Raw genomic sequence first — 72,089 nt, forward strand, 5'->3', positions numbered from 1 at the left:
ACTAGTCCTATACTTAAATAGTTGCTCCTGTTGTCTAATTCGTAATGGAGTTTCTTCTTTAAAACAGAAGTATCACTCGTTAGCTTAAATACCTTAGCCATTTATTATATAATAAATGAATGAGTTTGATTTACCTAGAGATATTCCAAGAGAGAAAGTAATCAAGTTAATAGAAGATGTCATTCGAAAGTTAGAATACAGTTTAAAGAAGAAAAAGAGAAAACTACAAATTGTTAAATATGCATACTACACTTTGATCACGTTATCAGTTATACTTTCTGCAACAACTGGGTTTATTAATATTTTTATACCTATAACAATTTACTCGATATTAACAACGCCTCTTGCAACTGGAAGTGCTATAATAACAGGTTTGTCTTCTAAGTTGAACATAAGCAAAAGAAAAGACGAATATAAAACCATTTTCACTTGCATTAACTCATTTAAAGAACAGTTAGAGATGATAATAACATTAAATGGTGAAATGGATAACGAATATATAAAAGATACGTTGCTTAAGATCAGAGAACAACTTAAAGATATAAGATCTTAAAATTTGCCCCGCTGTATTCGGAGGTCCAAAATGTTTCGTGTTTGTATAAAGAACTCTAATCCTTGGCCCTTCACATGTGAAGGGCCTGAAAGTGTGAGCAAAACGCTCACCTTACAGTTCATCCTCAAACTGTTTAAAAGGGCTCCAGTGCTGGTGGACCCCAACGTGGTGCATTGAATCAATGCCCCTAACTTCTGAAAAATTTTTCTTATCTTCTTTGTCTACATGATCTTGGATGGCGTTTATAGGTTGTGAATACTCTAAGACAAGTAAGATCATAAAAGGCGATGATTTTCACTATAATAAATGAGTAAGAAAACTATTAATTGCGATGTAAAAGAGATGATAAAAGAAACAACAGCTAAGAAAAGAAATGGGGAGCTTATACCTGATGATATTCGTTGTCTTATCGTAGGTTCGTCAGGGTGTGGTAAAACGTTTTTGTTATTTAACTTCTTATTACAGCCAGGTTGGTTAAACAATAATTACTTCTACATATATTCTAAAAGCATGAATCAGCCAAAGTATGAGCAGTTAAAAGATCGATTTGAAAAGGCAGAACTAAAGTTTAAGAAGCAAATAGCAACATTCTTAAGCGGTAATGATTCTATTGTACCTATTGATGAATGTGAAAAATACTCTGTTGTTGTGTTTGATGATTACATTTTGGAGAATCAAGATACTGTTAGAAATTTCTTTACAAGAGGTAGGCATAGACATTTAGACTGTTTCTATCTTGCACAAACATATTCAAAAGTACCTAAACAGCTCATAAGAGATAACGTTAACTTCCTATGCATATTCAGACAAGATGATACTAATCTCAAACATGTGTATAATGAGTTTGTTGGGGAAGATATGTCTTATGATAAATTTAAAGAGATATGTTCAAAATGTTGGCAAGAAGATTATGGTTTTATAGTAATTGATATGACAAGGAAGGTAAACAATGGTAAGTATAGGAACAAGATAAAACACTTCTTAAACGTTTGACTTTTTTTGACGTTTTACGTTTTAACGTTCGACGTTCTTTGACGTTTATTGACGTTCTTTGACGTTCATTGACGTTTGTTCGTTTGCTATACAATAAATGGATGAGAAAGAAATTGATAAGAATATTAAGTTGAAGGAGTTCTTGATAAAGGGCTTCAAATCTTGGAAGAAAGAAAGAGCAGGTATATACGATAAATTTAAGACACAAGAACAACCTGTAATTGATGCTATTCAAAACTTGGGAAGTGAGATCAAAGAAGTAGCAGAACAAAATAAAAATCTAATAACTGAACTTGTTCCAGTTGCACATAAGTCGGCTTCAATAGATCCTAGTCTACTAGAAACACCTAAAAAGATAACTTATGATAGTTCTCCAAGTAGTAGTGATACGCCTATAACTGGAGAAATAAAACAAATGAGAAAACAAATTAAAGACAAAGAGGAAGGAGTAGAACCTTTAAGAACAGCACAGTCATTTGGTAAGATTGCAACGAAATATTATAGTAAAAGAAATGATACTGTGTTTGGAATAATAGCTGCAGAAGAAGATGGAAAAATAATAAATAAGATAGGAAATTTGGAAGTTAAAATGAATGGTGATGATTTGATAATTAATGGTAAAACTTATAAAGGAACAGAAGGTCTATGGGAGTTGTTAACGATGAATACTAGTAAAACCATTGAAGATTATGATGATGATGATTTTGAACAGTACAAGGAAATAATAATAGACTCAGATGCTGCCTTCCAAAAATATAATCGAGATAAAAAGGTAGCATGCAGTAGAGGTTCAAAGTACATTAATATTATCAAGCCTATTTGGGATAATTATATTAAACCAACTTTACCTCCAACTCCTAAAAAGAACACGACACCTAAAAGGACTTGGGAAGGAATTAAACAATATACAGAGATACCTAAAGAATATATATGGATGGATGATGTGAGAAAGTTAATTGATCGGTTAATAGTTATAGATGGAGAAGAAAAGGCTGGTAATAATAACTTTTATAATGAGAAAGTAGGTATAGTGAGTATGATTAATAATAAGCTTTCACAGTTTATTCCTAATGATCCAAAAGGTATAGTGTATTTGATTAAGATCTTAAATACGTTACCACCACGATTCTGGAATGATGAGAAGCTTGGGAAAGGATTAGTAAATGATTTGATTAATAAACTCCCATTTGAATTACATATTCCAGGATTTTCATACTGTGGTCCGGGAACTAAGCTTCAAGAAAGGTTAGAAAGAGGTGATGAAGTTATTAACCCATTAGATGAGGCTTGTAAAGAGCACGATATATACTACAGAGACAATAAAGATACAGAGTCAAGACATATTGCAGATAAGGAACTAGAAACTAAAGCATGGAAAAGAGCATTTAGTAGTGATGCGTCAATTGGTGAACGATTAGCTGCTTTTGGAGTTGGTACTGCTATGAATGCTAAGGTTAAGTTGGGATGGGGACTATAAGTTTTTAATTGTTATTATGTATGATACTTTTATGGGTATATCCCATCAAAGCGATGTTTTTCAAGATTTTCTTTATATTAAATGGATAGTGTTGAGAGTTACGAGTTACAGAGTTTTAAAGCTAACACAAGAACATTTAATAATTTGAATGAAGTTAACAAAGATATTGAGTTCGATTTCGACGTGGAGGATGGGTTCATACATCCACACAAAGCAGATTGTCATATGACTTTTGAAGTTGTTGGTGCATCAGTTGGAGGAACATTTGGTGCAAACGATACTATAAAACTTGTAGATACCTTCTTCCCATTCTTCTTTTCTCAAATTGAGGTTAGAAAGCATGGAGTTGTTATAGATAAGATTGAACTACCTGGAATAACATCTACAGCTGTCGGAACATTAAAGATTTCCAAGCCAGAAGTTGAATATCTAAAACAAGCAGGATTTGAAACAGATGATAAACTTGGTCTAAGAAAGGACTTTAGTGTTTTGTACCCATTAAGATTAATTCCAGGCTTCTTAAGTGATTATAAAGAGGTTATGTGGAAAGGTGGATTGAGAATAACATTTACAAAAGCTAACAACAATAAAGATGTTTTGTACAAATGGACTGGATCGGGAGCAGCTCCTCATGATGGAAAAATAACAATAAAAAATATGGAGATAAGAATGCCTATTGTTGAGTACGAATCTAATTATGAAAACAAGTTAAAGTTGAATATTCTTAAAGAACCCAAAATCATGTTTTCATTCCATACTTATCAATGTGTTCAGAAGACTGTTGTAGGTTCTTTCTTGGAGTTTGATGTTACTACTCAATTTAATTCTAGACAATTTGATATGCTTGATTTCGTAGTTGTAATGTTTCAAACTGATAGAAGTGGCAAACAAACAGCAGATGCAACTAAGTTTGATCATTGTAAGGTAAAGAATATCTATCTTAAGTATGGGAGGAATGAGGTATTTCCAAAAGAATCAAGAAACTTAGATATTGCTAACAAGGATTATTTTAAGATGTACGAAGATTATACTGCATTTAAGAGAATAACATGTGGCAACACCGAAATGTACTATGACCCTAAAGAGTTTATAGATAACAGACCAATGTATGTGATTAATTGTAGTAAGAGGAAGAATGTATCGGTAAATGAGAGAACAAACATAAAGATTGTGGTAGACTTTGCAGAAGCTGTGGCTGCTGATACTATATGTTATGTGATTTTAATTGGGCGAAAGAACTTTACATATGATCCTAAGAATGAGAAAGTAGTAGAAGAGTTTTAGCCCCTCAGTATTCAGAGGTCCAAAATGTATGTTTGTATTGTTTTATGGAAGTTTTTCCATTAAACGAAATTGATAAAAATGATTAAATATTTTTGGTGAAGATAAAAATTGAAGTGTTCATTGATTTTCTATATAATAAATACGATGGCAAAACACGTTAATTTTTTAAACAAGCTTGGAAGTCTTGAGCAAAAACAGGTTATTGGATTAAGAGAATTAGAACTAAATACAGAATATAAGATTGTGAAAATGGAAAAGATTAAAACTAAGTTTGGAAAGAGCATTTTGGTTGAGTGTAAGGAGTCCAAGGTTTTTCTTCCAACTAGATTTACAAAACAATTAACAGATAAAATGATTGATGAGATCGTTAAAGATGGAATAAAAATCAAATACACTGGTCTAAAGAGAACTATCCAACTGTTGAGTTCTGTATGTAAATCCATAAAATGAACGAAAATGAACAAAAATATGTTGTCACAAGTAAAAAATGGAGTGATTAGAAATGGATCCTCAAAAAAAGTTCATTCTTACTAATAACTTTAATGTAATTGTAAAAAATGTGCAAACCGAAGTTCAAGTGGTTTTTTATATTAACGGTTGTCTATTCAGCTTGAATTACGATCAGTGGACAGTTTAAGAAATCATTGTTTCCTATAGAGAACGAGGTTAACAGAAGATTCCATTATCAGTATCCGAACTTGTAATTTTAAATATGTTCTAAGTGTATAAGTGTTTTTATGGTAATGCCATAAAAGCTAAGACCTTTGGATATACAAATACAACTCAGCTATTGAATGCTTTCAACTCTAAAAATGTGTGGGGAGAAAAAGAGATGTGAGAAATACATTTTGTATATGGAACACTAGCGCGCGCATGTGGCACGTTTTGGAACTAAATAGTGGCTCTGTCGACAAGGATGTTCACAGCCAAAGTCCACCGTGTAACAGCGCAACATTCTTCGCTTGAATTCTGATCGTTACGAGAGAAAAGTTTAGCGAAGAATACAGCGCCCGAGCTATGTGAAGCTGTTAAATTCAATGTTATCTATATGGGAAGCGAGACATACTGCGGCGTTAATCATTCTCTCTCTGTTTCTATTGCATAAACCTCTCTATCGTTCAGAGCTGATGGGAAGGAAAGAGAGAGAGAATGAGAGAGAGAAAAAAATTGGCAAGCGTCCAAGTTTTACTTCCTCCTTCTTGTTCTTCTTTGCTATATATGTATATGTGTGCTCGACGGCTGATATTGTAAATGTATGTGTGTGCGATTGAGCGGGGATGTATATACATATAACTCTAGCAGCTGTATACATCATACTAAGCTTTTAAACTTTTATAATTCAGTTATTTATGATCCGATTTACACCAAACAAAAACCATTTTTTCAATCAAAGACAGCACTATAAGTTATAAGTTTTAGATGTAAGTTTTTATGATTTTAAATGTCATAAAAGCATATTCAATCTCACTTTCGGGTATTTCTGTGTTAAAGTACAATGGTCAGTGGCGGCTTCATAATTTTTTTGGCAGTTAGGGGGTAGAGGGGGAAATGCGCCAGAAGTAACCACCCCTAACTACTGGAGAATAATATAAAGTAGGCCTGCTGATATCTTAAGAAGATTAGTAAGTTTAAAAACAGCCCAAGTTTGATTAGTTTAGTACATTTAATTCCAGTGACGAACTTTCTTTCTTTGGTGATATTTTTTTTGTTCTTTAATTGAGATTGAGTGATTTGTTTGTGAGATAGTGCATTTATAGGAAGGAAAGTGATTAGTTTCTAAAACTTACAGGGGTTGGGCAAAAAAATCTAAAACGTTTGCAAAAGTGTGAAAATCACACCTAGTATGGTGTGGGTCCTCCAAGACAGCTTGGATCTGACGTGGAATGGACGTATACAGCTCCTGAATCGTGGTGTGTGGAATTTTGTACCATTGTTCCTCCAAAACATGCTCCAGTTCCTTAAGAGAGTCTGGTGGAGGGTAATGAGACCGAAGGCGCCTTTCTAACTTAGACCACAATGGCTCAATGATGTTCGGATCTGTTGATTGTGGGATCCAGGGGGGTGTGATAGCCCCTGGTCACGCTCCTCAAACCATGATTTCACCGTTTTGCAGCTTGACAGGGTGCCAAATCATCTTGGTAGATGCCATCACCATCAGGGAACAATATTTGGGCCATGGGTAGAACCTGGTCCCCCAAATTAACCTCATACGCCTTAGCATTCATCATTCCATGCAGGGCTAAGATAGTTTCCGTGGTGGCCAAGTTTTTATCATATTTTTAAGAGTTTTTCGTGATAAAGATATATTAATTATCACGATATTTTAACGATTTTTTGCAAATATGTCGGGGTCCTGGAGGTTGATATTTGAGTGGAGTTTGCTGTCGGTGGCCATTATAGTTTCCGTGATGGCCAAGTTTTTATCATATTTTTAATAGCTTTTCGAGATAAAGACATATTAAATATCGAGATATTTTAATGATTTTTTGTAAATATTTCGGGGTCCCGGAGGTTGATATTTGTGCGGAGTTTGGTGTCGGTGGCCATTATAGTTTCCCTGGTGACGAAGGTTTTATCATATTTTTAATAGTTTTCGTGATAAAGATATATTAAATATCACGATATTTTAATGATTTTTTATAAATATGTCGGGGTCCTGGAGGTTGATATTTGTGTGGAGTTTGGTGTCGGTGGCCATTATAGTTTCCGTGGTGGCAAATTTTTTATCACATTTTTAATAGTTTTTAGTGATAAAGATTTATTAAATATCACGATATTTTAATGATTCTTTGTAAATATGTCGGGGTCCTGGAGTTTGATATTTGTGTGGAGTTTAGTTGTCGGCGGTCATTATAGTTTCCGTGGTGGTCAAGTTTTTATCATATTTTCAATAGTTTTTCGTGATAAAGATATATTAAATATCACGATATTGTAATGATTTTTTGTAAATATGTCGGGGTCCTGGATGTTGATATTTGTATAGAGTTTGGTGTCGGTGGCCATTATAGTTTCCGTGGTGCCCAAGTTCTTATCAAATTTTTAATAGTTTTTCGTGATAGAGATATATTAAATATCACGATATTTTAAGGATTCTTTGTAAATATGTAGGGGTCCTCACGGTTAATATTTGTGTGGAGTTTGGTGTTGGTGGCCATTATAGTTTCCGTGGTGGCCAAGTTTTTATCATATTTTCAAGTTTTTCGTGATAAAGATATATTAAATATCACGATATTTTATTTTTCTTTCTAAATATGTCGGGGTTCTAGAGTTTGATATTTGTGTGGCGTTTGGTGTTGTTGGCCGTTATTGTTTCCGTGGTGGCCAAGTTTTTATCATATTTTTAATAGGTTTTCGTGATAAAGATATATTAAATAACACGATATTTTAATGACTTTTTGTAAATATGTCGGGGTCCTGGAGGTTGATATTTGTGTGGAGTTGGGTGTCGGTGGCCATTATAGTTTTCGTGGTGGCAAATTTTTTATCACATTTTTAATAGTTTTTCGTGATAAATATTTATTAAATATCACGATATTTTAATGATTCTTTGTAAATATGTCGGGGTCGTGAGGGTTAATAATTGTGTGGAGTTTGGTGTCGGTGGCCATTATAGTTTCCGTGGTGGCCAAGTTTTTATCATATTTTCAATAGCTTTTCGTGATAAAGATATATTAAATATCGCGATATTTTAATGATCTTTTGTACATATTTCGGGGTCCTGGAGGCTGATCGTTGTGTGGAGTTTGGTGTCGGTGGCCATTATAGTTTCCGTGGTGGCCAAGTTTTTATCATATTTTTAATAGTTTTTCGTGATAAAGATATATTAAATATCACGATATTTTAATGATTTTTTGTAAATATGTCGGGGTCCTGGAAGTTGATATTTGTGCGTCGTTTGGTATTGTTGGCCGTTATAGTTTCCATGGTGGCCAATTTTTTATCATATTTTTAATAGTTTTTCGTGATAAAGATATATTAAATATCACGATATTTGAATGATTTTTTGCAAATATGTCGGAGTCCTGGAGGTTGATATTTGTGTGGAGTTTGGTGTCGGTGGCCATTATAGTTTCCGTGGTGGCCAAGTTTTTATCATATTTTGAATAGTTTTTCGTGATAAAGATATATTAAATATCACGATATTCTGATGAATTTTTGTAAATATGTCGGGGTCCTGGAGATTGATATTTGTATGGAGTTTGGTGTCGGTGGTCATTATAGTTTCCGTGGTGGCCAAGTTTTTATCATATTTTCAATAGTTTTTCGTGATAAAGATATATTAAATATCACGATATTTTAATGATTTTTTGTAAATATGTCGGGGTCCTCGAGTTTGATATTTGTGTGGAGTTTGGTGTCGGTGTTCGTTATAGTATCCGTGGTGGCCAAGTTTTTATCATATTTTCAATAGTTTTTCGTGATAAAGATATATTAAATATCACGATATTTTAATGATTTTTTGCAAATATGTCGGGGTCCTGGAGTTTGATATTTGTGTGGTGTTTGGTGTCGGTGGTCATTATAGTTTCCGTGGTGGCCAAGTTTTTATCATATTTTCAATAGTTTTTCGTGATAAAGATATATTAAATATCACGATATTTTAATGATTTTTTGTAAATATGTCGGGGTCCTGGAGTTTGATATTTGTATGGAGTTTGGTGTCGGTGGCCATTATAGTTTCCGTGGTGGCCAAGTTTTTATCAAATTTTTAATAGTTTTTCTTGATAGAGATATATTAAATATCACGATATTTTAATGATTTTTTGTAAATATGTCGGGGTCCTGGAGTTTGATATTTGTGTGGAGTTTGGTGTCGGTGGTCATTATAGTTTCCGTGGTGGCCAAGTTTTTATCATATTTTCAATAGTTTTTCGTGATAAAGATATATTAAATATCACGATATTTTAATGTTTTTTTGTAAATATGTCGGGGTCCTGGAGGTTGATATTTGTGTGGAGTTTGGTGTCGATAGTTGTTGTAGTTTTGCCGGTGGCCTGAGAAATGTGTTGGTCAGTAAATTAGGCACACCCATACTATGTCATGATATCATGGTTGGTGCATGCGTTATGTGTCAATGGCTCCAGATCAATTATGTTACGATCAGTTAGTATCTCCTATACTGCGTTAGATTGACTTATATGTCATTCCGATGTTCTACGCTTCCCTTCACAGTTTTACCTGTTTTTAATTATGTTCTTATCTTTATTTTCTTCTCTCTTTCTTTTGTATTGGTGGTGTTATGTGCTTTCTAGTGTGATGATGCTTAAAATTGCTACGATTAACATTAATAACTTGCAAAGTTCTTCCAAACAATCTGCACTACGTGACTTTTTGCATGTAGAGGGTATTGATGTTGCTCTTTTACAAGAAGTTGGTCTTTTTGAACTGAATCTCGGTCCAACCTATATTGTAGAAAATAATTTTGACAATAGTGGCACAGGTACAGCGATTGTTTTTCGCGATTCAACAAGTTTCTCTTCTCCTGTGTTCCATCCGTCCGCTCGAATCATACGTGGTAACCTAGGCGATATCAATCTTGTCAATCTTTATTCTCCGAGTGGTCCACAAGCTCGAACCAGGCGAAATACCTTCTTTTCCCAGGACGTTGCTCTGTCGCTTGGATCCAATGTTGAAAGGTTAATTTTGGCTGGAGATTACAATTGCGTTTTAAGGCCTGAAGATCAAACGCCGGGATTTAACTACTGCCATGCTCTCCAGGAATTAGTGACTGGACTTCATTTACGAGACACATGGATCTGTCTGAAGCCGCAAGCACGAGACTACACCTACTTATCACACCAGAGTGCGTCACGCCTTGACCGCATATATGTATCTCACGTATTGGTGCCCTGCATTAAGCAAGTTGAAATTGCCCCCACCTCCTTTTCTGATCACTCAGCTTATATTGTATCCTTCACTGTTCCTGATCTAATTGTTGAACGAGGTCGCGGTTATTGGCAATTCAACGCATCGTTATTGGAAGACGATGAATTTTGTGCTGAGTTTCAATCCAAATGGCATTACTGGCTTAGACAACGTCAATACTTTCCTACTGTTAGTGATTGGTGGCATGCTTATTTCAAACCACGATTTGCAAGTTTCTGTCGGTTTTACTCAGCTGAAAAGTCCAGAGATCTTCGTCATCTGCTTTACTTTTATACCAGGTGTTTGCGCGAAGCTCGATGTGCTGCTGTTTCTGACTTCACTATGTTCTCTCAGGTTAAGCGTTATCAAGCCTTGCTTCTCAATTTGCATCGCCGCCGTATAGCAGGTATCAAGGTCAGAAGCAAGGTTCCAATAATAGATGCTGATGAAGAGCCATCATTACATCATATTCTCAAAGAAATCAAACGAGGCCAAGGAAAATGGATCCATCGAATCACAGATGACGAAGGACATCTTCATCAGGATGCTGCTTCCATTAAACATGTGTTTTGGTTGCACTACTCCAAACTTTATGGTATGACTAACATTACTCCAACGTCTGAGGAATTTTCTACACCACCCTCTGCTCTTCTTGATGATGCTGCACAGCAATCTCTTGTTCGCCCTTTTAGTATTGAAGAGGTACAGCACGCTGTCCTTGCAGCTCCCAAAGGTAAATCTCCAGGGCTCGATGGAATCTCTGCAGAATGGTATGTCAAGTTTTTCCCTCTAATTGGTGAAATACTGACCTGTATCGTTAACGAGTATTTCAGTACTAACCCACAGCGACTGTATCGTAGCCCAGGTGTTACAGTATTTATACCTAAGCAAGCACATCCCACAAGTGTTAATCATTATCGCCCTATCACTCTCCTCAATTGTGATTACAAGTTACTTGCCCGTTGTTTGAACAATAGACTCAGACTCTATATTGATATTCTCGCTGGACCATTTCAATATGCAAGAGTAGGTGTGAAGAAAATATACCACGTACTTCAAACTATTCGAGATGTTATCGCAAATTTTCAGACTCACACTACTAGTCATGCCTTGCTTGCCTTAGATTTTAACCAAGCCTTTGATCGTGTAGATCACAATTATTTGTGGTCACTAATGAAGCATATGAACGTTGGAGACTTATTTGTTCGTTGGATTCGCGTCCTGTATGATGATGCGCAATCAAAATTAAAAATCAATGGGTTCCTTACTACACCTTTTCAACTCAAACGCAGCGTCAGGCAAGGATGTCCATTAAGCATGACTCTTTTTGTCATTTCTATCTGTCCCCTACTATACAGAATTGCCAAGCGTATCCAAGGCCTTAATATTTGTAATGTTCCTGTCAAGGTGTATGGTTTTGCTGATGATGTGCATGTTTTCCTTCGTGATCCACAGGATTTAGCAATAGTTGAAGACTGCGTTCAAGAGTACTCTGAACAGTCAGGAGCACTTCTTAATAGACTGAAAACGAACCTCCTGCCGTTAGGAAATGGTTCTACAACTGCATTTATAAATTTTCCTCAAGTAGTGAAGAATATGAAAGTACTTGGCATTTATTTTTCCTGTAACTTGCATGAGAGTATAGCCAAAAATTTTGACGATGTTTTTCTGAAGATAAGATCTGTTTTACATCAGCATAGATCTCGTAACCTCTCGTTGATATCTAGGGTCTACTTTGTAAATACATATGCCTTTTCCAAGTTGTGGTACATCTGTCAAATTCTGCCTATGCCTACACCTTACATTCAGAAGTTCACCAACATTGCTAACTGGTTTGTGTGGACAGGTATGATTTTTCGAGTACGCTATCCAATTCCATGTCTACCATATAGTGCCGGGGGACTAAACCTTCTACATGTTGCCAGCAAAACGAAAGCCTTATTTTCTCACCGGGGGTTCCAAAACATTCAAGGTATTGGAGATCACCTCAGTACTACGCTCCTTTCGTCTCTCGTAGCTACTAATGATGGATTACTACCAGTGAACTTATCTATGATTCCTACCGATTTCTGGTATTTTAAAGATGTCATATGTAATTATTTTTATTTGTCTGTGAGTGGCCTGCCAAACTTACCTCAAACAGTAAAACTTCTCTATAAATTGTTTCTACACGAACAACCCAGCGAACGTCATCATATAATTTCCAAATTCCCATCTGCGAATTGGCAACGTATTTGGAGGAACATTTCATGTAATTTTGTGTCCACCTCAGCTCGTTCGTTATGGTACAGATCTGTTAATAACATAATAGATACTAAGGCTAAACGGCATCATCTTCAAATTACAGATGACAACCAATGTCATATTTGTGGGAAAGTTGATACTTTGGAACATCGTCTCACTACCTGTAACGAATCGCTCTCCGTTTGGAAAACTTATCGTGAAATGGTTCAGTACTTGTGTAAAATAAGCATGGATTGCATTACTGTTCAAATGATCTTGTTTCCTGATTTTAGATATTTTCCTACAGAGAAGCAAAATTCTGTTGTTTGGCTATCTGCTAATACTATAGAATTTATTCTGTCGCCTAGGTTACCTCAAGCACATCACACATACAAGGATTTCCTTTGTTCACGATATGGTAAATTCCCACCACCAAGAAAGAAAAAACTCTTTGCACATTACCTCAACTACTTATTGTATGGACGCCCGCTATAATTGACAGGTATTTTTTTTTTTAATTTCCCCTACTATACCTTGACTTTGTACCAATGTACACAGTGTGTACCGATATGTAACTTTATTTTTGTATTTTGATACAATATGTAACGTCAATTAGTAAAAATAAAAAAAAAATTAAAAAAAAGTGGCAGAGCGTTCACCTCTGGTGCTTGGGGTCCCGGGTTCGATCCCAGCCCCCGCCAAGTGAACCTTGTGTGGACAAACACCGTGTGCGTGGGTTTTCTCCCACTTTCTTCATTCCACCATTTCATTCATTACTCATCATCAGCGTCTCCTTTAGCCTTACCGGCATAAACGTGGGACGTAAAACTCAAAGATTTCATTTTATTTCAAGTAAAAAATACTGTTCAGATTCATTTGATTTTATAGTTATCTCACTTTCTTCCTATATGAAATTTGGTATTGTCTAGCAGAACTGAGAAATATTTTTTCCGTCATAACTATTGTAGGTATTACAATGAAACTTGGCACACGTATTACTTATAAACTACAGTAGTTTTAAAGATACATTATATTTCGGTGCCTGTAGTCGGGGCCGTACCAGGGGGGTGCTACATTTGAAAAAAGGGACTTTTGGACGGGAAATTTCCAATTTTACCTTGAATTTCCTTCTTCTTATACATCATGTACACATGCGCGTACTACCATTTGCAAGCTTGGTTTATTCTGAAGTGAAGTTTATTCTGAAGTTATATAAACCAAGATAATCGGATGAACAGAACTGAAACAATAGCTACTTAAGTGAAAGACCAAATAGAAAATTCAAGAATCTAAGTGTCAACACCACATAACACACATTTCTATCGATTACACTTAAACTCGAACCAATTCATCATTTTAATTTTTATTTTCGTATTCAGCATCCTCATTTGCATAAGAAAATGTACTTTTCTTTTCCGAAGTATTAAAATAGTTAAAAATTGCTGTCCAGTGAAATTATTTGTTGGCTATCCAATAATTACAACAAACATTAGTCTTTTCGGGTCCGATTCCAGTGAGAGGACATTAAAATTCAAACGCGTTACGTCACGTCTCATATAACCTAAGTACAGAAATGTCATACTAAACTCCAACAACCAACATCAGTAAACATTCATTTTGAGACATAATTGCGAATTTATAAAAGTAACACACATTAAAACTAAAATACCCCTTTTCCGCTTTCTTTCATCAATAATTCTTCTTCTTCTTCTTTGTAATACTGTGGGATGATGATTGAAGAATTCATCTAAAATAAAATGATAGTTCGGTGACTTATCCATTGGCAGATTTCTCCATTGGCGGATTTGTCCATTGGCAGATTTGGAAATTGGCGGATTTGTCAATTGGCAGATTTGTCCATTCTCACGATTGGCGCATTTGGTAATTGGCAGATTTGGTAATTGTCAGATTTGGCAATTGGCTGATTTGTCCATTTTAGCAATTGGCGCATTTGGTCATTTTCGCGTTTGGCAGATTTGGTAATTGGCAGATTTGTAAATTTTCACAATTGGCTCATTTGGTCATTTTCGCGTTTGGCGCATTTGGTAATGGGCAGATTTGGTAATTGGCAGATTTGGTAATTGGCAGATTTGGTAATTGGCAGATTTGTCAATTGGCAGATTTGTCCATTGGCGGATTTGTCCATTGGCAGATTTGTCCATTGGCAGATTTGTCCATTTTCACGATTGGCGCATTTGGTCATTGGCAGATTTGTCCTAGGCCCAAATTATATCTTGCAAAACAACAACAACAACAAACAAAAACTATGATCTTGTTGCTGGATTCAGACGTGAGGTTTCGTGGCGTGCCTGTAATATATAGCAAATCAATATATAGAAGTCATTACATATACTGGCATGAAAAGGTCAGAAATATGGCGTTGGAAGCGAATAACTGACCATGTAAAGGGCCAAATGAACACATTCTCACACCCAAGATTATACTTCAGCCCCTGCTCCTTAAATCAAACAAAATTTATTCGTAGTTCTTGTGTTGTAAATTACAATGATCAAATTGTCAGCAAAATGAATTCTGCATTTAGTCGCGACTACAGAAAATTTTACTTTGAGTGCACGTTTATAGGCCGGATCACTCTATAAGATAACAGTGTATTATGTCTTCCGGTCTAATACTGAAACGCCCACACAGGAAATTTCTAGTAAAATGGATCAATTTATTTAGAGCGGGGAAGAGGGAGTCAAATATGTGCGCCTAGGTTGGAGCCTAGGCACTAAATTAAGTCTGAGCCCTATCACCGGTACTTATGTGCACCGTATGGCTGGCTAGAGTAATATTATTTTCAGTTTTCTTTAGTTGCACAGTATTGACAAACTAATGAAATTTTCATACAGGTAGAGGGAAATTGTGAACTTCCTTTCGCTACAGTCCGTAAAAATCCCTGGCCGGTCAGATGGCGCTCTAACTCGGTGAGGCTTAGTTAGCCCATCACCTCCCACACGCCATTATTTTTGACTTCATGGACTGGAGTTTGATAGTTCTTTATTCAGATAGCATCCCAATTGGCTCATGATACTGAATTAACACTGGATAATTTTAGTGCTAGCCCTACCATTAGGAGTAATGGACCCTTCACATCAAAGTAACGCACACAAACAATTCGGCTAAGCTGGAGCTGAGCAAGTAAGAACAGTATACATTTAATTTTAACATATATTTTTTTGTTTAATGCTCTATTTGCAATAGAAGTTAGTAAATTTTGATACATATGTCACAGAAAAAGGGATCGAAAAGATTGAAGGATACTGTATATAACAATTTGTTGAAATATTATGAAGGGTTAAATGTAGAGCTTACTGGATATTTTAAAACATGACTAACCCTTATTTTTCTTTGCGATATATTATAACAAGGGAACACAGTCAGAGAACCGAACTCGGAAGCTCCTAGCGTGCATAGCTGTAAAACACAGCCTCTGTTGCCGAGCTGAGCCTGTTTGTGGCCAGGCTTGGACACCAAATAAAGTTATCTTTATTCTTAGACGATTGGCTATTTGTCCAGCAAATTTCCTTCAAATTCGGCCAGTATTTAGTAAAATATAAAATACCATACACAATCAGAGCCGAGCCGAGCCTGTCTTGGCCGAGGACATCAAGTATTGCTATCTTTATTCTTTGGATGATGGGCAAACTGTCCACCAAATTTCGATTATATTCGGCCAGTGTTACCGAGAAATAAAATACAACATACAAGGCAATTTGAGCAGACCCTGTCGCCGACCATACCCAGACACAATATATATAGATCTTTATTCCTTAGGCCATGAGATAATTGGCCACTAAATTTGATTTAAATCTAGCCAGTAGTCACCGAGAAATAAAGTACCACATACAAACAGAGCCGAGCCGAGCCTGTCCTTTGCCCAGTCGGCCACCAAGTATAGAGATCTTTATTCTTTGGAAATGGACTATCTGCGCACCTAATTTCGATCACATTCAGCCAATAGTTACGGAGAAATAAAATAGAACATACAAGGCAAGCCGAGCACAGCCTGTCGTCGGCCGAGCTTGGCCATCACATGTAGTGATCTTTATTCCTTAGATGATTGGGTGTTTGCGCATAAAGTTTGGTTTAAATTAAGCTGGTAGTTACCGAGGAATAAAGTACTACATACACACATACATAATTAGAGTACATCTGGAGTAAAACTACAAGCTCGCGTATGTTTACGCCGGGAACTAAAAAGAAAAGTCCTAACATCAGGATCACAAATAGAACATACTGTATGTAAGTGGAATCCACTTTCAACATCGCAATACTAATGGGGGGAGGCTTGAGCCGGGTGATCCCCCCTGGCTACGCCACTGTCAGATATGATCTACAGCTTAAGGGGACATCTTCCCATCATCAGAGGCTTTAGAATCTCCATAAGATAACACGTAAAATTTAATTCATAAATATCTTAGAAAATGCTGCATTTAGGAACTTGTAATTTTGTACAAAGATGGTAATTTTGTTGCCAAAGAGTAATACAATTCAGATGACTGTCACAATTTTGCACCTAATTACTTGGATTAATTGTAATGCATTCTTCCGTATTGAGGTAATCGTTACTGCACGTAGAGTCAAAACACCAGTTGCAAACCTCATGAATTACTACGGATGACATTCTTTGAAGAACAAATGCTGAGGAGGGATGTATTATGACAATTTGAGAAGCGAAAACCGTGTTTACCCCTCCAGTTTCATAACCATTTACACCTTGAGCAGTCTCCCTTCGCATCCCATCCCCTAATTCCCTACTGAGTTCCCACAACTTTACAACGGCAACTACCTGAATTTGCATTTTTGGCGGAAGTTGGTGTGATTCACGTGTCAACAAAATACTTCGTAGAACAAAGGTAATGATCTTTGAAACCTCAGTATTGTATGTCTTTCCAATTGCTTTTCTACATCTTTTGTTGCTTGAAACGGATAGATTCTCCTTCGAACCAGTAGCTTTCATCTCTTCCATTCACAAATGTATCCTCGTCGCCAAAAGTGCCTTTACATCGCCGTGACGGGTATGTGACCGCGCAGTACTCCAAGGAAGGGATGGTTGCATAAGAAATTGTGAATAATTTTGAAGAGTTTTTATTTTGACTAGGGAAATAACGTATGTATAAGGAGTATAGGAACAGATTTAAAGCATCAGTACACTGTTATCTCTGAAAAGATTCGTATTTTCAGTTTTTCAGTTTATTATCTTCTATGTTCAGTTCAGTACGCGCAGAACTGCTAACAATTGCTACTAGCGCATGTCACTCTTCAGGAATTTACTACGACATGTTCGCAGGACACTTTTCTAAGTCCTAAATGTATGCGTCAATAATTTCTTTCGTCTCACTGTCCTTATTTCAGAATGGAAACTGATTACGCTGAACGTGAATATGTTTCGCTGTCGTAAAGCAAGGTCCGTAATAAATGTAAATAAGGTTCTTCTTATTAAAAAAAAAAAACACAGATGTATTTATTGTTTGTATAGCACAATATAATACAGTAACTAAGCAACATGATAATACTTAACACCAGCAAGATTTTTCCAACAGGAGGGGGCAGCAAAAGGCCAATATAGAGTTTTTCGATTTATTGCGCTATATATATTAAGTTAAAATTCATAATATTTTTAATTGATAGCATATATCGTCTTACTTTTTAAAATCGCCACTGTAGCCTATTAGTCAGAACATTCATCTCCAGACATGATATAGAGAGAAGAGAAAGAAAGAGATATGATCAGTAGCGTAACTAATTTTCCTGCACCAGGGATCGATTAATAATCGATTTACACATACCCGCCGCCTGCCCCACGCATTTCGCTGCTGCGTTATGTATATGGTTCTATGTCAGAAGGGCAAGACGAAAGGACGAGGACAGAAAGGCCGGAGTCAAAACAGGAACGATCAAAAGGACCCGCGACATAAGAGCTCAAGGCAAAACGGACCCGCATCAAACGGGCCTTGTCAAAAGGACCCTACGTCAAATGGACCGGTGTCAAAACGGGCCCCGCTACAAAAGGGCCCCAGTCAAAAGAAACCTACTCAAAAGGTCTCCGACACAAAAGTGCCCGAGTCAAAACGGCCCCGCGTCAAATGGGCCCTGGTCAAAATGGCTCCGAGTTAAAAGAGCCAGGGTTAAAAGGGCCCTGGTAACTGCCTCCGCGACATAACGCCCCGAGTAAAACCGGCCCCGGGTCATAAGTTCTCTGCGACAAAGGGGCCCTGTGCCAAACGGGCCCTAGTCAATACAGCCACGCATCAAAGGAGCCGGGTCAAAAGGGCACGGGTCGGAACAACGCGTAACAAAAGGGCCCGAGTCAAAACGGACCCGAGTCTAAAGGGACTGGGTCAAAAGGTCTCCGCGACAAAAGACGGAAGTCGAATCTACCTCGCATCAGAAGTGTCCGGTTCAAAAGTGCCCTGCGTCAAAAGAACTCCGATTCAAAAGGTCCTGGGTCAAAAGGATTTCGTGACAAAAAGACTCGAGTCAAAAGGTTCCTGCGTAAAACGTGCCAGAGTAAAAACGCCCCCGCATTAAAAGAGCGTAGGTTAGATGTCTGCGAGTCAACAGGGCTCGGGTAAAAGAGCCCCGAGTAAAAACAGCCTGGGCCAAAAGATATCCGTGACAAAACGGCCCTCCGTCAAACGGGCCCGAGTCAAAACGGCCCCGCGTCAAAGGGCCCCGCAACAAAAGGGCCCTAGTTGAAAAAAGGCCGGGTCAAGAGGACCCGCCTCAAAAGGACACCGATCTAAACAGCCCCGCTACAAAAGAGCCCAAGTGAAAAAGGTCCCGCGTGAAAAAGGCCTGGGTCAAAACTCTCCGCGAGAAAAGGGCCAGAGTCAAAGCGACCCCGCGTCAAAAGGTTCTTAGTCCAAAGGGCTCGAGTAAAAACGGGCTTGTGTCAAAAGAGTACGGGTCAAAACGACCCCGCCTCAAAAGGTCCCAGGTCAAAACAGTCCGGCGTGAAAAAGGCCCGAGACAAAATTATCCCGCGTCAAGAGAGCCAGGAATAAATCGACCCATCGTGAAAAAGGTCTGCGTCAAACGGGTCCAAGAGAAGGCAGCCCCACGTCAAGAGAGCCCAGGTCATAATGTCTCAGTGTCAAAAGGGTCAGGGTAAATGACCACCGCGACAAAAGGCCCCAAGTTAAAACGGCCCCGGGTCATGATATCTCAGCGACAAAAGGGAACTGAGCCAAAAGGGCCCGAGTCAATACGGGCCCTGGTCAAAAGGACCGCGACAAATTGGCCCTGGGTCAGAAAAGGCCGGGTCATAGGAGCGGCCTCTAAAGGTCACAAGTCAAAAGGACCCCGCAACAAAAGGGCCCGAATCAAAAGGACCGGTTTCTAAAGGGCAAGGGTCAAAAGAGCGAAGCAGCGAAAAGGCCTGAGTCAAAACGGACCAATGTCAAAATTGTACGGGTCAAAAGAGATAAAGTTAAAAGGCCCTGTGTCAAAAGAGCCTGGGTCGAAAGGAACCCTCCTCAAAAGGACCCGAATTAAAACGGCCCAGCGTGAAAAAGGTCTGGATATAAGGGTATCCGCGGCAAAAGGGAACGACTCAAAACGACCCCGCGTCAAAAGGGCACAAGTCAAAAGGACCCCGCCTCAAAAGGGCCAGGGTCAAATCGGAACAGCGTGAAAAAGTTCAGGTCAAAATCGTCCTACGACAAAGAGACCGGAGTAAAAAAGAACCCTGTGTTAAGAGAGCTCGAGTCAAAAGGGCTCTATGCCAAACGGACTGTGCTAAAAGGGGCCCCGCTACAAAAATGCCCGAGTCGAAAAGGCCCGGGTCTAAAGCTCTTTGCAACAAACGTTCCCGGATCAAAACGGCCCCGCGTCAAATGAGCTCGTGTCAAAAGTGTCCTGCGACAAAAAGACCCGAGTCAAAATGGATCTGCGTCAAACAGGCAAAAGTAAAAAGGACTCCGCGTGAAAAGAGCCCAGGTCAATAGGGCTCGGATAAAAGAACCCCCGACAAAAGGCCCGGGTTCAAAATATCTCTGCAACAAAAGGGCCCGAGTCAAAAGCACCTGTGTGAAAGGGTTTCCGCGACTGAAGGACCCGAGTCAAAATGGCCCGACGTCTAAAGGGCCCAGGTTAAATGGGCTTGAGTTAAAAGGGCCCTGCGTCAAAAGAGCCCAGCTCAAAAGGATCCCGCGAGAAAAAACCCGAGTCAAAAGGTTACTACGTCAAACGGAGCCGAGAAGAAACGACCCCGCGTTATAGAGCGCAAGTCTAAAAGTCTGCAGGTCAAAAGGGCCTAGCGACAAAAGGCCCCGAGTAGAAACGGCCCCGCGTGAAAAGGAGCCGAGTCAAAAGACCCCGCGACAAATGGTCCCTACTTCGAAAGATGCCGGGTCAAAACGATCCAATTCAAAAGGGCACGGTTCAAACCAGCCCCGCTAGAAAAGAGCCCGCGTCAAGAAGGCCTGCGTCAAAAGGTCTCCGCGACAAAAGTGCCCGAGTCAAAACGATCCCGCGTCAAAAGGGCCCGGGTCAAAACAGCGCAGAGTGAAATATCCAGGTCAAAACTCTCCGCGAAAAAAGAGTCCAAGTTAAAATGATCACGCGTCAAAATGGCCCGGGTCGAAAAGGCTTGAGTTAAAAGTTTCCGGGATAAAACGACCAAGCGTGAAAAAGACCTGGGCCAAAATGGTCCCGCGACAAAAAGAACCGAGTCAAAAGAGCCCTACGTCAAACGAGCTTGAGAATAAACAGCCCAGCGTCAAGAGAGCCTAGAAAAAATAAATAAACATTCGCAATAATGTTACCTCGCCGGTTTTGAATGCTTAAGGCACCGGCTGAGAGTTACGCGGCTGAGCGAATGTAAAAAATGAGCACAGGTCAAAAGGTCTCCGGGTCAAAAGGCCCCGCGAGAAAAGTCTCCGAGTCAAAAGATCTCCGCAACAAAAGGGCCAGAGTCACAACGGCCCCGCTACAAATGGATACGAGTAAAAAACAGCCCGTGCCAAGAGAGCTTGGTGAAATCGGCCCAGTGACAAATGGGCCCTACATTAAAAGAGCCCGGGTCAAAAGGAGCCGCCTCTAAAGGACACGGGTGAAAATAGTCCCGCTACTAAAAGGCCAGAGTCAAAACGGCCCCGCGTCAAAATTGCCCGGGTCAAAAAGAATCGAGTTAAAAGAGTCCTGCGTCAAAGCAGACTGGGTTGAAAGAACCCTGCCTGAAAATCGCCCGAGTCTTACGGCCCAGCATGAAAAAGGTCTGGGCGTAAGTGCTCCGCGACAAAATTGCACGAGTCAAAATGGCCCCGCGTCAAAATTGCCCGGGTCAAAAGGAATCAAGTTAAAAGAGTCCTGCATTAAAGCAGACTGGGTCGAAAGAGCCCTGCCTCAAAAGGGCCCGAGTCTTACGGCTCAGCATGGAAAAGGTCTGGGCGTAAGTACTCCGCGACAAAAATGCACGAGTCAAAATGGCCCCGCGTCAAAGTTACCCGGTAAATACGGTTTCAAGTGCAAAAAGCCTGAGATCAAAGCAAGAGTGAAAATCAGGTATGCACGAGGGGATAATATCCCATCCGTAAGTTGAAGTGATTGTGCAAAGGAAGGAGAAACATCTGTAGTTATTATTAACAAATAGTAAATTTGAATGGTGATAATAATTTTGTGTAATCTCTATCGCTTCTCCATCAAAGTTCGCTTGCTCTTCCGACTTTCAGAATCAAACCTTATCTATTATTGACTTCCCCTGAGATCTAAAATTCCATTTCCACCCCTGGATCAAAGTATAGAATGAAAAATATTCTGTGGAAAAGATTAGTTTAATGTTGCTCTGAGAAGACATATGTGGATCTCTATCCAGGGCACTGGGATAGAACAATAATATAGAGTTTTTCGATGTATTGCCCTATATATATTAAAAGTCATAGTTTATCATTGATAGCGTATATCCTCTTACTTTTTAAAATTGCCACAGTAGCCTATTAGTCAGAACATACATCTCCAGATATAATGTAAAGAGAAGAGAAGGAAGGATATATATAAGGTTTGTCCGGAAAGTAATAGAACTGAGTCGATTTAAAAAAATATTGAGCCAATCGTTACAATTCTTTGAAAACTTTCAAAATAGGCTCCTTCTGCGTCGATGCAGCGCTGCCAGCGCGATTTCCAAGCATTGAAGGCGTCACGGAAGTCATTCTCCGGAATAGCCTTGAGAGCCGCGGTGCAAGCTGCTTGGATCCCCTCTGTCGTCTCAAAATGCTCGCTTTTCATCGGGCGTTTCAGGCGAGGAATCAAAAAGAAGTCCGGGGGGCCACATCTGGGCTGTAGGGCGGCTGCGGAAGCGTTGGGTTGCCGGCCTTGGTCAGGTAGCTATTCACAAGAAAGGCGGTGTGAGCCGGAGCGTTGTCGTGGTGCAGCTTCCAGTCAGCTCCGATGTCTGGTCGAACCCGATTGACCCTTTGTTTGAGTCTCTTGAGCACTTCCACGTAAAACTTGGCGTTGACGATTTGTCCAGGAGGAACAAATTCATGGTGGACGAAGCCTTTGATGTCAAAAAAGACAACGAGCATCGTTTTCACTTTGGATTTGCTCATTCTTCTCTTTTTGGGCGAGGAGACGCCGGCGTGTGCCACTCGGAAGATTGCCTCTTTGTCTCGGGATCATACTCAAAGATCCATGATTCGGCACCTGTGATTACTTTTTTCAAAAATTGTGGGTCACTTTCACATATGTTCAAATTTTCTTGGCACAATTCCACTCGTCGCAATTTCTGGTCGGCAGTGAGCACTTTTGGGACAATCTTCGCGCACACCTTGCGCATGTTCAAATGCTCCGTCACAATTTCATGAACCACAATTTTTGGTAAATTTAACATCTGGACAATTAAACGAATACTTAGTCGACGGTCTGATTTCAAATCTTCGCGCACACGAGTCACATTGTCGGTGTTTGTCGAAGTCGATGGTTTTCCAGCACGGTCTTCATCGGCGACCTCTTCCCGGCCCCCCAAAAAGACCTTGTGCCACCGAAACACTCCACTTCTTGCTAAAGCATCATCTGGGTAAGCCTGCTTGATCATATCAAACGTCTCTGTCGCAGATTTACCGAGTTTAACACAGAATTTAATCGCGTACCTCTGCTCTAACGAACGCTGCATTTTCGGCTTGCACCACTCACAGAAACACGTCGCGCGAAAAAGCCTGTGCTGACTCTCCGTGTGGTCGGGGACAACTGACCAGCCGATCGTTCGTTAGCTAGGAACGCCCTCTACTGGATTAAGTCAGTGCGCGCACGCTCCGAAGTACAGTCATGGCGGAATAAAATCAGTCCTATTACTTCCCGGACAAACCCTGTATATATATATATATATATATATATATATATATATATATATATATATATAGTAACAGTATACAAAGTTATTTTTATTAAGAAATCTGAGTTTTTACATATCTTTTTCCTAAGTTATCACTACATACTTAACTCGTAACTACTATCGTGGGGGATCAAATTTGACCTCCGCAAACACATTTCTAGCTGTGGACAATATATATATACATACACATATATATATATTGTTTCACTGAGGTTTCAGTCGTCTATTCTCAGTTGACCTTGCTAGGGGGCCGGGGTGGCTCAGTGACAGAGTATTCACCTCTGGTGCATGGGGTCCTGGGTTTGATCCCAGCCCGCGCAAAGTGAACCTTGTGCTGGATAAACACTGTGTGCGTGGGTTTTCTCGGGGTTCTCCAGTTTCGTCCCACTTTCTTCATTCCACCATTTCATTCATTTCTCATTATCGCCGCCTCCTTTACCCTATCCGTCATAATCGTGGGTCGTAAAACTTAACGGTTGCATTTTTTCAGTTGATCTTGAGATTTAGTAGCGACTTGTTGTTCGTGTCCATGCACTTTGTTGTTTCGATAGTTTCGGACCTCTGGGGTCGAAATTTTCCCCAGGATAGTACTTGCGCTATACGTTTCCTGCATTACATTTTTTTCGTGGTTTTCTTGGGGAGTGTTACGGAGATGTGTGCAGAACTGGCAGATTTTGCAGAAGGTGGTTTCTTGCAATTTTCTATAGAATACTGGACGTTGAGTGCTTAAATAGCCTTGTTTTATTTACCATCTTTCCAACGAACCAAGAAGACTTCAGAGGCGAGGCTTCACGAGGAGTATTACGATGACTCTCGCTCAAGATCACCTAAAAGTAAGGGGCGAATGCGGGACACTTTCTCGTTGGCTTCGGCAGTCATTGTTACGACTAACTGATAGGAACATCAATGAAGACTATCCGCAAACAGATTCTCCAGCTAAAAGGAGGAAATGTGCTATTTGTCCTCGAATTGATGACATAAAACGTTCTTGGATTTGTTCTATGTGCAACCGAAATGTGCATAAGGGTCAATCAAGAAAAATCACTATATGTACTGACTGTCAGTAGAAGAACTAATGTGTCTATATTTGTTCTGTGTCTAATGGATATGTGATTAAGACACATTTAGGGGTCGTCCACATATTACGTAACGCGGCAAGGAGGGAAGGGGGTTCGGCCTTGCGTTATGAAGAGTGATAAGGGGGAGGAGGGGCTTTAGGTCTTCGCTACGTAGCAGTTTTTCTGCTGTATTTTTTATTTTTATTCTCAGATTTATATGCAATCTTTTAAACAAATAATTTTATTGTTTTTTTTTCTTTTTTATAAATTAGCTAGAATACCCGTTTTTCATACGGGGAGAATACGTTTCATTTTGGATATATAGGGCACCAAAACTGTCACCATCAACTTACGGACATTAAAAACTATGGATTCGACACAAAAATCGGTCATATTCGATCACTTTTATATATCTCCCCTTCCCCAAGTTGCATGGCCAAATTTTAATTGAAACGGCATCGAAAGTGTTACTGTTCATCTCAGCGACCCCTAACACCATGGTCTCGACTCTAATATCAGTCATTTTCGAACATTTTTTTATATGTCATCTTCCACTTTGCCCAAGTTGCGGGGTGAATTTGGATTTAAACTGCATCGAAAGAGTCACTGTTTATCTCAGCGACCCCGAAATCTATGCATTTGACACTAACATCGTTCATTTTCAATCATTTTTTATATATTCCCCCTCCCGCAAGTTGCACCTTCAAAGTAAAATGATAAAAAACATACCAGGTCAGAACTTCATCTATGTTGAAAATTTGAACGAGATCGGTCGTGTGGTTAAGAGTTATTAAGTTACATAGTCACTTTCATTTATTTATATATATATATATACGAGGGTTGGAACTTAAATAGTGGCAACACTGCTGTGAAGACACTATGCAATGAAATGTACTAGTGGTGCTGATAGCGCACGTTGTTGACATATCTACCTAACCTCCGAGCAAATAGACTCGCCCGTCCCACGTCACTGGCAGGCGCAGAAGCGTGGGAAGCACAAATCACTTGTGAGCAAGCGGTCTAACGTAAAGGTGTCAAATTCGCTAGTGGACAGTGGACAGTGATCCACGCCTGACGATTAGTGAGCTCGCCCACGAAACCGGATTAGCGCGTAAGACTGTGCTTCGCATTCTGAAGGAAGCCTGGGCATGCGCAAAACTGCATCACAATGGGTTCCGCATGAGTTGATGGAAATGCAAAAATGGATGCGTTACGACGCTGCTCAGACTGACTTGGAGCGGTATGAGCGCGAAGGCGAGGCTTTCTTACGCCGTATCGTAACACTGGATGAGACATGGGCCAGATCTTACGAGCCAACACTGAAACGCCAATCCAACGAATGGCGTCATTATGGGTCGCCGCGAAAGTCGAAAGTGCGTGAGAGCCCCAGTGTGGTGAAAGTTATGGTGTTTTATCCTAACGCATTACGTTCCTCCAGGGCTGACCGTCAATGCCCTAATCCGGTTTCGTGGGTGAGCTCACGAATCGTCAGGCGTCGATCACTGTCCACTAACGCGGCAACAGCTTGCACTTCTTCTTCAGAGACGCTACGACGACCTGCCCGATGCATGTCCTCCACAGTTTGCCGACCTTCATTAAAGGTTTTTACCCACCGTGCCACTGTTCTGTACGGCAATGCCGATTCCCCACACGCCTCTTGAAGCCCTTGATGACACTGTCGTGCTGTACGACCTCTGGCACATTCAATCTTGATCCAACTCCGTTGTTCCTGTTTCGAAAACATAGTGACAACTTTACGTTAGACCGCTCGCTCACAAGTGATTTGTGCTTCCCTTGCTTGTGAACCTGCCGGTGACGTAGGACGGGCGAGTCTACTTGCTCAGAGGTTAGGTAGGTATGTTAACAACGTGCGCTATCAGCGCCACAAGTACATTTCATTGCATAGTGTCTCCACAGCAGTGTTGCCACTATTTAAGTTCCAACCCCCGTATGTATATATATATATATTGACAACCCAGCCACTCAGTGCCTAGTTTGGGGTGCAATTTTGAGTGTAACTGGATGCCTTCCACTCACCATCTAGAATGAGTGGGATAGATCTAATATTCATATGCGAGAGGTTTACCAAATGGGGATAAATACAAATAAGAAAACGTTAACTTCATTAAATCGATATCACTATATTTCTCATAAGTAAGATTTAACTGTAAGATTTCGTGATGCTTTTAATAACGGATATTAGGAACATTTGCCAGACGAGTATTGCAATGGTCGAGAATTGAGCCTTTGAGCCCTGAGTAGGTGTAACACATACCTGAAGATTCTGGTGTTGCTCCAACGATGACCTGGTGTCGAACGTAGCTCCTCTATGATGATACTCCTTAGTACTGGACGATGAGGACGAGCATTGAGGTATGGACTCCTCTCAATTGCTTATCTGGACTCGACGTTCTAAGTGATACGAATTAGGTAGATTACGACGACTCTCCTTTGGCTGTCATCTGACTGTCTGGCGATTTTAACTAAGTTCTCCAAAACTTAAACTTGGACTGAATTCCACTGATCTTCCGAACTTGCTCTCCAAGACTCGATCTAAGACTCCATCTAAGACTCGATGTTCACTCCCAGGACTCATCCTGAACCTCTCTCATCCTCTGGTTTTGTTGAGCTTGGTCCAACTTCTGTCGTCTGCTTGTCGTCTGCTTGTCGGCTGCTTGTCGGCACGTGCGACCCCTTTTCACATGGAAAAACAAATTCCTTCCATGTGTCAAGACTCAAAAACTGCAACTCTCGACACACTCTGATTTCTCGATTCTAAGCAATTTCCGCATATCCGTGATTTCGTGAAATTTGTGAAATCTTACAGATTCTCTTTGTACAATGCACAGAATCTGGCTAATGCGAGAATAGACGCATTGTCTGCATTACCTTCCTGCATTGCCAGACTCTCGACGAAGACATTTTATTAACATTCTTATTTACAACATTATGCTGACTCTGGAATAATAACATTGTGCAGCTTGCATTATATCTCATACATAACATTCAATCTCCTTAACCTTAATATACGATTCATGTAACGTAAACATTAATTAAAATAAAATTGAAAATATACAAAATTATTAACTCGAAAAACGAGTCTTGCCACAATATATATATATATATATATATATATATATATATATATATATATATATATATATATATATATATATAGATAGATAGATAGATAGATAGATAGATAGATAGATAGATAAATATTCCTATTGTTTTGGAAAATTGCGAACTATAGCCTATATAAATTGAATCATACAGAAGAGATTCGAAGACGCACTAGACACCAGCGTAAATGGTGGCGAATCCTGCATGTATTACAATACAATAAAACTCCATTTTGTGGCTATCCCAGCATTGGATTTAGGGAACACGCTTTTCCGGAGTTAGTTGTTAGTGATCGCAACCACCGCCTGAAAATGCCCTCATGTTCCCACTAGTATTGCTATTTCTGAGAATGTTATCTGAAACCTTTGATTTGAATCATTACTCACTCTATTCTTCTAAGGGTTTTGTATGGGAAACAGAAGAAATTCTTTTTCGTGAAATTATATTTTCCGCGATGGAACGATCCAGGATTTGTAGATCAAAATAAGATATTAAAAAACCTAATTCGTCGGATATTATCTCGTACTAAATTTTTGATTTTTGAATTTGAATATTTCTGAAGAAATTGAGTTTATTCGCATTCTTGCACTGATTTAGGACAAGAAGAATATGAAAAGAGGTAAACTGAAGTCCGAAGTCCAAAGAAGATGCTCGAGAGCTTCTTCACAAACGAGATGTCCCTGCTTCTTCACATGCGCAGCCACTTTGAATCTGTGGTCGACGAGGAAGGCAACTTTGCATCGTTGAAACTGGCGAATTTCAAATGCACGAAGCATCCTGGGTCCCTGAAAAAGAGATCGATGTTAGTTCTTCAGATCCTGTTCCACCTTCATCTTCCTTGTCAGTACGAGGGTCACTACGAAAGTTTTCAGATGTAAAATAACTTACTTAAAATCAATTTAACAGTTACATTTTCTCAAAGTATTCACCATTACATGTACACACTTTTGCATCCTCGAAAGCCACTTTTGGAAGCAGTGTTGCCCGCCTTTTTCTTCAAGTGTTGAAAGTTCGTTCTCGTAAGCCACTACAGCTTCTTCAGCGCTGCAAACTCTCTTCCCACGCATGCGATCTTTGACCCTGGGGAACAGAAAAAAATCACACGGGGCCAGGTCAGGGCTATACGGCGAATGAGACATAAGTTTGACCTCCCTAGATTCTAAAAAGTGAATTGTGATATTGACCGTGTGTGCGGACGCGTTGTCATGATGAAGCAGGATCCCACGCAATCCAGTTCTTGGACGCCGTTCCCAAAGCTTCTGGAACACTTTTGTTAGGCAAACAGTAGTGTACCATTGAGCAGTAACAGTCCTTTGTTCTTCAAGTGGAACAGTTGCAACATGGCCAGATTTGGAGAAGAAAGTTGCGACCATATTCTTCCCCACACTTCGCGGTCGTTTCACTTTCGTGGGTGGATTTTCGTCTGGAAAGATCCAAACTGTAGACTGGCGTTTATTTTCAGAGTCAAATTGATAGATCCAAATCTCATCACCAGAAACAATGTCAGAGACGCGTCGAGAATTACCTCCATCAAATCTTGCAAGCATTTCTTCACACCATTACATACTCATGCGCTTCTGCTGTTCAGTCAAAGTGTGAGGCACCCAACGAGATGAAACCTTCATGAACCGACGATGAACATGAAGAATTTTTGTTACTCCTGGCGATCCAATGTTCACTGTACATTCAATGTCCTTGAAAGTTGTTCGAGGATTTTCTCGAATCATTTGTTCCACAGCGGCAATGTTTTCATCTGACACAGGTTTTGCAGGACGTCCAGCTCTCTCTCCATCTTTAAGCGATGTCCGGCCTCTTCTGAATTCACCAAACCACAGAAAAATTGTAGCACGGGAATTAGCAAGGTCCCCAAATGCCCCCTGCGAACGGTCAAGGCTTTGTGTCTCGTTCAAACCACTTTTGAAATCGTAAAGGATCATTGCCCGAAAAGGTTCCCTTTCGAGCTCCATTCTAGACAGCCGAATACTGCAGACATCAACAAACAAGTGAAGGCGATACGCCGTTGAAACCTGCTTCGCTTCTTTGCTCTGGATACCACTACCGAACGCAATTGTTGGAATTCAAACACTGTGCCACAACAATGCGTATCTGAAAACTTTCGTAGTGACCCTCGTTGTCATCATCTGACCGAAAAGGATAGGTGTGATATCCTTGGGAAACGACAGTATGCAGTTTTGAAGAATTAGCACTGTTAATTAAGCAATCTTATGGGGTTAAAATATTATTACCATCTTACCATTTTCTAATACGTACCGGTACTTTGATTTATTACTGAAAAATACTACAAATATATTCAGAAAAAGAGCATTTTGTAATAAAATTTCTGCTATTAAAAATAGTTTTTATAATAACAACTCCCAAAATAAGGAAAATTGGTGAGAAAACAAAAATCCAAAAGTGTTACGTAACGAACGGGGGAGGGGTTCAGCCTTGCATTAGGAAGTGTGACAAGGGGGAGGGGGAGGGAGAGGATAAAAATTGGTCAAAAGTAGCGTTACGTAATATGTGGACGGCCCCTTAAGACTAATCATTGTGTGTATTGGTAGGTAGCCAAGCAGGTAGCTGTAGCCAGCCCAAAAATATGAGGGGGCGGTAGAAGTTAGGGGGCCGATCCAACCATATTATACTTCATCATTATAGTATAGCAGTTCATTTGCAAGCCTACCGTGAATATTTTAGGGGGCATACGCAGGGGGGTCTTGGGGATTTCCCCCCGAAATCCCGACTTTTAAAAAATGTAATCTACTTTTAGGGGCAATTTTAGAAATTTTTATATAATTTAGCCTCAAATTGTATTTGGATCCCTCCAAAACGCTTTACGCCCCTCCCGAAATAAATTTCTGGGTACGTCCCTGTTAGGGGGAACAGTAAAACTTTAGGGGGGCCCGGCACCCTAGTTCCCCTGTGGATATGGGCCTGCAGCCAAGCAACTAATCAAACACAAAAGCATCAACTGTCAGCTTTTTGAATGACAAGTTACATTTTCTCAGCACTAATAATTGAATGCTTTTTTACATAAAAATAAGCTTATTTTCATACTTTATTTTCGGATAACAAAAAACTTTATTTCATTTAAGTATGATCTTTCGCTTCGTAATAATCTATTACCAAAAGACCATTAGTCAAAAAATATTTTGAAAATATCTTTTGTCCCCAAAACTAGTTAAGTCCATTAAAGTATAGCACTGGTAAACGGTCCACAATCAACTGCCAATGGTAACACGTATTAACATATTTTAATTTCAAAACAAATAATGGTGTTAAATCTGACCCCACGATAGTACTTATGCAGTATAAAAATAAGGATATTAGTAAAGAGTTAATATGAATTATGTTAATAGGAAATTAAATTAAAAATAGTTTACTCTACATAATCTAAGAAAAATAATGATAATAATAAAATAAAATAATGCAATAATAAAAAGATGGTAATAAAAAGTTTTTTATTGTAATCCTGGATTCTCTCGTGTTGAACAACATGGCTTTCCTCAATGCAGCCTCCAGAAGGGCGGTAAATACGTATTATGAAGCACTCCAGTTCACATTTTTGGTTAGCCAACCACATATCAAGAAATGTCTCAAATTTACTTTTCAGACCTGCCCCCTCCCCCCCCTCAAAACTTCCTGGATCTGTCCGTGATATCGGTTGTTGCCAATTAACTGATAATAGTCATAGCGTACCTTTTGAAATGTTTTCAAGCGCTTTTTGCATAAGGAACAGTTTTCCGTATTCTTTATTTTTTCCTTTCTTTTCTTTTCTTTTTCTTTTTCGCCCTTTTACTGTGCTGGAAAGGGACTTCATGAGCAGTGTTTGGCACACGACCCACTCGGGAGAGTAATGCTCCCAGAAGTACGTTTTTTTCGCGCGCTACTCTAGTCAGCTGTTCTAAACGCTATCCTAGCCAGTTGTTTTAAGTTGGTCACAAAATTTATATCATGGAGTACAAGGGGAACAAAACGAGCCCTGCGGGGTTTCTAACCCGTTCCACTACTATTACTACTTATCTGCACAAAAGTAAGTAAATCACTTTTTTGAATATTATTTTAATTTAAAAAGTGTTATAAAAATATTTTAATAATATAAGAAAAATCCTCGAGCCGGGTTTGAACTCACGCCAAAAGGGACTTTCATTATTAGCATATAGCACTAGCCCACTCGGCCACGAAGACCGACAACACCAATTATTTGACTTCTGCTATTTAAATTCAACGTGGCAAGAAATTGATAACACCAACCAATCAGAACTGTTTCTCGTTCCTACTTCCGAGAGCATTACTGTCCTGAGCTATGTGCGAACAGCGAGCAGCTCTGAAGTTGAATGTTTTCAAGGCCAAGGCCACCAACACATTTTGATAAGTACACTGTCGCGTGATTCACCCTTAGGGAGTGAGTATGCCACAGCAGTTGCATTGTGTGTTTCCGTATGATACTGAGATATTTCTTTGGCAGGAAAATAGTTTTGTATGGAACCAAAGACGACTGAATATAAAAACATTTAAAAGGTATACTCGGCCTGCAAGACTTACATGGCGGGCTTTACTTTGATGAATAAGGACAACCACTACCACAGTGCATGTTGTGGCACGAAAGTTGTAGTCTACGTGTCTGCCATGAGTTGGTCAGCTGTGTTTGCACACATCAGGCTTGACTTTCGTTTGTTGAGTACAGCACCTGAAACCCATTCATAATTCGATATGAAGGTTTCAACAAGTGACAGTTCTTGTGGATTGTTAATATGTTTTAGCTACTAAATGAGTGTCTTCATTATTCGATTTAAAAAGAACAAATAAAGCTTTTTACTTTGGGTTTTCTGTTTTCCAAGCCTAGAGGCATTGTAGAACACGTTATATATGGTTTCACGCCTTTCTGCGTGGAGACATAGGGGGTGATGACGTCAAAACTTTAAAAAAATATTTTATAAGGCCGATATTTATTTTTTTTATTTTTTTGGCGGATTAACTTTTGCAACCGTAGAAGATTGAAATTTTGCACAAACATGCAGTCCACCGAACAAAATTTATCAGATTTTTCAGGTGATCTCTGCGTTAACACTGGGGGTCCATAGGGCAAAAAGGTAAAAAAAAAATATTTTTAACCAAAAAAATCTCTTTCTTTTTCGCGATTTTCACGCCTTAGATACACGATGGAGACATGTGAATGGTATCGCTTGAAAGCCAGTTCTGAAGAGAATTATGTACGACCCACGATTCTAGGATAAATAGGGATGTCTCAAGGAAACTTCTACAGAAGATCCTGTTTTATACGGGAATCTGGGGTAAACACGTTACCACTACACCACCGATTGCTTTAGCCAAACTTTGTTTAACAAATGGTGTAGTGTTTCTTTCTGAGAACGACAACACGAAAAGTTCATACTGCAGATCAATGATGTCTTTGGAATGTCCTGGTAATTCCCTTGCCCTTTCCCAACCAACATTCGTAAATCGTCTCTATCATGATACAGGTGTTTGCTTTCATATTTTTACGTAATGCTTGTCCAGTATGATAAGTCGATTCTTCACAATCACATTGTAAAAATATTAACTTTGACGTGAATAAGATTTGAACCTATGTTAGATAGCTGTATTATGCATAAAGCCACTGCGTTACCCGAACACTTTCATGCCACCTGAAATTAGAAGCCAAATATTACTTTAGGTGTGATCTTTGGAACGAATCAAAGTGCACAACGAAATTGATTTATTCGACGGCCTAAAGAGAAATTAGTGCCCACTAATAAATGAAGGAAATGCATACAATCCAGGAAAAATTACAGAAATAAAACATATTTTCAGTAATTTCGTCGTGCAAGTTCAAAAGTACGGGAATAATAATAATAATAATAATAATAATAATAATAATAATAATAATAAATGTGTACATTCACACTATAGTAGTCTATTATTATTATTATTATTATTATTATTATTATTATTATTATTATTATTATTATTATTATTATTATTATTAGCATCAATTACCCGCTTCATTGGGTTAAATTGAGAAAAAATATTAATATGGTCCGTTACTCAGTCACTGTTTCGTGTTACTAAAGCCCTCTTTGATATCGGCCATTTTCGTTGTGTTTTTTATATCCTCTCCCATCCCTATGTTGTGGGGCACGGCATCTGCAGTGTCATTGTTGATCTCAGCGAGCCGGAAAACTGTGAAATCGACACTGATATTGGTTATTTCGATCATTTTTATATGTCTCTCCCTCCTCCCACTAGAGGGACTAAATTTGGATTTAAACAGCATCAGATGTGTCACTATTAATCTCAATCCAAAAATTACAGATACAACACTTATACCAGTAATTTTTCGTTCTTTGTTAAATGTCGCTCCTCCTCTTCATCTCTTTAGTTCCAACGTCCAAGGGATATGACAGAAACCATCTCAGGTTCGAACTTCATCTAGATTGAAAATTTGATCGTGATGGATCATTTGTTTCGCGAGTTATCAACTTTTATTTACTTCTCCCTCTCCTCAACCCTAAGCTATATCGTCAAAGTAAATAGATAAAGGCCATCTTAGGCCCGAACCTGATCTGTGTTGAAAATTTAATTGAGATCGGTCGGGTGGTTCAAGAGTGATGAAGTCACAAAGACAGCCACTTTCATTTTCAGTTTTTTTTACATGTACCTCCCTCTCACCGGCCCCTACGTTGCACCGTCAAACTGAAATGACAAAAGTAGTCCCAGATCCGAACCTTATCTATGTTGAAAGCTTTATAGAGATCAGTTGGGTGTTTCAAGAGATTAGAAGCCACACACATAGTTACTTTCAATTATATAATATAGGTTATTATTATTATTATTATTATTATTTGCTTACTTTTGAACTTGCGCGGATAAATTACTGCAAGATATGTTTTAATTTCACATTCTTTCCACGATTGTAAGTTTTTTTTTATCAGTGGGCACTTATTTCTCTCTAGGCCGTCGAACAAATCAATTTTGTTGTGCACTTTGTTGCAAATAACGTTACAGGAAGAAGCCGATTCGTTCCAAAGATCAGGGCTAAAGAAAGTAATATTCGGCTTGAAATTTTAGATGGCATGATAGTGTAGGGGTAACGCAATGGCCTTATGAATAATATTGCTATCTACGAGAGCCATCCAGAAAGTGATACCCGTTTGCGCCGCTTGAAGCACTGACGACTCGGAAAGCCGCTGGGCAACGTCATAACGCGTCAGTGGCTTGTCTGCCTGCTCTGTGCGAGGTTGCGTGATGCTAGCAGTGCCTGTGTTGTGTCTGTGCTCATTTATAATGATTAAACGAATTGAGAACCCCGCCAGTTGTGAAGTGAGGGCCGTGATTAAATTTCTTAATGAACTAAACGTTCGACCTTGTGAAATTCATCCCCAATTAAAGGAGGTGTATGGAGACAATGCGATGAACGAGTCGTCTGTTCGGCGCTGGTGTCGCAACTTCAACCTGGGGAGGGGGAGTACACATGACGAGGAGCGTTCAGGGAGACCATCTGTCATTACAGACGAACTACTGAGGTCAGTAGACGAATGAGTGAGGAACGATCGGCGCGTCACAATTGATGAACTCTGTGAACATTTTCCTAATGTGTCTCGACTTTCTGGCGGGAAAAAGATTTGACAGTGATGACGAACTTAAACGAGGCGTGACTACGTATCTCAATACGCTGGTGGCGGAGGACTATGACCCTGGAGTACAAAAACTCGTCACACGGCATGACAAATGCCTAAATTTGCTTGGTGATTATGTGGAGAAGTAGTGTAAAGTATGCTCTTTCCAATAAAAATGTGTATATTTGTTAATATGTACTGCTGTGTCTTTATTGCACAAACGGGTACCAATTTCCGGATGACCCTCGTAGCATAGTGATTGTGAAAAATCGACTTATCATACTGGACAAGCAATACATAACAATGTGAAAGCAAACACCTGTATCATGATAGAGACGATTTACGAATGTTGGATGGGAAAGAGGACAGGAATTACCAGGACATTCCAAAGACATCATTGATCTGCAGTATGCAATTTTCGTGTTATCGTTCTCAGAAAGAAACACTACACCATTTGTAAACAAAGTTTGACTAAAGCAATCAGTGATGTAGTGGTAACGTGTCAGACTTCCAAATGAAAAATCTTGGTTCGATACTCCATCAGGTAGTATGATTTTTTCGCATAAAATAATGGCTGCAAAAAGAGACTCATCTTCTGATGGAGAACTTACAAGGCATCACTAGCGATAGTTCGAGTAAATAGTGTGTGCGTTCTATATCATACACTGCAATAGTAAGTATGCTTCATATTTATATTCGTCCCGTCCCTCTCTTTCTTTCTTGACGTTTCCCTATCTTTCTTTGCATCTTTCACTTCTCTAGTTCTCTCCCTCTCACACATACATGCAGTTCATATTCCAAAGTTAAAACGGAGCAGAAGCCTGGTCCGGGGAATCTAATTAACTGTTCACTTCAGCGACGTGTTTTTCGTGCTTTGGCGATAACATCAAAGGCCCTAGTCATCTTTGACAGAAATACTGTTTAAACGCAAGGAAATAAGTAAAATCTCTTTTTTATCCTCTGGGTTACCGAATCCCAGTCCAATTGCCGGTTCACTACGGATTTAAATTCCTCGATCCAGTGATGGTATATAACCTAACCAACATCATAGGACTGACACGATGATGCGTATGAGCTCTTAGCGTGTTCTTTCTCTCTGTGCAAATTACGTTATATTCGAAAGAGATGAAATCAATGCTGGATGTTCGGAACAGATAACTCTTCGGAAAAGACTAGAAAATGGTACCTCTCTGGTTATTTGAAAACAAAATTTCATTTTACTAGTTCGACACAATATTTGTTCCCGTCCTATAATTCAATGTGTTTTATTCACGTTGAAATTTGAAAGATGCTACATCTATGAGAAACATGAACTTTTCCTTTCCAACATTTGTAGCTTCCCATTACGATACAGTTTGGACTTTTAATATAGGTAATATCTGATAGATATTTAGCAATAAAATAGCACTCTTCAATTTTCTCTTTTTCTTTCTTTCTGTTTTCTCTTCGTTTCGTTTTTTTCGTTCAGTTCGCATTAGTAGTCTGAAATGGAAGATATGACCAACGCTGTCTACTGGGTATATTAGAATGTATTTTGGATCATTACGTCCAACGAACACTACCGAATTTGCAATCGAACCACGCGGAAACAAAGCATGTGTGTTAAACCTTTGACATTATCCTAGATGTGTCTCGGAGATCTACAGTTCTACTTGAAATTGAAATGAAATGAAATGAAATCTTTGAGTTTTGCGTCCCACGGTTATGCCGGTTAGGCTAAAGGAGACGGTGATGATGAGAGATGAATGAAATGGTGGAATGAAGAAAGTGGGAGGAAACGGGAGAACCCCGAGAAAACCCACGAGCACGGTGTTTGTCCACCACAAAGTTCACACGGCGCGAGCTGGGATCGAACCAGGGACCCCAAGCACCGGAGGTGAACGCTCTACCACTGATACTTGAAATTGAGTATGCTATCCATTATGAAAGTAACATAATAAATATTTAAAGGATCGTCTGTATATTCGAATAGTTCTGCAAACTATGTAAAAACAAACATTATTTCTATATTACTGTTGGATTTCTGGAAACGGAACTTTATAATGTTAGGTTATTTTCTAATTACGTTTGAATTTCACAGTTTTATCTGTTCTCCCGTTACTTTTTCTTCTTCTCCTCTCCTTTCCTCTTCTCTCCCTCTCTCTCTCTCTGCTCATTTCTGAATCTCTGTGTAATAGACATTCATTGGTTTCAATTTTTCATTGTGGGTGTTTCAGTTTCTCCCTACATCAACCTATGAATCTTGTTTCGTCTCTTTTTTATTTCTTTTTATCTATACTAATACATGTATAGTTTGAAATAAAAATTGCGCTCATGTTCTTAGCTAATTTTAGTATGGAAGAGAAGAAACGAGGTGAGAGAGGGGTCTCTTTACCTGACACGACTATGTGATAAGATGTATATTTGGTGGCCTAACTGCAAGGCGTTAGCTGTCGCAATTTGTTTATGCGGAGTTTACCATTTAAAAGGCTACTGTATTGTGATAAAACGAGACCTGAAGTATGATCATACGATAAATAGGGATGATGATGATGTCGCTTTACTGAATGTCTGTAATTTACTTTTAAACATCGGACACCCTGTAAAACAGAGCATACTTTGTCCCAAACAGATGATGTGTCACAAACGAGTTCACATTCTCATTTGTAGGAATATTAAGGTATAAGTTAGTCTAAAAACATAACCTTTTATATTTAATAATATTGTGTGATATGCAATATGGCGGAATTCAAGATCGGTTCGAAGGTGACCCCACTCCAAGTCAATGCAATAATGCCAATTGTAACATTTTTGGCCTCCATCCACGCACGTCGTTATTATTGTTCTGTCCCAATACTTTTGACTAACCCTGTATACAGCTCCACATGTGTCTTCTGACTGCAAAATTAAACTAATCGCTTTCACAGAATATTTTTCATACTATACTTTGATCCAGGGCTAGAAATCGAATTTTAGAACTAAGGGGAAAATGAATAATATATAAAGTAACGAGAATACAAACTCCGAAAGACGGGAGTGCAACTTACTTTAATGGAGAATGACTTAAGTAATAGCATTTGTTGCAGAACAATCAACAACCAAACAAAACTTATATCACGATTCAAATTTCCTATTTGCTACTAATAACTACAGAGATTTTTCCTTCTTTTGCACAAAACCATCAACTTACCAAAGGGACAATATACACTCGTGCATGCTCGATTTCCTCTCGTGCTAACCCTGCTCCCGCCAAGTGAACTTTGTGGTGGAAAAACACCGTGTGCGTGGGTTTTCTCGGGGCTCTCCCGTTTCCTCCCACTTTCTTCATTCCACCATTTCATTCATTTCTCATAATCACCGTTTCCTTTAGCCTAACCGGCATAAGCGTGGGACGTAAAATTTAAAGATTTCATTTAATTTTTTTCCTTTCGTGCTTTGATCTCAGTCTTTTTAGCCGTGGAACCGGGCCCTTTTGACGCGGGGCCTTTTTCAGTCGGGACTATTTTACGCGTGGCACTTTCGACTCGAATGGTATTGGTGCGGGGCCGTTTTAACTCCGGACCTTTTGACCAGGGCACTTTTGAAAAAGCGCCCTTTTGACGCGAGCTCATTTGTCGCCGACACCTTACTCGGGCTCTTTCTACCTGGGGCCGTTTTGACTTGGACCCTTTTGACTCGGCCCCTTTGGTCGCCGAGCCCTTTAGACGCGAGACCGTTTTTAATTAGGGCAGTTTTGTCATGGGGCCCTTTCGCCCGGGGCTCTTTTGACTCGGGCATTTCGGTCCTCGCCCTTCTGGCATAAAATATATTTTCACCAGCTGAAATGCGTTGGGCAGGTGGAAGTTATGAGTAAATAGATGATCAACGATCCAAGGCTCAGTAAAAATACTTACGTAAGTGGTCATATATCTTTCTTTCTCCTGATTTCCACTCTTGATCTCAGGCTCTTTAGCCGTGGAATTGTATTTACCGGGCCTTTTATCCCGGGGCCTTTTTGACGCGGGACTTCTTTGACACGGCCTCTTTTAACGCGGGGCCTCTTTTGACTCGGGGCATTTTGTAGCGTGGCCCTTTCGACTCGGGAACTTTTGACACGGGACAGTCTTCACCCGTGCCCTTTTGATGTGGTGTCCTTTTTCACCGGGCATTTTTAGATAGGACCCTTTTGTCGCGACGGCCTTTTGACTTAGGCACTTTTGACAGCGGGGCCCTTTTGATTTGGATCCTTTTGTCGCCGGTCCCTTTTGACCGGGGTCCAGTTTACTTGGGCATTTCTGTCTTCGCCTTTTTGTCCGTGTCCTTCTGACAGAACTACATATATATATATATATATATACATCAAATCTGTGTGGGGCAGGCCAGGGGCAGGTATGATTAAATACATGATCAATGACCAGGGCGCAGTAAAATTTGTTACACCACTGATCATATCTCTTTCTTTCTCCTGATTTCCAGTCCTGATCTCAGGCTTTTTCGCCGTGAAATTATATTTGCCGGGCATTTTGACGCGGAGCCTTTTGAGTCGGTCCTTTTTGACGCAGGGGTCTTTTGACTCGTCCCGTTTTAACGGAGGCCTTTTTGACTCGGGCTTCCTTTCGCGGTGCCCTTTCGCCTGTAACCCTTTTGACCCGGGACCGTTTTGACCCGTGTTCTTTTTGAGGTGAGGTCCCTTTTGACTTGGACATTTTTGATAGGGGCTTTTTGTCGCGACGTCTTTTTGGTTCCGGCCCTTTTGACAGCGGGGCTGTTTTGATTCGGATCCTTTTGTCGCAGGGCCCTTTCGACCATTTTTATTCGGGCATTTCTATTCTTGTCCTTTGTCCGTGCCCTTCTGACATAGAAATATATATATATATATATATATATATATATATATATATATATATATATATATATACCAGCTGAAATGCGGGCGGCAGGGGGAAGGTATGAGTTGGATGAACGATCAGGGCACAATAAAATTAGTTACGCCACTGGTCATATGTATCTTTCTCCTGATTTTCATTCCTGATCTCAGGTTTTTTAGCCGTGGAATTCTATTTGCCGACTCCTTTGACGCGGGGCTCTTTTGACTTGGCTCGTTTTGACGCGGGGCCTTTTTGACTCGGAGCCTTTTGCCGCGGGGTCATTTTGACGAGGGACCGTCTTGACCTGTGCCCTTTTGAAACGGGGTCCTTTTTGACCCGGCTTTTTGACATAAGGCCCTTTTGACTCGGCCTCTTTACTCGCAAGGATCTTTTGACCCGTGTCCTTTTGAGGCGGTGTCCACTTTGTCCATTTTTTGTTTTTGCATAGGGCCCTTTTGTCTCGGACTCTCTTCTCGCGATGATCTTTGACCCGGGCTCCTTTGACGAGGGGAACATTTTCACGCTGTGCATTTTCGACTCGGGCATTTTTGTCGCGGGGCCACTTTTGAACTTGCTCTTTTGACGCGGGGCCTTTTAAAACCGAGCCCCGTTTTGACTCGGGCCTTTCTATCCTAGTCCTTTTTCGGGCCCTTCTGGCATGGAACCATATATATATATATAACGCAGCAGTTGAAACGCGTGGGACAGAGGGCGGGTATGAGTAATGGATTATCCAGGGTGCAGTAAAATTAGTTACGCCACTTTTCATATCTCTTTCCTTCTTTTCTCTCTACATTATATCTGGAGATGTATGTTCTGACTAATAGGTTACACTGGCGATTTTAAAAAGTAAGAGGACATACGCTATCAATGATAAACTATGACTTTTAATATATATAAGGGCAATAAATCAAAAAAACTCTATATCGGTTTTTTGCCCCCCCCCCCCCGTTCGAAAAAATCCTGCGGGCGTTAGTGATTATCGTGTTGGTTAATTACTGTATTATATTGTGCTATACATGGAATAGATACTTCTGTGTTTTATTTAATAATAAGAACCTTATTTACATTTATTACAACCCTTGCTTGACGACTGCGAAACATACTCACGTTCAGCATATTCAGTTTCCATTCTGAAATAAGGACAGTGAGACGAATGAAATAATTCACGCATACATTTAGGACTTAGAAAAGTGTCCTGCGAACATGTCATGTTAAATTCCTGAAGAGTGAAAAGCGCTAGTAGCATTTGTCAGCAGTTATTAACAATACGAATCTTTTCAGAGATGATAGTGTACTGATGCTTCAAATCTTTTCCTTTGCTCCCTATATCTACGTTATTTCCCTAGTCAAAATAAAAACTGTTCAAAATTAATCACAATTTCTTATGCAACCATCCCTTCATTGGAGTACTGCGCGGTCATATACCCGTCACGGCGATGTAAAGGCACTTTTGGCGACGAGGATACAACCAAAGAAAGTCTAAATGTTCCTTATGTATTTGCCTATTTCTTTTGTTTTCTGGAAGGATAGATTTCTTTTCATTTTATACTATTTATCACAAAAACACATACTACTATGTTTCTGTGCTTAGAACGGATTAATTGTGTGCAGGGATAACAAAAACCAAGTTTTCGTTGTAAGTTTTTTGAATAACTAGAGTTTGGTTTACCAAAACTCCTTTATATATTTACCATATTCGCGTGTGTCCGTGTGTGACAAAAAAAAAAAAAAAAAGACTATTTCATGGATCATCACCAAATTTGGTCAAAATACAAAGATTCAAGATTAGGAATTGAGTTTGTTATTAAAATAGTCTTCTCAAACCGAAAGTGGTTTAAATAAACCATTTCCGGTTTGATCATTAATCATCATAGATCGAAAACAGTAATACGTATTGAGATCCGGGTTTCTGTTTCGTAAGAATATATTTGATCACTATTATTAACTCTTTTCTAAAACCGAAAGTGGTTCATTCAACTATAATTTCTCGTTTCAATAAATATTGATCTACATAGAGCAAGAGCGGTAAAAGATAGATGAAAGCAGTTTTCTCCAATCGAATAGCTCTCAATTGTCTCAAAATTACAGTGGCGTAGTCAGGGGGGATCACCCGGCTCAAGATCGCCACATTACTATTGTTATGTTGAAAGTGGACTCGGCTTACATGAAGTATGTTCCATTTGTAATGTTAGAACTTTCCTTTTTAGATCCTTTCATAAGCATAAGGGAGTTTGTAGTTTTACTCCAGATGTACTCTAATTATGTATGTGTGTATGTAGTACTTTATTCCTCGGTAACTACCACTTAAATTTAAACCAAATTTGATGCACAAGTACCCAATCATCTAAGGAATAAAGATCACTACATGTGATGGCCGAGCTCGGCCGGCGATAGGCTCGGCTCGGCTTGCCTTGTATGTTCTATTTTATTTCTCCGTAACTATTGGCTGAATATTATCGAAATTTGGTCGACAGGTAGCCCATCATCCAAAGAATAAGGATCGGTACACTTGGTGGCCGACTCGCCTAAGGACAGGCTCGGCTTGACAGTATATATACAGTAGCGGATCCAGGATATGATCATGAGAGGGGCTAAACCATAGTTTTCAGCTTTATCCAGTCTAAAGCAGAATTGAGCCCAATTTTATCCGGTATATAACTAAGCGTCAAGGGGAGACTATAGTCACTATAGCCCCCCTTGGATCTGCGCCTGTATATATATATATATATATATATATATATATATATATATATATATATATATATATATATGAAATGCTTGTGAGTGAGCGCCCCCTTCATGAGTTTCTCGCTACGCAACTGCAAGAATAGCTTTCATGTCCTCTATTGATCTTCAATTGAAACAGGAAGTCGTAGGAATGAACCACTTCCAGTTTCAATAGTCATATCCATAGAACAGAAATGGTGACAGTGTAAAGCGGTTTTCTGCATTCTATTCATAATTCTAAAAATAGCTGTCATCTTCTGTCTTAAGCCTCTATTCAAACCGGAAGTGGTAGAAAATCAGAAACTTCCTGTTTTTCGTTGATATTTATAGAATAAAAGCCTTAATAGATAACAAGAAGCTGTTTTCTGCAATCAATTAAGCGTCCCAAAAATATACATTTAGTCTGTATTCTAATCTCTCTACTAACATCGGAAGTGGCAGAAATCTACTACTTTTGGCAGTTTCAATATTAATTGTGAAAATATTGCACCACAGAAACTTAATTGTTCTATGAACACTTTTTTTTTTACTTTGATGAGTAGCCCTGGCCTGTATTTTCTTTTAAAAAAATGAAATAAGTCAAACTCGAGGTCATACGTAAACTAGTTTTAAAAGTGATTTACCAGTAGAGCACAGATTATTTATCACTCTGCCCATTCAGCACTGCTTAAGCTTGACTAAGTCAAACGGAGTAGCGCGTCTGAACAAAGGATTATGAGTTAGGAAAACTAGTATATAACAGTAAAGTGTACTGGTTTGATGGCTTGGGCTACCACTAACCGTTATAACATCTGTACATTATTATTATTATTATTATTATTATTATTATTATTATTATTATTATTATTATTATTATTATTATTATATTAAAATAATAATAATAATAATAATAATAGTTCTCCTCCTTTGGAGTAATGAGCAGTTCCTAGTTGGGAGTAGTTCTTCTTTAGTAACACCTATGTTCTTCCTGCTGGTCTAAAATCCATGAGCCCGCTTCTTTGATGGACGTGGTCCCGGGACAGTTTACGGTGGAAGAGATTGAATACATTACGATGGTTTAGATTCTGCCTTAGACTGTCGGTCTATATCTCCTGTAGCCTCGGTGCTACACCGGATGGGTGTCAGTGTAGCTCGGTGAACACTTCTACTGAACAAACAAGCGAACAAGCAAACAAATAATAATAATAATAATAATAATAATAATAATAATAATAAAAAAGAAAAAATGAAATGAAATCTTTCAGCTTTACCCTCCACGGTTATGCCGGCTAGGTTAAAGGAATGAAATCTTTGAAATCTTTGAGTTTTACGTCCCACGGGTATGCCGGTTAGGCTAAAGGAGACGGTGAGTGATGAATGAAATGGTGGAATGAAGAAAGTGGGAGGAAACGGGAGAACCCCGAGAAAACCCACGCACACGGTGTTTGTCCACCACAAAGTTCACTTGGCGGGGGCTGGGATCGAACCCGGGACCCCAAGCACCAGAGGTGAACGCTCTACTACTGAGCCACCGCGGCCCCTTAGGTTAAAGGAGACTGTGATGATGGTGAGAAATGAATGAAATGGTGGAATGAAGAAAGTGGGAGAAAACGGGAGAGCCACGAGAAAACTCACGTACTCGGTGTTTGTCCACCACAAAGTTCACTTGGCGTGAGCGGAGATCGAGCCAGGGACCCCATGCACCAGAAGTGAACGCTCTGCTACTGAACCACCGCCGCTTCTTATAAGAGAAAGAATGCAGATGAAGTGTAAGATCAAATTTTCATGCTACATCAATCATTTCCATGTTGAACAAATATAGTTTTATTAAGAAAGTGTACAAATATATGTAGAGTCAGGATGTTTTGAGGGGAGTCCAAACCCGTTGGACCCCGTTGATGTGTCACTGTGTGCGAGCTATAAAGAACGCTGAAATAGGCGATTAGCAACAAAGGAGCCCAGTTTACAAGAGCCTTCGCAACGTAACGTAAATAATGAAACAAATAATTATAACTACGTCGACTATCAGAAAATACTGTAAAACACAAAATCTGCATTGCGTTGACGCAAACCGCTACGGAACGAAGCTCAAAATGTCCGACACAGTTCCCAGATACTCTCAAAATGCGTTGTCATTTTCGTATAACTTCATGTTACCTTCGCCCACGCCCAAAAGCGAATGCTGTATCAGTGAGCCACGCGGTCCTTTGTCGTTAAACAGGATCGTGTGAAAATACATCATGGAGAACATACAAATGTGTTTGTTATTTTGTTCATGAGTTCAAGTTAAAATATTCTTCACATCTAGCCGCGAATTACAAACTATATTTGTTCCAGAAGTGGTGAATGAACACACTATATGGTATTGGTTTGTAAACTTTCGTGCCAGTGAAAACATTGAAAACTAAACCCCACGTCCACCGACCAACAGCATATTCTGATGAGCTCCTTAGGTTGACTGTAAAAGCAGATCTTCGGAAAAGTATTCCTAAAATTGTAAACTAATTTGATACAGATCATGACACTATTGTTCGAGGTTCCACACAATCAGCAAGTAGAAAAAGTTGGTTTCATGACTACATGAGTTGACATCGGCTAATATCGTCGTTAAAAGGTATGCCATTCTTTGAGTGTATGGAATAATCGTGAAGTTTTCCTGCATTAGATTGTAAAAAATAGATCTGCAATTGTAAACAATCAGGACTTAAGTCAACAATCGAAAACAGTCAGGACAGCAGTTGGATCGTGATCAATTCAGGAACATGTTTTCCATTACTACCATTCACCTGCAGAAGGTGCTGATACGATAATGTTTTATGGTGGAGGTGATCCATAATATCTTTCTGTGTCGAGGAGAAATTATTACTGCGGATCGTTCAACGGTAAGAAAGTGGAAAGAAACGGGAGAATTCACGCACACGAGGCTTGTTCACCACAAAAGCCCACTTGGCGCGAGCTTGGATTGAACTAAAGACCACACGAACCAGGGGTGAATGCTCCATCACTGAGCCACTGCAGTCCTTGTCATTGAACAGAATCGTGAAGGCGCGTCATGGAAAACAGATAAATGGGATTGGTATTTTCTTCAAGAGTTCAAGTTGGAACATTCTTTGCATCTAGCAGCGAAATACAGACAGTGCATTTGGTCCGAGACAGGTGAATGAACGTGCCATACGTCATTGGTTTGTAAACTTTCCTGCGTGTGAAAACATTGGAAAATAAACCCCTCGTCCACCGACCAACAGCATGTTCTAATGAGTTCCTTAGTATAACTGTGAAAGCAGACCTTCGGGAAAATGTTCCTAAAATTGTAGACGAATTTGATGCAGATCATCACGCTATCGTTTATGGCTTCAGCAATCAACAAGCAGAAAAAGTTGGATTTATGGTTACATGAGTTGACATCGGCTAATAAATATCGGGGATCTTACACCTTTTACCACTGGTTTCTCAGTCCTCATAGTCATAAGATAACGTTTAAATTTTACTTCATGAATATCTAATGAAATATGGTACTCAACAACTAAAAACTCCATATGTACACAGAAAAGCAATAGAAGTTGGATGATTGTTTTAATTTCACGCTTAATTTTAGATCAAGAACAACGAACATTTATTGGTAACATTGAAGGTTGTAGGTTCCAATTTGATCTTTGCGAATAAATGTGCTGCTCACAGGCAGAGATTTCCCTCCCCCCTTTCAAGACCTTTTCAATTCATTCTCGTTCTGCTTAAAGGCCCTCCAGCACTTTGTAGAGAATATTTTCAATGATCTTATCTGAACCCACTATGCCATTTCTAAAAGAATTGAAAATAACTTAAAATACTGCTGCTAGCCCAACATTATCTTAAAAAAACTAAAATGAAGTATAAAATAAATGTAATTCGTACTCTACTTCCACTAAACACCAACTGGTGCTTCTAGAAGTAATGCAAATCTTTATTGAGATTTTAAATTCTGCGGAGCCAAATATTAGTTCTTGCCCTTCCAGGAAAACTGCCCAGTTACGGCGCTGTCATCTTCATAGCTATATACTGTTGGTAGCTATACACTCAGCAATTATATACAGCCTGCGGAAGAAAAACACAAGTATGGAATGTAGTTCATTATAGCAAAGGAGACAAACTTTCTAATAAACACGAGTCATAAAACACATTTCTTCAAAGCAAAGATGGCATCTATACTGAGAAGAACGATACTGTCTCGAGATGAGACTGAGACTCGATGTGTCGAGAAGAGACAGAGATAAATTTATAATTCGAGACGATACCAACCCAGTCTCTGTTTCGTCTCGAATCAAATATTGGACCAAGTGTCCCAAATCTTTTTTTACTACACATTCAACATGGTCACTCGTCCAGACTAAGAATACTATCGCAAGGAGTGAGTGTTCTGTATAAATCGATATGTTTAGCAACCTTAGAAAATAATATAGAATATCATTTTTCTAAAAACAACGGGCATAAAGTAAAATCTCGGAGATACCCTAGTATGATAATAGTGGATATTAATTGGATCCGTATCTGCTAAGGTTCTACTATACTGTAAATAGAGTAACACAGAAAATTTTAGTTTTTACATTTTTGCTTCATTCGGTGTAAAATACATAAAACTAAAACCTAGATAATATTAAATTGTTCTATGTTTTTCCCGGGTGAATACTGAACTTCTGGAGTATTTTCCACCAGGCTAACCTCTGGATTCATTCCTGTTCAGCTGTTGTATGAAGTTACAAATTAATATTATTGATAATTAATAATATTAATAATATCGAATATTAATAACATTGAATATCAATAATATTGATATGACAATCTCTAATAAATAATTCCAAGGGGATTTTACCATTTACGGAGTTAGCTGCAAAATGTTTAGAGATGTGTTGTCCCTTTCCCGAGATTCCGCAGGAAAGAAAAAAGCGTTCATATTTTATCGTTAGTATGTACAGCGGGGGACACTTCTAAATGGTACACCTTAGCCGTAAATCTCCATATGGCTGTACCATTTAGAAGTGTCCCCCGCTGTACGTATATACAAGTTCAAGTAAATTTGACGTGTTCTACCGTTTCTCGCACTGGCATTACAATATTTCGGAAGGGGCGAAAATATTGCCTTAAATGGGCTTCTCACATAAAAGATAAAAATCATATGATCTTATTTTATCGTTGTAATGTACGCATAAACGAAGCTACAACTGTATTAGTTATCTTGTTCTATTTTCGGATTTAGCTGCAAAATATTTCGAGAGGGGCCATTAACTCTTTATACCAGTTTTCACAGAAAAGGAGAATAAACATTACCCCTTATTTATTGTTGCTATGTTTGCACTAAGTTTAAAGTAAATTGGATGTGGTTTTCTGTATTATTTAAAGCTAGCTTTAAAAACTTCCGGAAGGGCTTTTGTCCTTTAATCTGATTTTTCAGAGAAAGGAGAAAAGCGCATCCCCTTATTTTGTGTATATTGTTTGCATGATACAAATTTTCGTTGGGATCATGCACGTACGTATGTGTATACTTCTAATGTATATATATATATATATATATATATATATATATATATATAGGGTGTTAATAAACTATATCGACAAACTTTAAGACACGTGATTCCTCACATCAAAAAAAGAGAAAAATTTCATATGGACCTGTGGGGAAAAGTGCATAGTATCAGAGCTAGGGCTATCCGAAATCGCAAAAGAGCCAAATTTCAAGAAGCCCTACTTCAGATTCGAAAGACCTTGGCTGGTGGTCCTTATCACTGTAAAGGAAGTCATGCATACGCAGTCCAAAATTCCACATTTCATTAATGTTCAATTGGTGTACAGAGTATTCCCTGTAGTGTGAAATTCTTAGACATGCTATCAACTGAATTTTGAGATATGCTCTGATTTTTTAATTGGTCCAAAATAGGCAAATGATAAGCCTTGATAGCAGTGAACACGAAATCATTTGGCGTAATGTCGGAAGTGTTAAGGATCGTCAGCAGCACGGTTTCTTGTACTCGGGAAAACGCATGATGCGATGTTTTCTTTCACGCTTGTGAGTGAAGAAAACGTGAATTATACCATGACGAAATACATATAATCACACGTTATTCCGAACACACACACACATACACACACACACACATACACACACACACACATACACAAAGAAACATGGAGCTGCCGGTTCTTAACACTTCCGACTCCCCCCCCCCAAAGCATTGAATGTCCATTGATGTCAAGGCTTACGTCCTGCCTCCTTTGGACCCTCCTTGAAATCCAGGTGTATCTGAAAATTCTATTGAGAGCATATCTGAGAATTACATCCTGTAGGGAATATCCTGTACACTTATTGAAAATAGATTAAATATGCACTTTTGGATTGTGTATACGTGGCTTCCTTTACGCTAAGGGCCACCATTCACAGTTTCTGAAATTCGAAATAGGGCCTGTTGAAATTTACCTTTTTCGCAATTTTGGGCAGCCCTAGCTCTGAAACTATGCACTTTTCGCCATAAGTCCATATGAACTTTTTCTCTTATTTTGATGTGAGGAATCACCTTTTACAGTTATCGGAAACTATCGAGAAAATTTTTTTTAGATCGAGGGGGAAGAGGGTAATTCATACTACATGAGAGGGTTAAATTCACCGCTCGTTCTTGAGGATTTTAATCCCAAGCCATGGGGATGACGGAAAAGAGTCAAAGGAAATGTACATCATATTATGTGCATCACATCATAGAATGTGTTCTACTTATAACAAAATATGTATCGAAAACAAAGAAATTGGCATATGTAATATGAATTCTATGTTTAAGAAAGCTATTATAAATGTATTATGTAATACACCTACACTACAATTGGGCTTATGCCTGTTGTGTTGATGGCAAATAAATAAATAAATAAATAAGCTCACCGGCAGAAAGCTCACCGGCAGCCTTACATTTCAGGGGCGGACAAAAGCTCACCGAGAGCAAACATAAGCTCCCTTGAGGGACTTGTAATAAAATTAACCGAATATTAAAATTTAGGCCTTGGCTACTTCCTAAGCAGAAAATGGAGCTTATATCATTTATCAGGTATAAAAAATAATAAGGTCGTTGCGGAGTTGCGTTGCATTAAACGTGGGCAGACTTTGAGGAAGTTGTAATAAAATGCCCTGGATATAAACATCAAGCCTTTGACTACAATTACAAATAGGCCTAATAACTCAGTAGAAAGTAGAGCTACTAATGTCGTATACCAGCTATCAGATATCAATAAAATAGGGATGTTGCAAGTTTAATGTGTTAAGCACGGGTAACGGTAGGCCTAATTTTGGCACTGGAAATTTTGGAACCAAATTTTCTTATAGGCCGGACAATTTATAACTGCACTAAAATAATTTCATGATTAGGTATGAATACTTACAAAATAGAATTTGCTTGCAAACAGAATTCGTGATTCTACTTTGTGACTTTTTTAACGAATTTATCATACTCAGATGTATTTAGGCCTTGCTTCTTTGTGCTGCCGTCGTGCTTGCAGACCAACACTCAAATAAATCTCTTTCTTATTTCCTAAGACTAAGCTTTCTTTCTTTTTTTTTGTTCATAAGTTGTTGTTTTGTTCTTAGTAAATCAGAAAGAGATTAATTTGATGAGTATTGGTCTGCAAGTATGATGACAGCCTTAAGATTTGAACTCTGCAACATCTTAATATTTTATTCTGATGTCTGATAACTCCTATAAGACATTAGTCATATAGCCTACTTTCTATTGAGGAGCTAGGGCAAATAGTAGTCAAAGCCCTCATTTATATATCCGAGCTATTTTCTACTAACTTAGGCCTACTACTAGTCAAAGTCTAGATTTTAATAAATCTTCATACCCAGCATACGTTTTTCTAAAGCAAAATGAGATATATCTGAGATACTTTCAGCCAGTGTGGAAAAAATAACAAGGAGATATCCTTTCACCAAAATTTCGTTTACCGATATTTCTGTGCTTCAAAATTTCCTACACGAAAGTATCAGCACAGGGAAGGGAGTTGGATTGCTTTCTTCAGTAAAAGGAAGTAGTATTGTTTTGTTTGTCCAGATCTGTTTTCAGTTTATATTTTAATATTCAAAATCCACTTCATATATTATTCAAAGTCTAGTTTCATTTCCGTCTGTCATTTTTCCGTTGCTTATTTATTTTATTCAGGTTTATTTTCCTTTGCAATTAAATTAATTAACCTATAAATGTAATTAGTTATCATTATTGTATTCTTTATTGCATAAATTATCATATAATAAAAATATATTATTAGTGGTGAGCTTATGTCCGCGACCCGAAAATATACACCAAGTTTTGTCATATAAATATTTTACATAGTGTATATTGTAATATTGTCTTCCATGTAGGCTTACATGTGTAAACTTTCAACATGAGATTGATTTTACCAACTCCCTTCCCACTTTCATACTTGATGAATTGCAACCTCAAACAACAGCATTATTTCTGTAAGTAAAAGGAAGGCACATAGCACGTTCCGCTAGTCTACCGTAAGCTTTTCCATTGTCTCAAGATACTGAGTCAACACCGGAAAAGTACTTTAGCTCCTACTGGGAATTGAAACCAGGACCTACGTGGTGATCCACCGGATTCAGATTCCTCCCCACAAAACTTTTCGGGGAGGAATTTCGACGAACATTTGTGAACTTTCTTAATATAAGTATACTTCTTTGTCATCGAAATGATTGATATAGCCTAAAAATTTTATTTAATATCTCTAGCTCTATCATATTTAATATGAGGCACTAATTAACAATTACTTGTCGTCTTTTCGGGTGTTGAATAACACAGGTTTAATACGACATATAGGTATTAGACCTGCCATAATCTTCGAATCCCTTCAAACAAAAAAATTCTGGGCGCGTGCCTGGCGTGCTCTAAACATTCATTTATTTATGTAACAATATTTCAAGTGCAACTTCTAAGGCCAATTTACAACAGAATATTTTAACATCAATAATGGAAAAAGGAAAGGAGAAAATCAGGCAGGATTTATGATTAAAGATAACACCCCAACATTCACATTGTGGAACAGCGAAAAAAGCTGGTAAAACCGATTAGGGTAGCAGGCCACAAGCTTTGCACCCAGGATCTCTCTTTTGCGAAGGAAGAACGGTAACCACTAGGCTACGCTCGCTAGAAATAATAATAATAATAATATAGTTTGACTCAATATAGTGAACAAATTGGATTAAAAATCAGTAAACAGCGGTGAAATATTCCAAAAATAATGCAGACTGATAGCCAATAACGTGGCCATGCATCACGCAATTTCCTAGCTATTTTCTGGGCTTTGTTTTAATAATAATCATAATATGATTTTCACACGCTTGCGCCCACCATTCATGGAACAGTAGTGCTCTCAACGGGTCGGGTCGGGTTCAAGACCGATCCGACCTGACCCGTCACCCGAATTGACTGACCCGACCCGACCCGACTGACCCGAACCGTGATCCGACCTGATTGACCTGACCCGACAACCCGACCCGAGCTGACCCGGTTGACCCGACCCGACAACCCGACCCGAGCTAACCCGATTGACCCGACCCGAATAGCCTGACCCGACAACCCGACTGACACGACCCGACAATCCGACCCGAGTTGACCAGACCCGTAACCCGATCCGAGTCGGGTAGGGTTAACCAGATCCGTTTGAGAGCACTATGGTCACGACACTGGGTGAACGCCAAAATGCACTCCCATTGGGAATTAAACCCGGACCACGTGTACCGAAGTCTTTCTTATACGTTAACCACTAGCTAGATCAAGCGGGGGATTTGTATATGCATCTTAAAGAATATTTGGCACTTTTGAGGTTTGGTTATTTCTTTTTATAACTGATACCAATGTCCGACGTGGGAGAAATTTATTTATTTATTTACTTTTTGCTTTAGTTCTACGTGACGAAATTTTTCTTCAAGGTCAGTGTTCTCAAATGCTCGGACGGCAGGGGGTCTTCTCGGAAGGCAGTAGCAAGAGTCTCTTGGCGGAGACAAAAGGAAATCGTTTAACTACAATGATAAGGGTTGAGGAAACAGGAGAACACCTGTGATTTTTTCCAACCCTTCAACTTTCATTCCAAAATAGGTTCTTATGATTCCGGGACCCGTACCACTTTGATTTTTCTTTTTCGGTAATTAAAACGTATTTTACAGTATAGTTGCACGTAAGAAGATACATAATATGAATTTAGTAATTTAAAATTTAAAAATACAGTATGATATTTAATTATAAAGTACTAATTTTATTTCATCACTTTCAGCCCAACAAATGAAATTCAAACAATTCGCTCCCTGGGTCTTGGTCATCAATACTGCGTCTTATTCCTTGTCTTGCAGTCAAGTCTTGGTACTGCATTTCGTAGTCTTGGTGATCTTTCATGCTATACAAGAGCCAAAAATGCTAGAAAATACGCTCATCGCTACTTGGTGATCACCAAAACAAGGCCAAGAGCAAGATTACTATGCAACTCGTCTTGCATATCCAATCTTTATCTTGTTCTTGTATCGATGTCCTTGGGCTTGGTGAAATAAAATGAAATATTCATTTTAAGCAGGGGTGTAGCCAGCAGGGGCCGTCGTTTTTGAGGGGGGCAGCTACAATGTACAAAGCAAAAAAATGTGTTGCTGCTAGTGTTTTTTCTGCTTAAAAGAAAGGAAAATTTTGGTTTCCTTCTGGAAAACTAAAAACAGCATTTTAGCTTATTTATTATTATTATTATTATTATTATTATTATTATTATTATTATTATTATTATTATTATTATTATTATTATTATCCATAAATTATATTCAAGATAGCTTTTATTATACTTAATCAAGAACTACTGCCCGGGGCCAAACGCTATTCTTTTGTGCATAACTATAAAGGTAACCAAGAAAGTTATGTCCCTTTTCGTGGAGGTCTGTGTTCAATTGGACCTCACACCGTGAGATGAATGCGAGTGGAGATAAGGCGAACGTCAGTTGTTGGTGTGGGTATATCCAACATACTACCCGGTTGTGGCAATTCAGATACACAGTGAACTTGCGTAAAGACAGAGGGAACATGGGACATCCACAGAGCGTCATAAGAGCATGTATGCTGAACGAGTTCAAATGGAAGTCAAACACCGCTGTAGCGGGACGAAAAATGCGCCAGGCCGTTGTTGAGGGTGTCGTGACGACGCAGACAGTGCAGCGATGGTTTAACAAGTTTAAGGACGATGACGAAACACCCGAAAACACCACATGCCGGAAGACCAACACATGTACGTACAAAGAGGAACTGGGACTACAATTCAGTGTGTGGAGAAACTATTCGGCAGCACATCCATCAAGTTGGGAAGCACTACAAATTGGGTCTCACATGTTTTGACTCCGGGCCAGAAGGCAACGCGGCAGTCGCATGGGTTTATTTACTGTTTCGGAGCCATTTCTGGACAGGGCGTTGACATGTGATAAAAAGTGGGTCATATACGAAGCTCCACGGCGCCGTCATCATTGGTTAGCATCCCATGAACCGATTTCAAAACAGCCGAAACCAGCACTGTATCAGAAGAAGGTCCTTCTGTGTGTTTGGTGAATCGTGCATCGGGAACTGCTACCAGCTGGTCAGAATATCAATGCAACTGTGTAGTGTCAGCAGTTGAGCTGTGCTCAACAAAAACTCAAAACTCTGGAGCCATCACTTCTGAATTGCAAATGGGTCCTCGTTTACGGGACAACGCTAAGTCGCACGTGGCTAGGATGACTCAGGACACCATTCTCCGCCTTGGATGGGTAACAATATTGCAACCACTATATTCTCCGGGTGTTGCACCGTCCGATTATTACCTGTTCCATTCTTTGGACAATCACCTTAGAGGACGCCAGTTCAAATCCCTAGTAAAAGTCCAAAATGCACCTGATACCTTCTTCATTTCACGGCCCACCAAGTTCTACCGCGATGAATTCCATGGCTTTCCAGAACGTTTTCAGAAGGTCGCCGATGTTGATGGGGACTATTTTTGATCTTCCAGGTTAGGTGACATATCGATGTTCGAAGGTGGTGGGTGAAAAAGTAACAAAACTTTTCTTGGTTACCTTTATATTTAAATTTAAGACCTTGTATATAGAACCTATGTAGAAATATGCATAACACGTTAACAACAATTAGAATAGCACAAAACAATTCGCACAAATCGAAAATAGCAACAATGGAATTACGAATATTTACAGAAACTAACAACATAGATATCTTAGCCATACAGGAGCCATATCTGCATAACAACAAGTTAACAACTTTTCCTGTAACAAGTAAAATCATATACGGAGGTGAAGAACCCCAAGCAACCACAGTAATAATGAACAGGAACATTGAAGCTTTAAAACTTTCTCAATATTGTGACAATTGGATAATCTGTATAGAAATAACGAAAGGAACAGACACCTTTTGGATAGTCAATTCATATTTCCAGTATAGCAAAGACATTGAAATATTTATAGGTAAACTTCAACAAATCATTTGGCAGGATCCTGAAAAGAAAATATTGTTTGTTCTAGACTCGAATGTTAAGAGTACTGCTTGGGGATCACCCTCTACAGATACAAGAGGAGAAATTATGGAAGATTTCATAGCCCAGAATGGATTAGTAATCGTGGATTAGTAGTGGGTCCATTTAGTTGTAGTGCGACATCTTCAAATTCGAATTTAAACTAGCTCAGAATTTTGTCCAATTTTTGTCCATTTTTGTCCACCCAAGAAAAAATTTTGTACCATTAAAATAAACGAGGGAGGACCATTTCAAAATTTGGGGCACTTCGATCACCTGTAGTGCGACATCTTCAAATTCGAATTTTAAGTAGCTCAGAATTTTGTCCAATTTTTGTCCATTTTTGTCCACCCAAGAAAAAATTTTGTACCATTAAAATAAACGAGGGAAGGCCATTTCAAAATTTGACCGAACCATTTAGCTGTAGTGCGACATATTCAAATTCGAATTTTAACTAGCTTAGAATTTTGTCCAATTTTTGTCCATTTTTGTCCACCCAAGAAAAAATTTTGTACCATTAAAATAAACGAGGGAGGGCCATTTCAAAATTTGGCCGAACCATTAAGTTGTAGTGCGACATCTTCAAAGTCGAATTTTAAGTAGCTCAGAATTTTGTCCAATTTTTGTCCATTTTCGTCCACCCAAGAAAAAATTTTGTAACATTAAAATAAACGAGGGAGGGCCATTTCAAAATTTGGCCGAACCATTTAGTTGTAGTGCGACATCTTAAATTCGAATTTAAACTAGCTCAGAATTTTGTCCAATTTTTGTCCATTTTTGTCCACCCAAGAAAAAATTTTGTACCATTAAAATAAACGAGGGAGGGCCATTTCAAAATTTGGCCGAACCATTTAGTTGTAGTGCGACATCTTCAAATTCGAATTTTAACTAGCTCAGAATTTTGTCCAATTTTTGTCCATTTTTTTCCACCCAAGAAAAAATTTTGTACCATTAAAATAAACGAGGAAGGGCCATTTCAAAATTTGGCCGAACCATTTAGTTGTAGTGCGACATCTTCAAATTCGAATTTAAACTAGCTCAGAATTTTGTCCAATTTATGTCCATTTTTGTCCAACCAAGAAGAAATTTTGTACCATTAAAATAAACGAGGGTGGGCCATTTCAAAATTTGGCCGAACCATTTAGTTGTAGTGCGACATCTTCAAATTCGAATTTAAACTAGCTCAGAATTTTGTCCAATTTTTGTCCATTTTTGTCCACCCAAGAAAAAATTTTGTACCATTAAAATAAACGAGGGAGGACCATTTCAAAATTTGGCAGAACCATTTAGTTGTAGTGCGACATCTTCAAACTCGAATTTAAACTAACTCAGAATTTTGTCCAATTTTTGTCCATTTTTGTCCACCCAAGAAAAAATTTTGTACCATTAAAATAAACGAGGGAGGGCCATTTCAAAATTTGGCCGAACCATTTAGTTGTAGTGCGACATCTTCAAATTCGAATTTTAACTAGCTCAGAATTTTGTCCAATTTTTGTCCAATTTTGTCCACCCAAGAAAAAATTTTGTAGCATTAAAATAAACGAGGGACGGCCATTTCAAATTTGGGGCACTTGACCAACTCGTTTCGAAGAATTAACAATATCAGTGTCATCTACGAGTTTTGCACCCTCACAAAATGTCGATATTTCATTTTGTACCCTCACAGTTAATGAGAAATCTAAAATTCAAAACGTCGAATTACCATTAACTTTTAACGCCACCAATTCGTATTAAAGAATTAAGAACATCAGCGTTTTCTACGAGTTTTGCACCCTCAGAAAATACCAATATTTCATTTTATACCCTTACAGTTATTGAGAAATTCCGAATTACCATTAACTTGGAACGCCACCAGCTCGTTTCAAAGAATTAAGAACACCAGCGTCTTCTACGAGTTTAGCACCAGCAGAAAATGTCGATATTTCATTTTGTAGCCTCACAGTTAATGAGAAATTCCGAATTCAAAATGCCGAATTACCATTAACTTGGAACGCCACTATTTCGTACTGAAGAATTAAGAACACCAGCGTCTTCCACGAGTTTTGCACCCTCCGAAGATGTCCAATTTTCATTTTGAACCGTCCCGGCAAATGAGAAAATTAAAATTCAAAATGCCGAATTACCATTAACTTGGAAAGCCACCAATTTGTATTGAAGAATAAAGAACACCAATGTCTTCTACGATTTTGCACCCGCAGATAATGTCGATATGTAGTTTTGTATCTGACAGTTAATGAGAAATTTCGAATTCAAAATGCCGAATTACAATTAACTTGGAATGCCACCAATTCGTATTAAAGAATTAAGAGCAACAGCGTCCTCTACGAGTTTTTCACTCTCAGAAAATGTCGATATTTCGTTTTGTACCCCTATAGTTAATGAGAAATTCCGTATTCAAAATGCCGAATTACCATTATTTTGGAACGCCATTAATTTGTACTGAAGAATTAAAAACACCAGCGTCTTCTACAAGTTTTGCACCCTTAGAAAATATCGATAATTTATTTTGTGTTCTCACAGTTAATGAGAAATTCAAAATTCAAAATGCCGAATTACCATTAACTTGGAACGCCACCAACTCATTTTGAAGAATTAAAAACACCAGCTTATTCTACGAGTTTTGAACATCGAAATAACTTCGAGCAAACAATTTGATGTAAAAGTGAAGGGGAACGCAAGTGGACGCCGTTACCCCGCTTCCAAAAACTATCTATGGCGTTAAAAGTTAATGACAATATCTATGGCATTCTCTACTTTCTAAAAAAAATACAATTGACAAAGATAGGTACAAGGAACAGCGAGACCTCATGTATCCTCTTCCTTTTCAGATCCACGTTCACCTATGCTAATAATAAAATAATGTACTTTATCAGTATACTTAGTCATATTTTAACGTAATTAATTGAACTATCTTGTAACATAATATCTACGTATTAGTACAGTTTAATTAATTATTCATTACTAAACTATCCTTTTGCTAAAATATGTTGTTTTACTGTAGACAAAATGTGATTTGTGACATGTTGAATTTGAATTCCTCGTTAACTGACAAGACAAAAAACGAATTATTGGCATTTTCTGACGGAGCGGGACTCATAGGAAACGCTTATCTTATTTCTTCAAAATGAGTTCGTGTTGTTTCAAGTTAATGATAATTAGGCACTTTAAATTGAAAATTTCTCATTAACTGTAAGGGTACAAAATGAAATATCGACAGTTTCAGAGAATATAAAACTCGTAGAAGACATAGAAGTGTTCTTAGTTCTGCAATATGAATTGGTGACATTCCAAATCAATGATTATTCGGCATTTTGAACTTTAAATTTCTCATTATCCACATTTTCTGAAAATGCTAAAACGGCAAAAGACTCTAATGTTGTTATTTCTTCGAAATGTGTTGTTGGCTTTGCAGGTTAATGTTATTTCGGCATTCTGAATTTGGAATTTCTCATTAACTGTGAGGTTACAAAATGAAATATCGACATTTTCTGTGCGTGCAAAACTTGTAGAAAACGTTGGTATTCTTGGTTCTTCAATACGAATTGGTGGCGTTCCAAGCTAATGGAAATTCGGCATTTTGAATCAGGAATTTCTCATTAACAGCGAGGGTACATAATGAAATATCGACATTTTCGGAGGGTGCAAAACTCGTAGAAGACGCTGGTGTTCTTAATTCTTCAGTATAAAATAGTGGCGTTCCAAGTTAATGGTAATTCGGAATTTCTCATTAACGGCGAGGGTACAAAATGAAATATCGACATTTTCGGAGGGTGCGAAACTCGTAGAAGACGCTGGTGGAGTTCCAAGTTAATGGTAATTCCGCATTTTTAATTAGGAATTTCTCATTAACGGCGAGGGTACAAAATGAAATATCTACATTTTCTGAAGGTGCAAAACTCGTAGAGGACGCTGTTGTTCTTAATTCTTTAATATGAATTGGTGGCATTCCAAGTTAATGGTAATTCGGCATTTTGAATTCAGAATTTGAAGCTGGTCACACTACAGGTGATCTAATTGGCCACATTTGAAATGACTCTTCCACGTTTATTTGAATTTTACAAGTTTTGTTGATAGTAAAAATTCACTAAGTTCTGAGCTACATAACATTCGAATATGATAGTGTTGTCAACGGCTCGAGCGGCTCGGCTCACGGTTAAGTCACTACCGAGCCGAACCGAGAATTGAGCCGAGCCAACAGATCTCAAAACCGAGCCGATGTCTCACATGAGCTGAGCTGAGCCGAGAAAAAGAGAGAAGATGGCTCACCTGAGCTGAGCCGAACTGAGCCGGTGGCTTGTCGCAACTGAGCCGGTTCGAGCTGATGACTCAATTCCGCCGAATCAAACCGAGCTGAACAGGTTGATATCACTATGAAGATGTCACACTACAGGTGTTCGAATAGGCCAAACTTTAAAATGACCACTTGATGTTTATCTAAATTGTAGAAAATCTTTTACTGGTGATAGAAGAAAGTACAAAATTTAGACAAAATTGTAAGCTTGTTAAAAGCTTTAATTTAAAGATGTTGCACTACAAATAATCCATGTAGCTGAAATTTAAAAATGTACCTAATTCGTTCTTTTAAATTATTTTTGGTTCTACTACAACGTACACGCATCGGACAAAATTATGAGTTAATTAAAATTAGGATTTAAATATTGTCGCACTACAAGACATCGAATTGGCCAAATCTTAAAATGACCCTCCGTCGTTTATTTGAATGCTACAAAGTTCTTTGTGGTAAGAGAAATGTACTTAGTTCTCACTTGTCAGTTAGTCAAAATTCGAATAAAAAGATATCGCACTACAGGTGATCGAACTGGCCACTATTTGTAATTGCCCTACATTGTTAAATTGAATGGTACAAAATATTTTCATGGGGTTACAAAAATGAACAAAACCTAGACTAAATTTTGAATAATTAAAATTAGAATTTGAACTTTATCACTACAAGTGATGTAAGTGGAAAAATTTTGAAACGGCACTAGAGACAAAAATTGGACAAAATTCTAAGTTAGTTAAAATTCGAATTCGAAGATGTCGCGCTACAGGTGATCGAAGTGTCCCAAGTTTTGAAATGGCCCACGCTCGTTTATTTTAATGATACAAATTTTTTTCTTGGGTGGACAAAAATGGACAAAAATTGGAAAAAATTTTGAGCTACTTAAAATTCGAATTTGAAGATGTCGCACTACAGGTGATCGAAGTACCCCAAATTTTGAAATGGCCCTCCTTCGTTTATTTTAATGGTACAAAATTTTTTCTTGGGTGGACAAAAATGGACAAAAATTGGACAAAATTCTGAGCTAGTTAAAAATCCAATTTGAACATGTCGCACTACAACTAAATGGTTCGGCCAAATTTTGAAATGGCCCTCCCTCGTTTATTTTAATGGTACAAATTTTTTTCTTGGGTGGACAAAAATGGACAAAAATTGGACAAAATTCTGAGATAGTTAAAATTCGAATTTGAAGATGTCGCACTACAGCTAAATGGTTCGGCCAAATTTTGAAATGGCCCTCCCTCGTTTATTTTAATGGTACAAAATCTTTTCTTGGGTGGACAAAAATGGACAAAAATTGGACAAAATCCTGAGCTAGTTAAAATTCGAATTTCAAGATGTCGCTCTACCCTAAATGGTTCGGCCAAATTTTGAAATGGCCCTCCCTCGTTTATTTTAATGGTACAATTTTTCTTGTGTGGACAAAAATGGACAAAATTGGACAAAATTCTGAGCTAGTTTAAATTCGAATTTGAAGATGTCGCACTACAACTAAATGGTTCTGCCAAATTTTGAAATGGCCCTCCCTCGTTTATTTTAATGGTACAAAATTTTTTCTTGGGTGGACAAAAATAGACAAAAATTGGACAAAATTCTGAGCTAGTTTAAATTCGAATTTGAAGATGTCGCACTACAACTAAATGGTTCGGCCAAATTTTGAAATGGACCTGCCTCGTTTATTTTAATGGTACAAAATTTTTTCTTGGGTGAACAAAAATTGACAAAAATTGGACAAAATTCTGAGCTAGTTAAAATTCGAATTTGAAGATGTCGCACTACAGCTAAATGGTTCGGCCAAATTTTGAAATGGCCCTCCCTCGTTTATTTTAATGGTACAAAATTTTTTCTTGGGTGGACAAATATGGACAAAAATTGGACAAAATTCTGAGGTAGTTAAAATTCGAATTTCAAGATGTCGCTCTACGCTAAATGGTTCGGCCAAATTTTGAAATGGCCCTCCCTCGTTTATTTTAATAGTACAATTTTTTCTTGGGTGGACAAAAATGGACAAAATTAGACAAAATTCTGAGATAGTTTAAATTCGAATTTGAAGATGTCGCACTACAACTAAATGGTTCGGCCAAATTTTGAAATGGCCCTCCCTCGTTTATTTTAATGGTACAAAATTTTTTCTTGGGTGGACAAAAATAGACAAAAATTGGACAAATTTCTGAGCTAGTTTAAATTCGAATTTGAAGATGTCGCACTACAACTAAATGGTTCGGCCAAATTTTGAAATGGCCCTCCCTCGTTTATTATAATGGTACAAAATTTTTTCTTGGGTGGACGAAAATGGACAAAAATTGGACAAATTTCTGAGCTAGTTTAAATTCGAATTTGAAGATGTCGCACTACAACTAAATGGTTCGGCCAAATTTTGAAATGGCCCTCCCTCGTTTATTTTAATGGTACAAAATTTTTTCTTGGGTGGACGAAAATGGACAAAAATTGGACAAAATTCTGAGCTAGTTTAAATTCGAATTTGAAGATGTCGCACTACAACTAAATGGTTCGGCCAAATTTTGAAATGCCCTCCCTCGTTTATTTTAATGGTACAAATTTTTTTTTCGTTGGACAAAAATGAACAAAAATTGGACAACATTCTGAGCTACTTAAATTTTGAATTTGAAGAAGTCGCACTACAGGTGATCGAAGTACCCAAATTTTGAAATGGCCCTCCTTCGTTTATTTTAATGGTACAAAATTTTTTCTTGGGTGGACAAAAATGGACAAAAATTGGACAAAATTCTGAGCTAGTTTAAATTCGAATTTGAAGATGTCGCACTACAACTAAATGGTTCGGCCAAATTTTGAAATGGCCCTCCCTCGTTTATTTTAATGGTACAAAATTTTTTCTTGGGTGGACAAAAATGGACAAAAATTGGACAAAATTCTGAGCTAGTTAAAATTCGAATTTGAAGATGTCGCACTACAGCTAAATGGTTCGGCCAAATTTTGAAATGGCCCTCCCTCGTTTATTTTAATGGTACAAAATTTTTTCTTGGGTGGACAAAAATGGACAAAAATTGGACAAAATTCTGAGCTAGTTTAAAGTCGAATTTGAAGATCGCACTACAACTAAATGGTTCTGCCAAATTTTGAAATGGCCCTCCCTCGTTTATTTTAATGGTACAAAATTTTTTCTTGGGTGGACAAAAATGGACAAAAATTGGACAAAATTCTGAGCTACTTAAAATTCGAATTTGAAGATGTCGCACTACAGGTGATTGAAGTACCCCAAATTTTGAAATGGCCCTCCCTCGTTTATTTTAATGGTACAAAATTTTTTCTTGGGTGGACAAAAATGGACAAAAATTGGACAAAATTCTGAGCTAGTTAAAATTCGAATTTGAAGATGTCGCACTACAACTAAATGCACCCGAAACAAACCAACGTTTGTGGGCTCCCGAGGAGAATCTTATATTGATATAACACTCTGTACACCAAATTTAGTTGATAACATTACAGATTGGCATACATGGGATCGAGAAACAACAAGCAATCACGAAATAATAACATTTAACATGGAATTAAATACACCAAGTAAGAATAAAGAAAGGTTAAACATTAAAAAGATAAATTGGGAAAATTTTAAAAAGAAGCTTACCTTACCACAATTGGACATAGACAAAAGCAGTGACGAATTAGTACAAAAAATTGAACAGGCTACTAAATTGACAATAGAGGCATCCACTCCTAAAACCACGCAGAGAGTAGGATACGGCGATTTTTGGTCACCTAAACTGGAAAGATTAAGAAAAATCGTGCGAGCAAAAAGAAAAAATTACCAAGCCACAGCAATTCCAAATTTGAAAGAAAGAGGACTCTTAGCTTATAGGAATGCCAAAGAAGAGTATGAAACAGAAATCATAGAAGCAAAGAAAAGAAGGTGGGAACTATTCCTAACCAAAAACATACAGCTTGATCAGTGGGGATTTCCATACAAATTAATAATGAAGAAAATAAACCCCTTAACACTTTGCACGTTAAGAAAAAATGACGGATCTTATACAGTAACTAGAAAGGAAACCATTGAAAATTTAACACGAAAGTTTTTCCCGAAGGATATAATGGAAGATGAAACAGAAGATCAGAAACGAATAAGAAGAAAATTCGAAGAGCCGACACAAGTAGAACCGGTAAATAAGGAAGACATGGCAACAAATGAAGAAATCGAAAAAATCATTAGGAAACTAAAAACAGGAAAATCACCAGGATTGGATGAAATACCAAATGAAGTCTTCACGAAAAAACAGACCCCGTACCTGACAAGACTTTGCAATGTACTACTACAACGGCAAGAATTTCCGGACTCATGGAAAATGTCAAAATTAATAATCCTGCTAAAAAACGAAGACAGGGACCCAACTGATGTAAGCTCATATCGCTCAATTTGCCTGCTAAAAAACATAAGTAAAATATACGAAAAGATTATAGCAAATAGGATTAACAAACATAGGAATATGAGTGAAGATACGCTACATTTTGGCTTCAGAGCGGGCAGATCAACAGAAGACGCTCTGAATAAGTACATAGAACAAATTCGAATGAGTAATTCAGAAAGTAAATATGTCCTGTCGCTCTACGTAGACATAAAGGGAGCATTTGACAACCTATGGGTCCCATCATTGGTCGATAAATTAGTTAAACTAGAAATTCCAACCTATTTGATAAATATCATTAAACACTATTTTCGGAACAGATGGATCTCAGTACAAATGGAGCAAGAGGAGTTGCAAATTCGTAATGAAAAAGGCTGCCCACAGGGCTCAATATTAGGATCCTTAATGTGGGACATTTTGATACAACCCTGTCTAGAAAAATTAAATGCTAACAATCTCATCATCATCATAGGTATTCTGCCTTTATTGGCAGGTCACTTGCCGCAGCTGAGAAGCTTCCATGCTCCACGGTCCTCCGCTAACCTTTTCGTCTTCGCGTATGATCTTTCTGTTTTAATATCATCCATTAATTGTAGTCTCTTTCGCCCCATCCCTCTCTTTCCCGCCACCATACCCTCTAGGACGTTCCTCATGATACAATTTCTTCTTAGGCAATGTCCCAGCCAGTTTCTCTTCCTCTTCCTAATAATATCTAAAAGTGTTCTTTTCTCACCCACCATTTCTAACACTCTCTCATTCGTTTTCCGCTCGACCGAACTAATTCTTTCCATTCTTCTCCACGCCCACATTTCGAAGGCTTCCAGTCGATTTTCGTCACTTTTACCTAAGGTCCACGTTTCCGCCCCATACAGTACAACACTCCACACGAAGCATTTTATGAGTCTTTTTCTCAACTCTTTGTTCAAGGTCCCACAAAACAGACTTTTCTTTCTTTTAAAGGCTTCTTTCGCCATTCCTATCCTTGCTTTTATTTCACGTTCGCATTTCATGTCTTTACTAAGAACACTACCCAGGTATCGAAAACTATTCACTTGTTCTATTTTCTCCCCTCCTACTTTTATATTTGACACAGACCCCTTCGTTCCAATCACCATGGCTTTTGTCTTTCTAACATTTATTTTCATCCTATATTCTTCAAAGCCCTTTCTCATTTTTTCTAACATTTTATTGATTTTCTTTTCAGATTCTGCAACAAGCGCCATATCGTCTGCAAATCTTATACATCTAATCATTCTACCTCCTACCGAAATGCCATCATCATCATGTAGGCTCTTTTTCACTATTTCTCCTAGATAGACCTTAAATAGTGTTGGCGAGAGGCAGCACCCTTGTCGAACTCCCCTTCCAATTGCACTCTCTTCCGTCAGTTCTTCCCCTATCCTAACACTTACTTGTTGGTTCATGTATAAGTTTCTTACGAGTCTTCTATCTTTCCATTCCAACCCTATCTTTGTTAGAACTCCCAACAACAATTCCCAATTCACGCGGTCAAAAGCCTTTTCTTTACGAAGACACTTATGTGTCGGGTGGGGAGGATTGCGTGCTACAGTGAAATTTAGAGCTGTGTCGGTGGTAGTTCACTACCAGAAGGGCCCCCCCTACCGAATTGGTCTAAATGGAGTAGCCAGACGAAGAGTGTTCTGGGAGAAGGCAGCAGTTCTCCAGTAGCCAAGTTGGCGGAAATCATAGTGATTGGTACGGCAACTTGGACATTAGTCCCCGGCGTGGTCAGAGTGACTTTAACGGCTGGGATACTGCGGGGTGGAAGGCAACGGGAAACCACACTCTATTTTCCCTAGTTTGCTGGCAGCAAAAAAAGAGCTAACAATCTAATAGACAAAATAATAGCCTTTGCAGATGATATTGCGATAATATTATCAGCCAATTCAAGAAGAGAAATAGAAATGAAAACAAATGCAATAGTTGAAGACCTAAACAATTGGTGTCAAGAAAATAAACTAAAATTATCAGTCAAAAAAACAAAATACATGCTTTTCGGTAGAAAATTGAATAGAGGCCCACAAATAAACCTAGGCAATCATAAAATAGACAGAGTTAAAGAATTTAGATACCTAGGGATAACAATCGATGAAAACCTGAACTATGGTAAACACATTCAAGAAACCGTTACGAGAGGAAATAAGGTGACAAATAAATTGATAACCCTAGGTAAAAATAAATATAAATTGCCTAACAAAATATTAAAATTGTATCACGAAACCCTGCTATGTGCTACAATGACTTACGGATCTAGCATATGGGTGCACAGACTGCTTCAAAACAAGAGAATAAAAGAAAACTTTATCAGACCACAAAGAAACCTTCTGATGAGATTAAGTGGTGCATATAGCACCACCCCCAACAATGCCCTGTGTTTGTTACTTGATGTCAAGCCTTTGAACTTAATAGCAGTACAGAGAGCGGCAACTATTGGATGAAAAGGAATAATAGAGAAGAGGTAAGGGCACTGTTGGGTGATGTTTTTGAAAGCGCCTAAGAGATTGAAGAAAGAATCAAAAAAATGTGGAATATTGAATGGACACACTCTGCTAAGTCACAAAGACTTAGAAATATTATACCAACGGTAGAAATCAGAGAACAAATAAAGTTTCTTGACCCAGCCCCAGGACTCATTCATTTTCTAACGGGACATGGTCCATATGAAACCTACCTACAAAAAATACAGGTCAAAGACAATTTAATTCGTGAATGTGGTGAAACGGGGACACCAGAGCATCATATACTCTGGTGCCCCTTTCTCGAAGAGTTATTTAAGGAAAGAGTGGACATAAGACAGAAGACGATAGCTGATATAATGAGAAGCGAGAAAGATTACAATATCCTGAAGAAAATAACAGACCTTTACTCGAAACTAAAAATAGAACAATTCTATAGAGAAAAACACATAAGAAAAACAAGAGCAGAATGAATGTGGAAGGATGAATGGAATCCAGTTTCTCCTTAGGACCGGAGACCTCAGAACGTCTCGTGGAAGATACTGGAACTCCGTATCTGCCGGGGAGGACGAGTGTGGTTGTGCTAGTGCGTCTCCAGGCATAGGTGACTTGGAACGGAACTCCGGACGCACTAGAGTGTGTTTTTGGAAGTGTCTTTCCTTTGGGTGGCGGGTCCATCTGTGTGTCCGTGAGCGTGTTGGCTGTGACTATGTCCCCATAGGAGACAAGTTTACTTCGTGAATGACTCAATAACGGTATGTTAATGGAGATTGATCCCTATATTGGCACAGGTTGAAGGATACCTCGGACCAGGATCCACACTAAGTACTCTGAGTGGGCCCTGGACCTCAAACCTGTGTTATTGGGAGGAAATCTATTGCAACCACGAGAACATTCAATAAACGAAGACTCAAGGGACTATTAAGAGGAATTCGGTATGGATTAGTGAAGACTAGTGTGGCTTAGTGTGTTTTGGTGAATGCGGTTTATGTGTCAACTTAGTGTTCTTAGTGCTTTTAGTGTGTGAAACGGGCAAAATATACAGGGAAAAACCAGTGTATAATTAGTGAAAGAATTAAATATGATCACAGGAGAGAAACTTGAAATAGCAGGTGAAAACCAAGCTCATACAGGGAAAACCTGAAGATAGAAGAAGTCCATCAAAGTAAATGAAATAACATAGTAAAAAATAAACATTAAATAAACATTAAATTCAAAAATAAAATAAATTAAATTAAATTAAAAAGAAATAGAATAAATAAATAAAGCATATTTAAAAAAAATAAAACATAATAATCATAGTTAATAAATATGGACTCAACCAAGCTAAGTAAAGAAACAAAGTTTAAATAACTCCAATAATAATAATAATAAGAAGAAGAAGAAGAAGAAGAAAAATGGTAATAATAATAATAATACTAATATTACGTACAGACATAAATATACCAAAAATAGAAGTAGCTAAACAGTTAGAAGTAACTAACTAAATACTAACAAGATCAAAATCAAATAAATAAATATACAAAACAGAGGTAGGAAATGACAACGCAGATCAGAAAGAGTTTAGATAATCTTGATTTGATTAGCAAACAATTTAGTATCAGAACATGTTAGTGTCAAGATCAATGGTCAAATACCCTGGAAATAGTATTAGTAGATAGTTGAATATTGCATAGTTTAATATTAGAATATGTTAGGGTCAAGCTCAATGGTTATAGCACTTTGGAAATTACAACAGTCAATAGTTGAGTTTTGCATAGTTTATTCTTTGTTCATTCTTTGTTTTGTTTCGTTTTTGTTTCGTTTTCTTGTCTCTTGTTTCTTGTTTGTGGTTTCCTTTCCCTCCCTAATTCAAATCCCCTTTCACCTATTTCAAAATGCAAAACCAAATAAATTAAAGAAATAAAAGGCAATGATGATAACCCGTGCCGGTTTTAATTTTCAGATACCGGTTCTGAAAGACGGGCCTGAGCCTAAACAAAAAAAAAAAAAAAAAAAAGAACCTATGTACACAAGATTGATTTTCTTTGAAATTTCACTTAATTTCTTTGTTTCCTGACAAAAATATTTATTTATTATTCGTGACTGAAAAAAACAACAATTATTTTATTACACTGAGTAGAAATAAAAGAGAGAGCGAATGAAATCCAAACTGAATAAAAACATTGTTTCTCACCAAATTTTCCAGCCTCTATGTCTTTTAAAATACTTGTTAAAGCATATAAAAATATAATGTACTTACAAATCAGTTTAGTGCCTTTGTTTTATGGCTGTATTTATAACGTTTGTCTTTAAACTGCCAAATATAAATCGCAGTAAATTATGTAATCTGCTGTCACAAAAAAGTATCCTACTTTTCGATCGGTATGGAGAAACAATATTTCTCCATACTATTTTACCGTAAATTATAATTGACAATAACTTTGTTACTTTTAAATGAATGAAGCGAGATAAATTTACTATGATGTTTCAAAAGCTGGTCATTTGGGGAGGGGGCAGGAAACCATTTGGGGGGCCTGGCCCCGATGGGCCCTCTTGGCTACACCCCTGAGTTTAAGGTCCCTCGATTCTGTACCGAGGCTAAGGGATATGGTGACCATTAGAAATGAATGAAATGGTTGAATGAAGAAAGTGGGAGGAAACAGGAGAACCCCGAGAAAACTCACTCCACGGCGTTTCTCCACCACAAAGCCTACTTAACACAAGCTGGGATCGAACCATGAACACCATGCACCAGAGATGAATTCTCTACCACTGAGCTACCGCGGTCCTGCTTGGGCTTGGTCGTCCATATCCAGTCTTTCTTTTGGCCTTGCTTAAACTACTTCTAGTTTTGTTCTAAATCCAGACTCCATATTGGCGTAGATATTAATATTACAGTCGATTGGTAAAATCAATCTTCCACATTTAAAAATTAAAGTACACACAAGTACAAAAATAAGCATTTACCATAAAAACACTAGCTGTAAGTGTTCAAAATTCATTTATGGTTTCTATAAAATCAATTGAAAATTGCTATTTTTAATTAGGCAGCTAGTAAAAAACAGCAGTTTGCGACTCCAGCCGAGTTTAAGCTCAACCTAAACTTAGTTGACCAAAGTGAACTGACCCGACTGACCCGACCCGACAACCCGACCCGACTGACCCGACCCGAGCTGACCCGATTGACCCGACCCGAGCTGACCCGAATAAACCGACCCGACAACCCGACCCGAGCTGACCCGAGTTGACCTGACCCGACCCGACCCGTTTGAGAGCACTATGGAACAGTTCTTACATCAATTAATCTTACATTAATTAACAGTTCTTACATCTTACAGCTCTTGTTGTGGACAGCTAAGAGCGCTATGAAAACAAAGCAAGAAGAAGATTGAAAGACATTGTCTATTTTCCCTCCCCTTTGCTACTTTTGTCTCACTCTGTGCTTCCCCCTGACCCTGCTAACCCCTTCCACCTGTCTTTTTCCTTATATGTGACTGACTTTCTCCTATGATATTCACAGAAATCGATCTTTTTTTTTTCTGCCGGACTCTACTTCATATTTGCAATAACAATATCCCGGTACATCAACTATTTATTGATTATAGAAAGGCTTACCACTCGGTTAGGAGAGAAACATTATACAACGTTCTTACAGAACTTGGAATACCGAGAAAGCTAATTGCATTAATTAAGATATGCTTAAGTGAATCCCAAAGTAAAGTTCGGGTAGGAAAATTTTTGTCCACGAGCTTTCACGTCCAAAATGGCCTGAAACAAGGAGATGCGTTGTCGCCATTATTATTTAACTTTGTGCTAGAATACGCTATATGGAAAATCAAAGATAGCAACCAGGGCCTAGAGTTGAACGGTATTCACCAGGTGATGGCATATGCTGATGATGTAAATTTAATAGGGGATGATAGGAGAACAGTAGAAATAAATGCAGAGATCTTATTAAATGCTTGTAGGTACATGGGTTTAGAAGTAAATGCAGAGAAAACTAAATACATGGAAGTGCGTCGGGACCGTAATACGGCAAATTGTGGAGGCGTTAAAATATTAAATAATACTTTTGATAAAGTGGATACTTTCAAATATTTAGGATCAATATTAACAGACGAAAATCATATTCACGAAGAAATTAAATGTCGACTAAAAGCAGGGAATTCGTGTTACTATTCGGTTCAAAATCTCTTGTCGTCGCGAATTCTGTCGAGAAATTTGAAGCTTAAAATATATAAAACGATAATCAAGCCTGTTGTTCTGTATGGTTGCGAAACATGGTCACTTACTCTGAGGGAAGAACATAGACTGAAAGTATTTGAGAACAGGATCCTAAGAAGAATATTCGGACCCAAGAGGAACGAGAATGGGGAATGGCGGAAACTTCATAACGAGGAACTACATAGTTTATACGGTTTACCCAACATTGTTAGGGTCGTCAAGTCTAGGAGGCTCAGGTGGGCAGGTCATGTAGCTAGAATGGAAGAAAGTAGAAACGCTTTCAAAGTCTTGACTGGAAGACCCATAGGAAAACGACCATTAGGAAGACCTAGGCGCAGATGGGAGGATAATATTAAGATGGATCTCGCAGAGATAGGAATACAAAGTAGAAACTGGATCAAATTAGCTAAGGATAGAAGTCAGTGGAGAGCTTTTGTGAACGCGGCACTGAACCTGCGGGTTCCATAGGCCATAGAGTTAGTTAGTTAGTTTTTTTTTTAATAACAACATATGAAAGTGAAATTTCGTTCTACTTCACCACCTGAAGAACGAAATTCAGTGTCACCCTCTGAAGAACAATACAATTGAGGCGTATAGTTTCTAAATCCGCCATCTCCAATTTTCAAAAAAAAATGAGGTAAGTAGATTCACTGGTATTCCTTTCCATGCCCTACATGATGATGAAAAGAGTTGTTTGAAATATCGCCACCTCCACCCTCAATTACTGCTTTAAAGTTCAGTGTATTTTTCAAAAGCCGCCATCTCCACTCAGCAGTGTGTTTGTAAACCCGCCATCTCGATTCTATTCTATTGAAGACCGACGTTAATGAAAAAAAGTTGCTAGATGTTGTTCAACTCGTAACGAAACACTTCGGGGAGAATTGGCGTGCTAATTCAAACTTAGCCATTTAAGTTGATGCTGAAAAGAGACTGACTGCGTCAACAGAAGAAAGTGTAGATGAGGATTAGGCTGAATGCCAGTGTTCCGAACATGATTCTGATGAGATCTATATCTGACAACAGTGTAAAAGATCACTTTCAATCCTTTTCTTGTTGGTAAAGGTGGCATTTATTCCGAAGTTCCCATCTTGTTATGTGAAGCTATGTTAGGTTAGGTCAGGTTAGGTTAGGTTAGGTCCCAATAGG

Source organism: Thermobia domestica, chromosome 4 (assembly GCF_964235325.1).
Source record: "Thermobia domestica chromosome 4, izTheDome1.hap1.1, whole genome shotgun sequence".
In the NCBI taxonomy this organism is placed as follows: domain Eukaryota; kingdom Metazoa; phylum Arthropoda; class Insecta; order Zygentoma; family Lepismatidae; genus Thermobia; species Thermobia domestica.